This window comes from Aquarana catesbeiana, linkage group LG02 (assembly GCF_042186555.1).
Source record: "Aquarana catesbeiana isolate 2022-GZ linkage group LG02, ASM4218655v1, whole genome shotgun sequence".
Classification (NCBI taxonomy): domain Eukaryota; kingdom Metazoa; phylum Chordata; class Amphibia; order Anura; family Ranidae; genus Aquarana; species Aquarana catesbeiana.
The window spans coordinates 224,003,957-224,076,045 of record NC_133325.1 but is presented as its reverse complement, the minus strand read 5'-3'; the positions used below and the strand labels follow the sequence as shown (position 1 = coordinate 224,076,045).

The following is a 72,089-nucleotide window of genomic DNA, read 5'->3' as shown; positions in this document are numbered from 1 at the left end:
CTGAACCCTTTATGTCATCCATAATACTGACATTGATAAACTTGGTGTATGCATCTAAGCTTCAAAGACTCAGTCATAAAAAAATGAATAACATCTGCAGACTATGTTTCTTTACAAGAAGAGTTTTGAGACATCTTATAAGGAACGTTGGAGAAATCACTGTACTAGAGTGCATTACTCTGACATTTACAATTTCACTTTATTTCAGTTCCATAGACTCCAAGCTAATAGAAATTGATGAGAGAATATGCTGATGTCAATAAAGGAACCAGATTTTAATAACAAACATGTTGTCCTTACCTGCTCTGTGCAATGGTTTTGCACTGAGCAGCCCAGATCCTCCTCTTCTCGGCTGTCGTGCACATCACTGGATCACGATGGGGCTCAGGTAAGTATTGCGGGGGCAGCTGCACACAGTAGGCTTTTTTATCTTAGTGCATAGAATGGGTGGGTACCTAGTTTTGACAGATATCCAGCTCCAAGTTCCGCTCAGGCCGCCTAGGCGACTGGAGCGGAAGTTCTCCTCTCCCCCTCCCTCCCTGCAGTCTTCTGGGACACATTACAGGTCCCAGAAGATTGCCCAGACATTGAGGAGACGCAGAGCAACTCGCGCATGCGCAGTGCGCACACTTGTGATGCCAGCTTCAGGGAGAGGCGAGGGAGAGAAGCAAGGGTTCCTGGTGGCTGCATCACTGGACTGTGGTACAGGTGAGTGTGTGTTTATTAAAAGTCAGTAGCTACACTTTTTGTACCTGCTGACTTTTAATAAACAGAAAAATGAGTGGAACTTCCGCTTTTAAAAAAAAAATTGTGATTTACAACCACTTTAAGGTACTTAAAACTTTCACCTGTTTTATGTCTGTGCCAAACTTCTCTTCATTTTATAAAACTAATGTATGGTTAACAGCTGGACATGATTTGTGATTTTGGTAAAACAAACCTTTAAAAACAGGTGGCAAATTTCACTATCTGCCCTAACAGGTTCAAAACAGAAACACTAGTCTATTTAAAGGATAAGTTCACCTTTAAAATAAATAAAATAAATGCTTTTTTATTTTTTAGGAGCCTGGAAAACATTGCAACAGCGATCAGCAGATACATCATACGCAGGCAGTTTTACATTGACTCAATGAATCAATGGACTATCACAGCACTCAACAGCACCATAATAGTTCATTCAGAACACTGGCAAAGCCTGTAGTTTATTCATTCACAGAACTCTGTGAATTGAATGAAGCGGCTGTGCAGGTGGAGCACCACACGGCTGTGCTCTTTACAAAAGGTGACAACAGGTACCCCGTACCCTGTACTTTTCCCAGTACTGCTGTCACAGAGGGCCCGTATTGGTAAACCACTGCAGAAGCAGAAACACGTTACATGTTCCATCCTAAAAACGGGTGGAACATGTAACATGCTCCCGAAGCTGAACTTATCCTTTAACTTTGTTTTGAAGAGCTCCAGAAAATATTTTTCTGGGATTTCTGAGGATTTGTTTGAAAAAGACTTTAGAAAGAGATAAAGATAAAGATGATCGTATCACTGGTGGGGAAATAATCAAGTGCTACAACTCCTTTAAAAGGCAGGGACATAAAATACATTTACGTTTTGTTTGTTGTTTATTTTAAAGCTTATCATTTTGTAAGCTTCTTTAGCTATCGCAGACATCAAATCTGGCTCAGGATTGTGAAGTGTGCACTTAAAAGTACTTGGCCACATTCAGAATTAATCACAAAAGGCTGTGAATGTTAATATACATGAAAGCAAGTCAGACTCATTGATATGTGCATAGTTTGTAATTCTATAATAAAAAATAAATAAAGGGCTACTCACATATTTCAGCGGTATATGCATCTTTCTTTAAAGATGTCTAGGCGAAAAGGCTTCTTGCGATTTGTGATTTAATAATAAAACAGAAGGGAATTGAACTATCCACAGAAGAACCCTTCTTTTTTATGTACATCTCAACAGTTTCTGAATTAAACACTATACACAATTTACACAGTGGTAATTTTTCATACTGATCTTGTCTAGCTAGCAACTAACTTAATATCAACAATGTAGTGTTTTATATTAAGACCATCCTTCTTGTATTTAGAAATTGGTACAAGGGAGGAAACAGAAAATTTGATTAATACCAAAGCATTAGATAGCAGCATTTTAAAATGATAACTTGCACACAATACATTGCTGGATAGAGAGCTAATGTAAAATAAGCTGTTTTAATGGATATTACAAAGTTATGTTTCATTGTAGTAAAATATAGCTTTTGTTTTGTGATCACCTATACAAATAAATACTAAAATATAGACATTTTTCAGATACAGTATCTGTTTCACCTCTTATGAATAAAAAAAAAAAAAATCAACCATATCCAATTTTTGGATTTTTTTTAAGTCAGAAAATCCTTGTAGGGTGGCTTTTGTAGAATGTATGCATTCAAGAGGTAAGACTACGCTCTGATCCCTGGGACCCATTTCATTTCCCTTTAAATAAGTACCACTAATTGTGTCACCTGTGCGCAAACCACCACAGGATCAGATGTACAAAACTGGAATGCTCTGTGTGAATTGCCTTGTCAGGGAAAATGCTATTGTTAAAGTCTCAAAGGATACTTGCCTGTGTTAATAGGAAACTGTTGGTGTATTAACAAAATTCCTTTGAGCAACAGAGGTTATTGTCATTATATACCTGGCTTTCCTGTTCTATGCCAGTGTCCCAGGGGCTAGGCTGAATGGCTAATAGCTGCTCAGACAGGTAGATCTCTGTGCTCAGAACATATATGAAATGTAAGATTTTTATTCAACCTAATATACAATAAAATGTGTAAAAGACACAAAATAGCATATAAAATGTTTTTCCATTGGTTATCTAGGAAGAGAGTTAAAAAGTATTTTTTGTTCTAATAAGGAATGACATAGTGGTGATGCAAAGGGATAAAGTTTACTTTGCTATAAACTAGATAAGAGTAGTAAAAAGGAACTTTACCACTTAAATACCAGGCCAACATTATATATTATTTTTTAGCAGAGACTCTAGAGAATAAAATGGCAGTCGTTGCAATATTTTATGTCCCACTGTATTTGCGCAGCGGTCTTGCAACACTGTTCCAAAATGACATTTTTATCATTTTCTTCACACAAATAGAGCTTTCTTTTGGTGGTATTTAATCACTGCTGGGTTTTTTATTTTTTTACAAAAAAACTGAAAAACACAAAATTAAAAAAAAAAAAAAAAAAGTATTTCATAGTTTCTGTCAGTAAATTTTGTAAATAAGTAATTTGTGAAATAATATATGTTAAGCCAAGTAAATAAATACCTAACATGTCACACTTTAAAATTGCGCACACTCATGAAATGGTGAAAAACTATGGTACTTAAAAATCTTCATAGGTGTCACTTTTTTTACAGGTTTCCTGTTTAGAGTTACTGAGGAGTAGGGATGAGCCGAACACCCCCTGGTTCAGTTCGCAGCAGAGCTTGCGAACAGGCAAAACATTTGTTCGAACACGCGAACACCGTTAAAGTCTATGGGACACGAGCATGAATAATCAAAAGTGCTCATTTTAAAGGCTTATATGCAAGTTATTGTCATAAAAAGTGTTTGGGGACCTGGGTCCTGTCCCAGGGGGCATGTATCAATGCAAAAAGAATTTTTAAAAACGGACGTTTTTTCGGGAGCAGTGATTTTAATAAAAACAATAAAAATACTGCGCTTCCCTACACCCCTAAGCTGCAGTTCTCATTCATAGGTAGGAATCAAATTAGTAAAACAGTCAACAGAACCGCGCTATAAATCATATAGTGAATAAATACCCCATTCAACCTATTACCTTGATTATAATGTTATAAATAAAACAACATATTATAATTTAAACCCAGATATCAACAAAACTTGATCGTGATCAGTATTATAAATATTAAATATTGTGACTATAGACAAATCAGTGAAGAAAATGATAAAAAATGATGAGAAAAAAATGATGAGAAAAAAAGAAGGAATAAGTCCGTGGCCAATAGTGACTTCAAATAAAAATAGTCCTTATTGCAAATAATTTCACCAATAGTGACTACAGGCTTGATGAACAAAAAGAAGGATCCACCACCTATAAGGATGTATGCTTACCAAAGGCAAGCTTTCATAAGGCTTATGTATGAAATCCACTCAGCGGGGACACCACCAACGATACCAGCATAGAGGGAGGATCGCCCGGAACTCTCCAACATACAGGCCAGAAACTCAGCATGAGGAACCCAGGGAAATAAAAGACACATCCTCCATAGTGTGAATCGGTATAAACAATTTAATGAATAGAGATTAAAAGTAGCACACTCACATTAAAATCTTCAAGTAACAGCATGTGTTGTATATCAGCCGGCCGGCCTGCATGCACCCGTTCGCAATGGGGTAGAAACAATGACGTCAGCGCGTCTGCCTTCCGACGTACGTTTCGTCCTATTGGACGTTGTCATAGGAACGTCTGTAACGTAGTATGCCTGTAAAGGGGCACATGTTTCCCATGTTTAGAACAGTCTGACAGCAAAATGACATTTCAAAGGAAAAAAGTCATTTAAAACTACTCGCGGCTATTAATGAATTGTCGGTCCGATAATACACATAAAAGTTCATTGATAAAAACTGCATGGGATTTCCCCACAGGGGAACCCCTAACCAATTATTTTTTTTTTAAATGGCATGGGGGTCCCCCTAAATTCCATACCAGGCCCTTCAGGTCTGGTATGGATATTAAGGGATACCCCGCGCCAAAATTAAAAAAAAAAATGGTGTGGGGTCCCCCCAAAAATCCATACCAGACCCTTATCCAAGCACGCAACCTGGCAGGCTGCTGGAAAAGAGGGGGGCGAGAGAGCGCCCCCCCTCCTGAACCGTACCAGGCCATATGCCCTCAACATTGGGAGGGTGCTTTGAGGTAGCCCCCCAAAACACCTTGTCCCCATGTTGATGAGAACAAGGGCCTCATCCCCAAAACCCTTGTCCGTTGGTTGTGGGGGTCTGCGGGAGGGGGGCTTATCGGAAACTGGAAGCCCCCTTTAACAAGGGGACCCCCAGATCCGGGCCCCCCTGTGTGAATTAATAATGGGGTACAAATGTACCCCTACCATTTCACAAAAAAAGTGTCAAAATGGTTAAAATACACAAGAGATGGTTTTTGACAAGTCCTTTATTAATTTCTTCTTCTTTCGGCTTCTTCTTCCATCTTCTTTCTTCTGGTCTTCCTTCGGTGTTCTTCTTCTTCCTCCATCTTCTTCTTCTTCAAATTCTTCTTCTTCATCTTCTTCCCGTGAAGTCCCGTGAATTCCCCGTGCGACAGAGGAGGGCGGGGTCACTGGGTGGCCCCACCCTCCATTATATAAGAACTGTCAGAAGAAGCCAAGCGTCACACGGCTGAATACTCCCACTGAGGCGGATAGTGTGGACGGAGCGGAGAAGAAGCCTGCAAGAAGATGCGAGATGAGAAGAGAGGAGGAAGAAGAAGATGAAGAAGAAGATAAAGAAGATGGAGGAAGAAGAATAGGGATGAGCCGAACACCCCCCGGTTCGGTTCGCACCAGAACCTGCGAACGGACCGAAATTTCGCACGAACGTTAGAACCCCATTGACGTCTATGGGACTCGAACGTTCGAAATCAAAAGTGCTCATTTTAAAAACTAATTTGCATGGTATTGTCCTAAAAAGGGTTTGGGGACCCGGGTCCTACCCCAGGGGACATGTATCAATGCAAAAAAAACTTTTAAAAACGGACGTTTTTTCGGGAGCAGTGATTTTAATGATGCTTAAAGTAAAAAAAAAAAAAAGTGAAATATTCCTTTTAAATATCGTACCTGAGGGGTGTCTATAGTATGCCTGTAAAGTGACACGTGTTTCCCGTGTTTAGAACAGTCCCTGCACCAAATGTCATTTTTAAAGGAAAAAATCTCATTTAAAACTGCTTGCGGGTTTAATGTAATGTCGGGTCCTGGCAATATGGATGAAAATCAGTGAGACAAACGGCATGGGTACCCCCCAGTCCATTACCACCTTCATTCCTCTCAGTGCAGGTCTCAGAGAGGACTGAAGGTCTAGTGGGGTTGGAAATCTCAGCTGATGAGGAGCAAGGAGAGGTCCTCTTTGTTCTTTGGTGTGGGTCTTTTAGATATGCTTGCCAACGAACTGCATGGCAGGTCAACATATGTCTGGTCAAGCATGTGGTACCCAAGCGGGAGATGTTTTGGCCACACGCTTGAGACCTATGTTGCAAATAGCAGCGGTGCGATCTGATGCACTCGTCTGAAAAAAGGCCCACACCAAAGAACTTTTTGAATAACGCGCAGAGACTGCAGTGCCCTGCACATGTGGAGCTTTGGGGTGTGATGCAGTCAATGTGCTGCCCTTAGGCTGGCCCCTGGAGGGCATCCTGCCTCATTGGTGATGTGCCGCCTCCTCCTCCTCCTCCTCTCTCCTATCAGGCACCCACGTTGAGTCAGTGACCTCATCATCCCCTCCCTCCTCATCACTGGAGCAAACCTGGCAGTATGCTGCAGCAGGGGGAGCATGACTGCCAGATTGCTGTCCTTCTTGGGCACCCCCTCTATCCGTGCTCATGTTACTGCCTTCATCGAGCTCAGTATCATCATCAGAGCCTTCCAAACGCTGGGCATCCTCCTGGAGCATGTACCCAACACTGTGGTCAAACAGTTCGAGGGACTCCTCAGGAGGACATGGTGGGGCTAGGGAAGGAGTCACTGATGACATTGAGCCGAGGGAAGAGGCCGCTGCTTTGCCAGACAAAGTACCCTGGGCATGGGTGAGAGAGGATGAGGAGGATGAGGACGGCTTGGTCATCCACTCGACCAAGTCTTCCGCATGTTGCGGCTCATCATGGCCAGCTGCCGAAAAAAAGGACAAGCGTGTCCCATGGCCACGTGCTGATGAGGATGTACCGTCTCCACGACCAGCACTAGACACAGAGCCTGCTTGCCCTCTCTTATTGGCTTGTGACTGTCTGCCTCTCCTTCTTGGCCTTCCAGACATACTAATGGCCTGTAGCTGCACTAAGCTGGGATATATATATATATATATATATATATATATATATATATATATATATATATGTACTGATACTGCAGCTAGCAAAATCAACTGCCTGCCTGTAGTATGAGAACATCACCAACCTTCTACAGGTAGCTTTAGCTGAACACTGTGAGGTGGACGCACCCCACTAACTTGTAGGTTTAGCTGAACACGGTGAGCAGGACGCACTGCACTAACTGTAAATAGTCTAGCTGCCTGACTGTGGTACTAATAGGATCAAAAGAACACCAGCAATTTTCTTCAGGTAGCTGTATTTACTGTAACAAGACGAGCCTGCCTGTCAGTAAGAAGATAACAGAAACGGATCTAGCTGAACACTGTGAGCAGGACGCACCCCACTAGCTTGTAGGTTTAGCTGAACACTGTGAGGTGGACGCACCCCAATAACTTGTAGGTTTAGCTGAACACTGTGAGCAGGACGCACCCCACTAACTTGTAGGTTTAGCAGAACACTGTGAGCAGGACGCTCTGCACTAAATGTAAATAGTCTAGTTGCCTGACTGTGGTACTAATAGGATCAAAAGAACACCAGTAATTTTCTTCAGGTAGCTTTATATACTGTAACAAGACAAGCCTGCCTGTCAGTAAGAAGAGAACAGGAACGGATCTAGCTGAACACTGTGAGCAGGACGCACTGCACTAAATGTAAATAGTCTAGCTGCCTGACTGTGGTACTAATAGGATCAAAAGAACACCAGTAATTTTCTTCAAAATACTGTAACAAGACAAGCCTGCCTGTCAGTAAGAAGATAACAGGAACGGATCTAGCTGAACACTGTGAGCAGGACGCACTGCACTAAATGTAAATAGTCTAGAAGATAACAGGAACGGATCTAGCTAAACTGAATACAGTGTGTGTATATATATATATATATATATATATATATATATATATATATATATATATATATATATATATATATATATATATATGCAACACCTGGGATGCATATATATAGACAATACACTTTAAGTGCAGCTAACTGACTGACTGTCCTGCCTAATCTAGCTAACTCAAATAAAATGACACTGTCTCTCTCTCTCTCTCTCTCTCTCTCTCTCTCTCTCTCTCTCTCTCTCTCTCTCTCTCTCTCTCTCTCAGCACACCGGAACACACTGCACAGGGCCGCCATGCAGGCGGCCTTATATAGTGTGGGGCGTGTACTAAATCCCCTGAGCCATAATTGGCCAAAGCCTCCTTGGCTTTGGCCAATTACGGCTCTCTGTTAAGGCGGCGCTGTGATTGGCCAAGCATGCGGGTCATAGTGCATGCTTGGCCAATCATCAGCAAGCAATGCACTGCGATGCCGCAGTGAATTATGGGCCGTGACGCGCCACATGAATTTGGCGCGAACAGCCCATATCGTTCGCAATTCGACGAACGATCGAACAGCCGATGTTCGAGTCGAACATGGGTTCGACTCGAACACGAAGCTCATCCCTAAAGAAGAACACCAAAGGAAGACCAGAAGAAAGAAGATGGAAGAAGAAGTCGAAAGAAGAAGAAATTAATAAAGAACTTGTCAAAAACCATCTCTTGTGTTTTTTAACCATTTTGACACTTTTTGTGAAATGGTAGGGGTACATTTGTACCCCATTACCAATTCACACAGGGGGGGGCAGGATCTGGGGGTCCCCATGGGGCTTCCAGATTCCGATAAGCTCCCCGCCCGCAGACCCCCACAACCACCGGACAAGGGTTGTGGGGATGAGGCCCTAGTCCTCATCAACATGGGGACAAGGTGCTTTGGGGGGCTACCTCAAAGCACCCTCCCAATGTTGAGGGCATGTGGCCTGGTATGGTTCAGGAGAGGGGGCGCTCTCTTGTCCTCCCCTCTTTTCCTGCGGCCTGCCAGGTTACGTGCTCAGATAAGGGTCTGGTATGGATTTTTGGGGGGACCCCACGCCATTTTTTTTTTTTAATTTTTGGCATGGGGTTCCCCTTAAAATCCACACCAGACCTGAAGGGCCTGGTATGGAATTTAGGGGGACCCCACGCCATTTTTTTTTTACATTTTGGTTAGGGGTTCCGCTGTGGAGAAATTCCATGCTGTTTTTATCAATGGACTTTTATGTGTATTGTCGGTATTATGACAATACCATGCATATAAGCCTTTAAAATTAGCACTTTTGATTTCTCCCATAGACCTTTAAAGGGTGTTCCATGGCTTTCCAATTTGCCGCAAACACCCCAAATTGTTCGCTGTTCGGCGAATTGGTGAACAGCCGATTTTTGAGTTGAACATGAGTTCAACTCAAACTCGAAGTTCATCCCTACTGAGGAGGTCCTGTGCTAGAATTTTTGCTCTCGCTCTAATGACCGTGGAGATACTGAAGTCATACCGTGTAGTTTGAACACCATTTACATATGTGGGTGTGACTTACATATCCATTCACTTCTGTGCGTGGATGGGGTGCTTTAATTTTTTGGGGGGGATTTATTTTACTTTTCATTTTTTCATTTTTACACTGTCTCTTAATTTTTTTTGTAAACATTCCTTGTAATAGAAATAAGCATAACAGGTCCTCTTTATTGAGAGATCTGGGGACCCCAAATTTCTCATTTCCCTTTAAAGCAAAAGAAAAAAATTTTTTTGACACTTTGGCTTAAAAAAAAAGTCTTTAAGCCAGAGAACTGGAAGTGACGTCAGAAGTTGCCCCGGTCCTCCAAGGACATAGAACTGATTGGGGGCTATCTTGCCATCACTCAACTTCCTGCCTTGGTCACATCGGATTGGTTTAGTGCTTACCAATGGCTCAACTAAGCTCAGAAATGACCGGGAAGCGGTGGGAGGGGCTCAGAAACGACCGGGAAGTGGTGGGAGGGGCTCACCTCTCCCACCGCATATAAAAGTGATCTTGGAGCGAATCCGCCACTGAGATCACTTTTATCTAAAAGATGGCTGCCAAAGGAAAAAAATTATACCAGAATTATGGTAGCTAGCTGCTGCCATAACAGTATTTATTGTCAAAATCATGACATACATTCCCAGTTAGGTGGTTGGCAAGTAGGATAAATCAAAAAGAGTATTGTACTGCAAGTGACATAGTAATTTAACCACCTCAATACAGGGCACTTTCACCCCCTTCCTGCTCAGGTCATTTTTCAGCTTTCAACACTGTCGCACTTTGAGTGACAATTGCGCAATCATGCAACACTGTACCCAAATTACATTTTTATAATTTTCTTCATACAAATAGAGCTTTTTTTGATAGTATTTAATCACTGCTGGGTTTTTTTATTCTGTTATTAGTAAAGCATGTAGCAGGCATGTTGTAATGCCATTTCTCCTTTTGGCCACAAGATGGAGGCAGAGAGATGCTGGCAGGTCCTTCCAGAAAACTGAAAGAGACAGAACACTGGGAAAAAGGGGATTTTCAGGAAGTGCTGAGGGGATAGAAGAGAGGTAAGTACTGAGGTAAAAGAAAGAGAGAGTGCTGACAGGAGACAGAGGAGAGGGTGTTGCTTAAAAGAGAGGGAGATACCAAGGCTCAAAAAGTCCTTTGCTGGGACACAGTGACACTCAACAGTGAGGAGAGGAGGAGTGTGTGAGGGGAAGGTACTGAGGTGCCAAAGTGAGGATAGAGACACACGCTGACACCAGGGACTGTGTGCCCCAAAAGAGGAGGAGGGATATCCTGAAGCCCGGGAAAATGAGTCTGTGAGGAGAATAAGGAGAGCAGTCTGAGGAGAGAGAGAGAGAGAGAGTGGTGAGGTGACAGGTGTGAGGAAAACCGCTGAGGAAGCATCAGAGGGGGAGAAAGTCAAGCTTTTCTAGAGACTGCCAGGAGATTGTTGCCTGGAGACGGAGGAGTGAGGATGCCTGAGCGGAGCCAAGAGCAGAGACTGCCACTTGGTCCACTAATATTTAGTCCAGGGACCCTACTCAGCAGCCCAGCACCACTCAGTTCAGCAGAGATGACCAGTCATCTCGATCAGAGATCCAGAGCCTTACAACATCGCTAGGAGCATCAGGAGCCTGAATCAGCACCTGGGACTATCGTTGTGTCATCGCACAGAGGACTGGTGAGAGGGTGTAAACCCAACAACCTTCTTGACACCATACTGACACTGCATGCAGACACCAATTTCCCTTTTTACTGTCACAGGACGCTTGTGTGGAGCAGCCATCTCTACTAGTTTGCCCTTTTAAATCTCTACCTAACGGAACATTATAGATGATTACTGCTTCATGCAAGCCTGTTTAAACGTACTCTTAAAACAAGGGCCCCACTGTTTGCTAGCAAAAGACACTAGTATTATTCACCTCAGGACCTGCAACATTACATAACTGTGCTTACTGTACTTGTGTAACCCTTTTCTTTTTGTTGTGTGTTTGCGGCCCAGAAGGAGCTGAGAAGTTGACAAGTCTTCTCTCCTCCCTCTCAGCGCCTTTGTTAAGGGCATATAGATTATGAATATAGATGTTGTAAATTTTCTATATTCTTTAAACCGTGATAGTATATTCAGCTCATTTATCACTACCAGTTGTGTCTTTCTGTTTCTGATATCAATCCACAGCAAGGATATTGGTACTTTCTTCACTTGCATTCTTGAAAGTGTTTGCAGAAATTTTATAACTAACCAGGTGTGCCAGAGGGGCTGAGGACATTCTTGGAGTTGAGGTGTAGAACAGAGAACCCAAAAATCATCAAGCGGCTCCTTCGGGGGGTGGTGCTACACTAGAATATAGACTAGAAATAGACTGAAAATGTTGAAAAAAAAAGTTTTTCTTAGTTTCTGTCAGTAAATTTTGTAAATAAGTAGTTTTTCTCCTTTGCTGATGTGCGCTGATTTGGCGGCGCTGATGGGCACTGATGAGGTGGCATTTATGGGCACTGATGAGATGACACTTATGGGCACTGATGAGGCAGCACTGTAGGGCATTGATTAGATGGCACTGATAAGGAGGCACTATTATGCCACATTGATGGGCACTGATAGGTGGCGTTATTATAGAGCACTGATTAGTACTGATAGGCGGCACTTGTGGACACCGATAGGCAGCACGGATAGGCAGCACTGATGGGCACTGATGGGCAGCACTGATGGGAATTGATGGGCAGCACTGATGAGCAGGCACTGATGGGCACTAAAAGGCAGCACTGACTGGCACCAGTAATGGGCATTGATTTGTGTCACTAATTGGCACTGATTGTGTCACTCATTGGCAGTGATTTGTATTTGTTGCACTGCTGCAGCTTTCCTGTAATCAGGGCATTGATGATAAGTGTCCTGATTATCTTCCCTGTTCTCCCCTGCGAGGAGATGCCTCTGACCGGCTCTCCTTGCCACAAACTATGTCAGTGTGAGGTGAGGAGAGACGATTTACAGCACTTTCACGTTTACATGTGATCGGCTGTGATTGGACACAGCCGATCACTTGGTTAAAGAGCCACATCGCCTTTCTGCGTGCTCCCGCGAGAGTGGCCGTTCTGGTGTGCCATCATATGACGTCCACCCAGAACGATGGCCGCACCATTCCTCTGTCATTTGATGGTGGGAGGGAGCAAGTGGTTAAAATAGGATGAAGATCAATTTCTTGAGGGAGAGGACTATCCTAAAAGTTACATTTCTTGAATTTTACTCCCAATAAAATGGCCAATTTCTTTATATGGAAGTTAAAGCTAAACTCTGGACACATTCAAAATTACACTAGTAAATTCACTTATTTATTCATTAAAGCTGAAGTTTATGTTTGCTTATTTTTGCATAGTTACATTGATCTTGCTTGGACCTAAGTCTGTATGTAGGGATGAGCTTCGAGTTCGAGTCGAACTCATGTTCGACTCGAACATTAGCTGTTCGCAAGTTCGCCGAACACCGAACAATTTGGGGTGTTCGCGGCAAATTCGAATGCCGCGGAACACCCTTTAAAAGTCTATGGGAGAAATCAAAAGTGCTAATTTTAAAGGCTTATATGCAAGTTATTGTCATAAAAAGTGTTTGGGGACCCGGGTCCTGCCCCAGGGGACATGTATCAATGCAAAAAAAAGTTTTAAAAAACGGACGTTTTTTCAGGAGCGGTGATTTTAATAATGCTTAAAGTCAAACAATAAAAGTGTAATATCCCTTTAAATTTCGTACCTGGGGGGTGTCTATAGTATGCCTGTAAAGGGGCGCATGTTTCCCGTGTTTAGAACAGTCTGACAGCAAAATGACATTTGGAAGGAAAAAACACATTTAAAACTACCCGCGGCTATTGCATTGCCGACAATACACATAGAAGTTCATTGATAAAAACGGCATGGGAATTCCCCCCAGGGAAACCCCGAACCAAAATTAAAAAAAAAAAAAAATGACGTGGGGGGGTCCCCCTAAATTCCATACCAGGCCCTTCAGGTCTGGTATGGATATTAAGGGGAACCCCGGCCAAAATTAAAAAAAAAAAATGACGTGGGGTTCCCCCTAAATTCCATACCAGACCCTTCAGGTCTGGTATGGATTTTAAGGGGAACCCCGCGCCAAAAAAAAAAAAAAAAAACGGCGTGGGGTTCCCCCAAAAATCCATACCAGACCCTTATCCGAGCATGCAACCTGGCAGGCCGCAGGAAAAGAGGGGGGGACGAGAGTGCGGCCCCCCCCTCCTGAACTGTACCAGGCCACATGCCCTCAACATTGGGAGGGTGCTTTGGGGTAGCCCCCCAAAACACCTTGTCCCCATGTTGATGAGGACAAGGGCCTCATCCCCACAACCGTGGCCGGTGGTTGTGGGGGTCTGCGGGCGGGGGGCTTATCGGAATCTGGAAGCCCCCTTTAACAAGGGGACCCCCAGATCCCGGCCCCCCCCCTGTGTGAAATTGTAAGGGGGTACTTACCCCTACCATTTCACTAAAAAACTGTCAAAATAGTTAAAAATGACAAGAGACAGTTTTTGACAATTCCTTTATTTAAATGCTTCTTCTATCTTCCTTCATCTTCTTCTGGTTCTTCTGGCTCTTCTGGTTCTTCCTCCGGCGTTCTCGTCCAGCATCTTCTCCGCGGCGTCTTCTATCTTCTTCTCCTCGGGCCGCTCCGCACCCATGGCATTGGGGGGGAGGCTCCCGCTCTTCTCTTCATCTTCTTCTTCATCCTCTTCTCTTCTTCATCTTCTTCATCTTCATCTTCTCTTCTTTTCTTCTGCGGGCCGCTCCGCATCCATGCATGGAGGGAGGCTCCCGCTGTGTGACGGCGTCTCCTCGTCTGACGGTTCTTAAATAAAGGGGGGCGGGGCCACCCGGTGACCCCGCCCCCCTCTGACGCACGGGACATGACGGGACTTCCCTGTGGCATTCCCCGTGACGTCACAGGGAAGTCCCGTTAAGTCACCGTGCGTCAGAGGGGGGCGGGGTCACCGGGTGGCCCCGCCCCCCGTTATTTAAGAACCGTCAGACGAGGAGACGCCGTCACACAGCGGGAGCCTCCCTCCATGCATGGATGCGGAGCGGCCCGCAGAAGAAAAGAAGAGAAGATGAAGATGAAGAAGATGAAGAAGATGAAGAAGAGAAGAGGATGAAGAAGAAGATGAAGAGAAGAGCGGGAGCCTCCCCCCCAATGCCATGGGTGCGGAGCGGCCCGAGGAGAAGAAGATAGAAGACGCCGCGGAGAAGATGCTGGACGAGAACGCCGGAGGAAGAACCAGAAGAGTCAGAAGAACCAGAAGAAGAAGAAGATGAAGGAAGATAGAAGAAGCATTTAAATAAAGGAATTGTCAAAAACTGTCTCTTGTCATTTTTAACTATTTTGACAGTTTTTTAGTGAAATGGTAGGGGTAAGTACCCCCTTACCATTTCACACAGGGGGGGGGCCGGGATCTGGGGGTCCCCTTGTTAAAGGGGGCTTCCAGATTCCGATAAGCCCCCCGCCCGCAGACCCCCACAACCACCGGCCACGGTTGTGGGGATGAGGCCCTTGTCCTCATCAACATGGGGACAAGGTGTTTTGGGGGGCTACCCCAAAGCACCCTCCCAATGTTGAGGGCATGTGGCCTGGTACGGTTCAGGAGGGGGGGGGCCGCACTCTCGTCACCCCCTCTTTTCCTGCGGCCTGCCAGGTTGCGTGCTCGGATAAGGGTCTGGTATGGATTTTTGGGGGGACCCCACGCCGTTTTTTTTTTAAATTTTGGCCGGGGTTCCCCTTAATATCCATACCAGACCTGAAGGGCCTGGTATGGAATTCAGGGGGACCCCCCCACGTCATTTTTTTTTTTTTTAATTTTGGTTCGGGGTTTCCCTGGGGGGAATTCCCATGCCGTTTTTATCAATGAACTTCTATGTGTATTGTCGGCAATGCAATAGCCGCGAGTAGTTTTAAATGAGTTTTTTCCTTCCAAATGTCATTTTGCTGTCAGACTGTTCTAAACACGGGAAACATGCGCCCCTTTACAGGCATACTATAGACACCCCCCAGGTACGAAATTTAAAGGGATATTACACTTTTATTGTTTGACTTTAAGCATTATTAAAATCACTGCTCCTGAAAAAACGGCCGTTTTTAAAACTTTTTTTTGCATTGATCCATGTCCCCTGGGGCAGGACCCAGGTCCCCAAACACTTTTTATGACAATAACTTGCATATAAGCCTTTAAAATTAGCACTTTTGATTATTCATGTTCGTGTCCCATAGACTTTAACGGTGTTCGCGTGTTCGAGCAAACTTTTTTCCTGTTCGCATGTTCTGGTGCGAACCGAACAGGGGGGTGTTCGGCTCATCCCTATCTGTATGTACCATACATGGCCAATCCCTATGGATGCTGAAAATCACTGTAGTAGGTACTGTTGCTTCATTGCCGCTAACTTCAGGATCCTGTGCTGCATGGCTGCTCTGCTGTATAGTAAACACAGGGAGTCACTCACTCAGCACAGGTGACATCCAGAGAACATTTTACACTTTTCTGATTGGGAAAGAGGGTGTTAAAAAAGAGCATTGGGGTTGAGCATGCCCCTGGGAAAATGTATCAATGCAATGGATGTTATTGTCATTATTATATACAGTACATTCGCTTTCCTGTTTCAATTTCCATGCATGAGAAGTTACCCTGCTGCACAGTGAATATAGGGGGTCAACTGTTCAGCACAGGCACCATCCAGAGAACTATGATATGTGGTAATTGTGCGCTGCAACCTAGTGGTGTGTGAATATAGAAGTACAAATAAACGCAGAAATTGTGTGACATAAGCCATGTGCAATAAATTCAGAGAACACTTTTCTCAATGAATACAAAGCTGATTGTACGAGGTGGAGATCTTTTTTTTTTTTTTCAAAAGATTTTATTGTCAAAGAAGCAAAGTACAAAGATATAACAAAGTGACAGGGGAAGTGCCACCTGGGATTTATCTTTTTCATATATTGAGTATTGTTTACTCCTAAAAAATACAATACAATACAAGAAAAGGCCTGCAACACAGCCGTTAATTGAAGTACGCCAAGGATATAACCAACTAAACAATAAGGGTTGGTTGAAAAAAGGATGGATCTTAATTGTAAGGATAATGAGTGGGGGGGGATCTTGACATCACCACCCCACTTTACTACCTCAATCAAGTCATTCACATGCTCTATAGTGATTAAAGGGTTTGTAAACCCTGATGTTTTTTCACCTTAATGCATCCTATGCATTAAGGTAAAAAAACACCTGGCAGTTACCGGCCCCCCAGCCCCCCGTTTTACTTACCTAAGCCCCTTCATCTTTTCGGCGGGGACGCGCTGTCCCCCTCTCCACGGGTTCCCAGCTCTTGATTGGATAGACTGATAGCAGTGCAGCCATTGGCTCCCGCTGCTGTCAATAAAATCCAATGACGCGGGCACTGGGGGGCAGGGCCTAGTCTGGCATTTGTGTCTGTGGACGCAAATGCTGGACTCGGGAGGGTGCCCGCAAGGTAACCCCCTTGGGAGAGCACTTCTCCTATGGGGGTTATCTGATGTGGGGAGGAGCCACGAGAGCCGCCAGGGGACCCCAGGAAAGGATGCACAGTGGAGGTAAGTCTGACATCTTTGTTATTTAAAAAAAAAATATTCTTTACAATCACTTTAATAGACTGCATGTGTTTTTTTTACAGGCCATATTCTTTATTGCTGGTTGAAATTGTTTTTTTCACAGGCCTTTTTTAAACAGTGGATTATCCTTGAGCAATGTTTATGAGAACAGAAGATCATAATTTAGTTTGAGAGAGAATTTGACAGGGTAAATTGCAGACAAGGGATTGTAGAAGATAGGAGCAGAGGGTTGTCATATTATAACACAAAGTGCCCAAATAATTACATTTAATTCAATATTTCCAACTATTTTTTTTTTAACTAGTTAAACTTGAGTTAGACTTCATGAGATTTTAGTGATTGGGTTCATATCTACCTTAACAAAATTGAGTATATGTTCTTATATGCACATATCTGTATGGCCAAAAATTCTTTTAGACTGGTTTCACATATGCGGCTGTGGTTTGCAGTCCGGTGTTCTGTGCGTTTCTGTTCACTGGCTCAGGTGCGATTCAGGTGCAAATTTTTCCCTGAATTCGCACCTGAACTGGACCCAAAGACGCACAGGGCTCTCCATTGAAAGCCGGTCACACTCACATGTTATGCGAATTGGACACTGTTAATAATGTATACAATTTGCATATATGTGAACCCAGTCTTAAGGATTAATATTGGTCAGCAGCAACTGATTGATAGCTAAGTGCTTTAATTATCAGCACCTTAGCTATGTTTCTTTTAATTTGGGTATTTTCCATTTTTTTTAAAAATTATAATAGCTTGGGGTAATTAACCTCCCTGGCGGTATGATTATTTCAGATTTTTGATGCTGAAAGCGGTACTATTATTTTGCATGGAAATTTGGCATTTTATATTGTAGGCCTGTAATTCTTAGGAATAACTCACTTAAATCTGTCCAAACAAGAGTCTAGTAGACATGGTATGATAAAGTTTGAAAAACAAAATAAAAAACTATAATATAATAAATAACTATAAATAATTATAACAAATAATAATATAATAATAATAAAAATTATTCAATAATGTAATCAAATCAAAAACACTGAAATTTGCTCAGTTGCAGAATTGTCGCTGTCATTACTTTCAGTGTTTGATGACGAATTTCCTCACAAATCACTATCGCTCTATTCTGCTAGTGATTCTAATTTATTATCGCTGTTTTATAGCTGGTCTAAAACCGCTTTTGACGTAAACGGACATTTTTTTGGTTGCCATGGACAATCTCCAGTTTCCTGGCAGAAAGAATAGTATTTGTAATATAAAACTGCATGCAGGACACTGGACAGACCACTAGTGACAAAGGGGATGTGTAATTATTTGATACAGTACTGTAATCTGTAAGATTACAGTATACTGTATCTATACTGTGTTTTTTACTTTCTGAATTTGGTGCCGAACTCCGTCCCCGTGCGTCGCAATGCTCGCAGGGAGCGGAGCTCAGCACTGTGAATCGAGCGAGACACGGCGGCTCGCAGATCACAGCGGGGAGACATTGCAGGATCCAGGGGACAAGGTAAGTAACCTCTACATAGATCCTGCAATGCGATCCCTGGTTCGGGGTTAGCTCTTTTGGTACTGAAAATCCACCCCGAGCCAGACTCGGGAATACCGCCAGGGGGGTTAAAGCACATCAGGGAGTCATTGCTACCTTTTTTCACAGCACTTCACAGTATCATTTAAAATAAAAAATATAAACATAGGAAGCAGGTAGAATAGTCAAAACTGCTCAGACACTAACAAGGTAAGGTGTTTTCTATGATAGAAATTACACTGTAATAAATCAAATACACCTCTGAAAAATAATAAGCAGAGGCAAGCTGCTTGAATAGGCCAAAATGTGTAAAACAACAAGGACTGAAGGGAGATTGAAAGGTGTCTATAGGTATGTTATTGCGGAGCCACCCAGACCAGGAACTGAATGAAGGGGGTTGTTTTTATCAATTTGTAACATCATCTAAATGCGTGACATCACCTTAAATCTTTGTTTACCAGACTCTTAATCCACGCATGTAGCCTGGCTGGCCAGTAAAGGGAAAGGTGAGCCTGCAGCCCCCCTCCTGAAATATACCAGGCAACATTCCCTCAACATTGGAGGGGGTTTCCTTGCCAGGGGGGACAAAGCCTTCTCCCAATATTGATGAGGGCAAGGGCCTCATCCCCACAACCCTTGCCTATTGGCTGTGGGGGTATATAGGAATCTGGAACCCTCCTTTAATAATACGATTCCCCAGATACTAGTCCCCCATGTGAATGAATATGAGGTACATAATACCCCTACTCATTCACAAAAAAGTCACCTAGAAATATAGACACCCAAACATTTTACACATTCTTCATTAAAATATTGATACCCCAAAAAAAATCTCTCGTTGTAAATCCATCAACAATCATGATGCACACTGCCTCCGACTTGCCACACACAAAGACGAATGACAGCTCCCTGAACTGTCATCAGCTATATAAAAGAAGAGATGGGCATAGTGGTGACATCATTGACCAAATATGACCATGGCAGAATTAAAGTATATGTAAACCCATACCTTGTTTAAAATAGATTATAAATACCTTTTTTTTTCATATAAGTAATCACATAACTTCTGATCTGTGCTGCATACAAGGTATGGGTGTAGACTGCAGGGGATTTGTCAGCATGATGCATTGAAAAAACACACTGATCTTCCTAGTGAAGAGCTATGCAGGGATCTGTGTGAATTAGCATGACCCATAACAGGATTTTGTGTTTCTACCATACACAGTCCTCATAGCAATCTATTTATTGGCAGCGTGTATATTCATGCCCACATTGGACCCCATGTGTTGTGTACTTTGAACTTTGTCCATCTTTTTTTATATACCGTCCTTCCCTAACAACTACGTGTCTGTATATACTTTTGCATTTTATTATATCTGACTTACCACAATACTCTTTGCTCCTGAAGAAGCGTGAAGGCACGCGCAACATGTTGAGCACATTTCTGATTTGAAATAATGTATCGTTGATCTGCTGTCCAGCCATACTCTCAGACTCTTATCTACCTTGGATGGATATCAATATGTTGGAGTCCCTATCTATATAGATAGTCTTGTACAGCAGCAACTTCATTAAGTATTTATGCATTTAGACGATTTGTGGTTTTTTAATATACCAGTGTTTTTTATATATATTTTCCAATAAACTATTTTTGTAATTTACTTGTTGTCACTGTGCCTAAAAAGTCTGAAGTCTCTCCCTTCCTTTTTCCAATATAATGTGTCCAAAATGATTACAGCTTACTGTATTCTAATAAACAGAACCACTTTGTTTTTGTGTACCATTAAGTGCAATAAGTCAAAAGTTAAAAGAAAAATATTTTTTCAAAAAAAGTCTCTTTACTTAAAAGGTGAATGGAAACACCCAATGTCCTTCTCTTTTTCCAGGTAGGTTACTCGCCTCTCAAACTGCAAAGTAAAATCTCAAATAACAGTCCGCACCTTTTGTGCAATATAAGTGAATTTTGGATATCTTTTATACAGTTGCTATTCCCACAATTATTATTTTTTTCTTACGTATTTAGCACTTTTTAGCAGTATGTCTGCCATAAAGACCACTTCTGACTAAACTTTTCCACAGTGTGGATAGGTGTACTTGTTGGTTACTTTCAAATCTGAACTGATGGTGCCACTGGACATATTTTGACTGTGAATTAGCATGATGTGTCTTTCATATGCAAATTTTTATTTTTTTTAAATTCCTTTAGTTAACAAAAAGTTGCAATTCCAAACGTGCAAAAATATTGCATAAAAAGGTCACATGAATTGACAGACTTATAAAAATCAGTGGTAATGCAATACGATCTGCACAGCAATGAGAACCAAGGAAATGACAATCTGCAAATCAGGGACAAAAAACATGAAAGTCTCAGACAGAGGTGTCAGGCGAGAGCTGGATGGACTGCTGTCTTTATTCAACCTTACTAACTATGTAACTGTGTAAGTATGTAACTATGTCATGGATTCACCACCCGGCACAGTGATTACCTAGGGGTTAACAAAAGTACAGACTAATTGCAGAGACTGGTGCCAAGACTTCCTATTTAAACCCCCCAGCTGCACAGAGACTTTGCTGTCTGATCTGCAGCTTGTACCTGTGAAACCTATTCCTGAGATCCTGATTTTAATTCCTGTGTGGTCCCAGCTCACTCTGACTACATTTGCTCTCTGTTACCCTGACCCCGGCTTGCCTTTAATTACGATTACCTCTTTACTGCTTGATATCCTGACCATTCTCTGCCTGTTGTCTGTATATGCATATGGTTGTCTGTTACCAAACCCAGTTTGTCTGACTACGCATTCAGTGTCTCCTCAGCTCTGCACCCTGTTCTTCAGCCTGCTTCCTGTTCCTGTTTCCTGCTACATCAGCTCAACTGACAACACCTGCCATTCAACCTGCTGGTCTATCCTGGTGACACATCTGCTACACCGAAGATGACCCAGACACCCATACACAGCCAGGCTCTTGCAGCCACTGTTGCAACACCGTGGCCCTTGAGCCGGGGTTGTACATGAATCCTTCCCACTGCACGTCAGGATCATCCGGCCGGTATGTGACAGAGATCTTCTTGATGCAGTAAGACAACCCTGTGTCTTGTAGCTGTTCTTAATCTTGTTATTGTATACTTTTTTACATTAAACTGTCTGACATTCTTAGCATGGTAGTAGAGCATAACTTTTGCTTACCCACTTTTCTTCCTCCAACACAGCTGATTCTTTTTGATTTAATAACCACTTCAGCCCCGGAAGGTTTTACCCCCTTCCTGACCAGAGCACTTTTTACAATTCGGCACTGCGTCGCTTTAACTGCTAATTGCGCGGTCATGCAATGCTGTACCCAAACGAAATTTGCGTCCTTTTCTTCCCACAAATAGAGCTTTCTTTTTATGGTATTTGATCACCTCTGCCGTTTTTATTTTTTGCGCTATACACGGAAAAAGACCGAAAATTTTGAAAAAAAAATGATATTTTCTACTTTTTGTTCTAAAAAAAATCCAATAAACTCAATTTTAGTCATACATTTAGGCCAAAATGTATTCGGCCACATGTCTTTGGTAGAAAAAATGTCAATAAGTGTATATTTATTTGTTTGTGCAAAAGTTATAGCGCCTACAAACTAGGGTACATTTTCTGGAATTTACACAGCCTTTAATTTATGACTGCCTATGTCGATTCTTGAGGTGCTAAAATGGCAGGGCAGTACAAAACCCCCACAAATGACCCCATTTTGGAAAGTAGACACCCCAAGGAATTTGCTGAGAGGCATGTTGAGCCCATTGAATATTCATTTTTTTTGTCCCAAGTGATTGAATAATGACAAAAAAAAAAAAAAAAAAAATTACAAAAGTTGTCACTAAATGATATATTGCTCACACAGGCCATGGGCATATGTGGAATTGCACCCCAAAATACATTTAGCTGCTTCTCCTGAGTACGGGGATACCACATGTGTGGGACTTTTTGGGAGCCTAGCCGCGTACGGGGCCCCGAAAACCAATCACTGCCTTCAGGATTTCTAAGGGCGTACATTTTTGATTTTACTCCTCACTACCTATCACAGTTTCGGAGGCCATGGAATGCCCAGGTGGCACAAACCCCCCCCCAAATGACCCCATTTTGGAAAGTAGACACCCCAAGCTATTTGCTGAGAGGCATGGTGAGTATTTTGCAGCTCTCATTTGTTTTTGAAAATAAAGAAAGACGAGAAAAAAAAATTTTTTTTTTCAATTTTCAAAACTTTGTGACAAAAAGTGAGGTCTGCAAAATACTCACTATACCTCTCATCAAATAGCTTGGGGTGTCTACTTTCCAAAATGGGGTCATTTGGGTTTTTTTTTTGCCACCTGGGCATTCCATGGCCTCCGAAACTGTGATAGGCAGTGAAGAGTGAAATCAAAAATTTACGGCCTTAGAAAGCCTGAAGGCGGTGCTTGGTTTTCGGGGTCCCGTACGCGGCTAGGCTCCCAAAAAGTCTCACATGTGGTATACCCGTACTCAGGAGAAGCAACAGAATGTATTTTGGGGTGTAATTTCACATATTCCCATGGCATGTTTGAGCAATATATCATTTAGTGACAACTTTGCGCAAAAAAAAATAAAAAAAATAAAAAATTGTCTCTTTCCCGCAACTTGTGTCACAATATAAAATATTCCATGGACTCGACATGCCTCTCAGCAAATAGCTTGGGGTGTCTACTTTCCGAAATGGGGTCATTTGGGGGGGTTTTGAACTGTCCTGGCATTTTATGCACAACATCTAGAAGCTTATGTCACACATAACCCACTCTTCTAACCACTTGAAGACAAAGCCCTTTCTGACACTTTTTGATTACATAAAAAAATAATTTTTTTTTGCAAGAAATTTACTTTGAACCCCCAAACATTATATATTTTTTTAAAGCAAATGCCCTACAGATTAAAATGGTGGGTGTTTCATTTTTTTTTTTCATACAGTATTTGCGCAGCGATTTTTCAAACGCATTTTTTTGGGAAAAAACACACTTTTTAAAATTTTAATGCACTAAAACACACTATATTGCCCAAATGTTTGATGAAATAAAAAAGATGATCTTAGGCCGAGTACATGGATACCAAACATGACATGCTTTAAAAAAATTGCGCACAAACGTGCAGTGGCGACAAACTAAATACATTTTTAAAAGCATTTAAAAGCCTTTACAGGTTACCACTTTAGATTTACAGAGGAGGTCTACTGCTAAAATTACTGCCCTCAATCTGACGTTCGCGGTGATACCTCACATGCATGGTGCAATTGCTGTTTACATTTGACGCCAGACCGACGCTTGCATTCTCCTTAGTGCGAGAGCAGGGTGGACAGGGGTGCTTTTTTTTTTTTTTTTTTTTTTTTTCTTTATTATTATTATTATTTTTTTATCTTATTTTTAAACTGTTCCTTTCATTTTTTTTTTTTTTTTTTTAAATCATTTTTATTGTTATCTCAGGGAATGTAAATATCCCCTATCATAGCAATAGGTAGTGACAGGTACTCTTTTTTGCAAAAATTGGGGTCTATTAGACCCTAGATTTCTCCTCTGCCCTCAAAGCATCTGACCACACCAAGATCGGTGTGATAAAATGCTTTCCCAATTTCCCAATGGCGCTGTTTACATCCGGCGAAATCTAAGTCATAAAATGCTCGTAGCTTCCGGTTTCTTAGGCCATAGAGATGTTTGGAGCCACTCTGGTCTCTGATCAGCTCTATGGTCAGCTGGCTGAATCACCGGCTGCATTCTCAGGTTCCCTGTTGAGACAGAAGAGCCAGAGAAAAACACGGAAGACGTTGGGGGGGGGCATTCCCTCCCACTGCTTGTAAAAGCAGTCTAGAGGCTAATTAGCTGCTAGGATTGCTTTTACATGAAAGCCGATCGCTGGCTGAAAAGAATGATACCAAGATGATACCTAAACCTGCAGGCATCGTTCTGGTATAACCACTCAAAGTCGTGAAGGGCGTACCTGAAGACAAAAAAATGGTTAACAATAAAGCACAGTAAATGGTAAGGTATAAAAAATTGCATATCTGAAAAGCAAACATGATAAAACATAACAACAATAAAACATTGCAGAATAAAATACAGTAAAAAAGAGCAGAACAATAGAGAGAGAATAGAGAGAGAGAGAACAATAAAACGACAACTATTTTTTTTTTATTTTATATTTTTGTATGTGGTTTTTTTTTTTTTTTTGTACACTTTTTTTTGTAACTAACTTTTATAACTGTAACCGGTTCCAGGTTCGGGTCTCTCAAAATGCGATGGCATCTTGGGAGACCCTGTGAAAGTGTGCCTAGTCTGTGCAATGCTGTACCCTACGCTAATACTCAACTAGTGAATGGTAGCGTTCAAAACATTCACCAATGCAAAGACCAGGATTGTCAGGACAGGAGGGACAATAATAGCGGGTGTCACGCCTATATCCGCGCTTGCTGCAGACACAACATCTTTTTTGGGGGGGTTCGCTGTGTAGGGGTACTCTGGAGGACATAAAGAAAATGCCTCTCATGCAGCCGACTGCATTTGGTTGGGGATGTGAATGGGGGAAGTACGGGAGCTGCAGAAGCGGTGGGTTCCCAATTAGGATTGGCGAATGCAGCAGGAAGGGCACTATGGGCACGACGGGCCTGTGTTTGTCTTTTTGGTGGCAGCGGAACACTACTTGTGCTTGCCACCTCACCAGCTTGAACTGCACTTATGGAACTCGCCACGTCACCAAGTGTTACTGCAGTGCTGGTTTGACTACGACCGGGGTGTACTAGGCCGCTGGTGCTTGCCAGTTCACCAAAACGCTACCAAAAAAACTGTTAGCGATCGCAGGGATCAGGCCTGACTCTGCGAACGCTGCAGTTATGCGTTTAGTGTTTTGTAAGTGTCAGTGATCAATCGATACTGCACTTGGGTGGGCTGGGCCGGGCAGAGGGGAAAAACGCAGGTGCTAGCGGGTATCTGGGCTGATCCCGCTAACACTGCGTTTTTGGGAACCCTAAACTGCTGGGGACACTAGTATAGATCTGATCGGATCAGATATTGATCCATACAGATACTATACCACTAAGGGAGGCGTATGCTGCGTGCGTGGGTGTTAGCGGTACTGGCGCTAATCTGACGCTGCCTGGGGCGACGCATATCACCGCCGGGCGATCAGGGGGCTAAACCTTTATTCGGTAATAAACGGCGGGTGCCCTGACACTATAAAAAATAAACGATCTAACCAGCGTCACCCGTAACGGTTATACGGTGATCAGTGGTGAAAGGGTTAACTAGGGGGCAATCAAGGGGTTAAAACATTTATTAGATAGTATATGGGGGTCCCTGTCGCTATAAAACACTGACGGCGAACCTAAATATTTACCTCCCTAACTAGCGTCACCAGCGACACTAATACAGCGATCAGAAAAATGATCGCTTAGTGACACTGGTGACAGGGGGTGATCAAGGGGTTAAAACTTTATTAGGGGGGGTTAGGGGGGTATCCTAGACCTAAAGGGGGGTAATACTCACTGCCCTAACACTGTAACTGTCACAAACTGACACCATGCAGTAATCAGAAAAAAAAAAAAAAATACTGCTTGCTGTCAGTTTGTGACAGGGGGGGGTGATTGGGGGGGGAGCGGGGGTGTAAAGTATGCCTGGTATGTTCTACTGTGTGTGTGTGTGTGTTGTGCACTTACATGTCTTCTCTCCTCGGCGCTGGGACGGAAACTGCCAAGCCGAGGAGAGATGACATCACATCCTCTGCCTGTGTGAAACTACACACAGGCAGGGGAGGATTCCGATTGGCTGGGAGCGATCGCGAGGGGGGGGCCACGATCGGATGGTCTCCCCCTCGCCTCCCGACGCTCCCAGTCAAATGCCGACCGCCGCTGGCACCGGGGGGGTCCGATGGGACCCCCCGCCCGCGGGAGGCAGATCACGTACGGGTACGTGATTCTGCCTGCCCGTGCCATTCTGCCGCCGTATATGTGCGTTAGGCGGTCGGCAAGTGGTTAATTATAACTTAACCACTTGACGACTGCCTCACGCTGATATACGTCAGCAGAATGGCACGGGCAGGCAAAATCACGTACCTGGTACGTGATTGCCTTCCCGCGGGCGGGGGGTCCGATCGGACCCACCCGGTGCCTGAGGTGGTCGCCTTTGGTCTGGCAGCAATCAGAGATGAGGGGGAGGCCATCCGATTGTGGCCCCCCCCTCGTGATCACTCCCAGCCAATGAGATGCTTCCCCTGCCTCTGTGTAGTACACAGAGGCAGAGGATGTGATGTCATCTCTCCTCGGCTCGGCAGTTTCCGTTCTGGCGCCGAGGAGAGAAGACTGAAATGTGAGTGCACAACACACACACATCACAGTAGAACATGCCAGGCACACATAACACCCCCCTTTACCCCCCGATCCCCCCCCGATCACCCCCTAATCACCCCTCCCCCCCTGTCACATTGACACCAAGCAGTTTTTTTTTTTCTGATTACTGCATGGTGTCAGTTTGTGACAGTTACTGTGTTAGGGCAGTTAGTATTAGCCCCCTGTAGGTCTAGGGTACCCCCCTAACCCCCCTAATAAAGTTTTAACCCCTTGATCACCCCCTGTCGCCAGTGTCGCTAAGCGATCATTTTTCTGATCGCTGTATTTGTGTCACTGGTGACGCTAGTTAGGGACGTAAATATTTAGGTTCGCCGTCAGTGTTTTATAGCGACAGGGACCCCCATATACTATCTTATAAATGTTTTAACCCCTTGATTGCCCCCTAGTTAACCCTTTCACCACTGATCACCGTATAACTGTTACGGGTGACGCTGGTTAGTTGGTTTATTTTTTATAGTGTCAGGGCACCCGTCATTTATTACCAAATAAAGGTTTAGCCCCCTGATCGCCCGGCGGTGATATGCATCGCCCCAGGCAGCGTCAGATTAGCACCAGTACCGCTAACACCCACGCATGCAGCATACGCCTCCCTTAGTGGTATAGTATCTGAACGCATCAATATCTGATCCGATCAGATCTATACTAGCTTCTCCAGCAGTTTAGGGTTCCCAAAAACGCAGTGTTAACAGGATCAGCCCAGATACCTGCTAGCACCTGCGTTTTGCCCCCTCCGTCCAGCCCACCCCAGCCCACTCAAGTGCAGTATCGATCGATCACTGTAACTTACAAAACACTAAATGCATAACTGCAGCGTTCACAGAGTCAGGCCTGATCCCTGCGATCGCTAACATTTTTTTGGGTAGCATTTTGGTGAACTGGTAAGCACCAGCCCCAAGCAGCGTCAGGTTAGCGCCAGTAGCGCTAACACCCACGCATGCACCGTACACCTCCCTTAGTGGTATAGTATCTGAATGGATCAATATCTGATCCGATCAGATCTATACTAGCGTCCCCAGCAGTTTAGGGTTCCAAAAACGCAGTGTTAACGGGATCAGCCCAGATACCTGCTAGCACCTGCGTTTTGCTCCTCCGCCCGGCCCAGCCCAGCCCACCCAAGTGCAGTATCGATCGATCACTGTCACTTACAAAACACTAAACGCATAACTGCAGCGTTCGCAGAGTCAGGCCTGATCCCTGCGATCGCTATCAGTTTTTTTGGTAGCGTTTTGGTGAACTGGCAAGCACCAGTGGCCTAGTACACCCCGGTCGTAGTCAAACCAGCACTGCAGTAACACTTGGTGACATGGCGAGTCCCATAAGTGCAGTTCAAGCTGGTGAGGTGGCAAGCACAAGTAGTATCCCGCTGCCACCAAGAAGAAGACAAACACAGGCCCGTCATGCCCATAGTGCCCTTCCTGCTGCATTCGCCAATCCTAATTGGGAACCCACCACTTCTGCAGCGCCCGTACTTCCCCCATTCACATCCCCAACCAAATGCAGTCGGCTGCATGAGAGGCATTTTCTTTATGTCCTCCCGAGTACCCCTACCCAACGAACCCCCCCAAAAAAGATGTCGTGTCTGCAGCAAGCGTGGATATAGGCTTGACACCCGCTATTATTGTCCCTCCTGTCCTGACAATCCTGGTCTTTGCATTGGTGAATGTTTCAAACGCTACCATTCACTAGTTGAGTATTAGCGTAGGGTACAGCATTGCACAGACTAGGCAGACTTTCACAGGGTCTCCCAAGATGCCATCGCATTTTGAGAGACCCGAACCTGGAACCGGTTACAGTTATAAAACTTAGTTACAAAAAAAAGTGTAAAAAAAAAAAAAAAAAATAATATATAAAATAAAAAAAATAGTTGTCGTTTTATTGTTCTCTCTCTCTCTATTCTCTCTCTATTGTTTTGCTCTTTTTTACTGTATTCTATTCTGCAATGTTTTATTGTTATTATGTTTTATCATGTTTGCTTTTCAGGTATGCAATTTTTTATACTTTACCATTTACTGTGTTTTATTGTTAACCATTTTTTTGTTTTTAGGTACGCCATTCACGACTTTGAGTGGTTATACCAGAATGATGCCTGCAGGTTTAGGTATCATCTTGGTATCATTCTTTTCAGCCAGCGGTCGGCTTTCATGTAAAAGCAATCCTAGTGGCTAATTAGCCTCTAGACTGCTTTTACAAGCAGTGGGAGGGAATGCCCCCCCACCGTCTTCCGTGTTTTTCTCTGGCTCTCCTGTCTCAACAGGGAACCTGAGAATGCAGCCGGTGATTCAGCCAGCTGACCATAGAGCTGATCAGAGACCAGAGTGGCTCAAAACATCTCTATGGCCTAAGAAACCGGAAGCTACGAGCATTTCATGACTTAGATTTTGCCGGATGTAAACAGCACCATTGGGAAATTGGGAAAGCATTTTATCACACCGATCTTGGTGTGGTCAAATGCTTTGAGGGCAGAGGAGAGATCTAGGGTCTAATAGCTCCCAATTTTTTCAAAAATGAGTACCTGTCACTACCTATTGCTACCATAGGGGATATTTACATTCCCTGAGATAACAATAAAAATGATTTTAAAAAAAATGAAAGGAACAGTTTAAAAATAAGATAAAGAAGCAAAAAAATAATAAAGAAAAAAAAGGCGCAAAGGCGAACGCAAGCGTCGGTCTGGCGTCAAATGTAAACAGCAATTGCACCATGCATGTGAGGTGTCACCGCGAACGTCAGATCGAGGGCAGTAATTTTAGCAGTAGACCTCCTCTGTAAATCTAAAGTGGTAACCTGTAAAGGCTTTTAAAGGCTTTTAAAAAATGTATTTAGTTTGTCGCCACTGCACGTTTGTGCGCAATTTTAAAGCATGTCATGTTTGGTATCCATGTACTCGGCCTAAGATCATCTTTTTTATTTCATCAAACATTTGGGCAATATAGTGTGTTTTAGTGCATTAAAATTTAAAAAAGTGTGTTTTTTCCCCAAAAAATGCGTTTGAAAAATCCCTGAGCAAATACTGTGTGAAAAAAAAAATGAAACACCCACCATTTTAATCTGTAGGGCATTTGCTTTAATGTTTGGGGGTTCAAAGTAATTTTCTTGCAAAAAAAAAAAAAATTTTCATGTAAACAAAAAGTGTCAGAAAGGGCTTTGTCTTCAAGTGGTTAGAAGAGTGGGTGATGTGTGACATAAGCTTCTAAATGTTGTGCATAAAATGCCAGGACAGTTCAAAACCCCCCCAAATGACCCCATTTTGGAAAGTAGACACCCCAAGCTATTTGCTGAGAGTCATGTCGAGTCCATGGAATATTTTATATTGTGACACAAGTTGCGGGAAAGAGACAATTTTTTTTTTTTGCACAAAGTTGTCACTAAATGATATATTGCTCAAACATGCCATGGGAATATGTGAAATTACACCCCAAAATACATTCTGTTGCTTCTCCTAAGTATAGGGATACCACATGTGTGAGACTTTTTGGGAGCCTAGCTGTGTACGGGACCCCGAAAACCAAGCACCGCCTTCAGGCTTTCTAAGGGCGTAAATTTTTGATTTCATTCTTCACTTCCTATCACAGTTTCGGAGGCCATGGAATGCCCAGGTGGCACAAACCCCCCCAAATGACTCCATTTTGAAAAGTAGACACCCCAAGCTATTTGCTGAGAGGTATAGTGAGTATTTTGCAGACCTCACTTTTTGTCACAAAGTTTTGAAAATTGAAAAAAGAAAAAAAAAAGTTTTTTCTTGTCTTTCTTCATTTTCAAAAACAAATGAGAGCTGCAAAATACTCATCATGCCCCTCAGCAAATAGCTTGGGGTGTCTACTTTCCAAAATGGGGTCATTTGGGGGGTTTTGTGCCACCTGGGCATTCCATGGCCTCCGAAACTGTGATAGGCAGTGAGGAGTGAAATCAAAAATTTACACCCTTAGAAATCCTGAAGGCGGTGATTGGTTTTCGGGGCCCCGTACGCGGCTAGGCTCCCAAAAAGTCCCACACATGTGGTATCCCCGTACTCAGGTGAAGCAGCTGAATGTGTTTTGGGGTGCAATTCCACATATGCCCATGGCCTGTGTGAGCAATATATCATTTAGTGACAACTTTTTGTAAATATTTTTTTTTTGTCATTATTCAATCACTTGGGACAAAAAAAATAAATATTCAATGGGTTCAACATGCCTCTCAGCAATTTCCTTGGGGTGTCTACTTTCCAAAATGGGGTCATTTGGGGGGGTTTTGTACTGCCCTGCCATTTTAGCACCTCAAGAAATGACATAGGCAGTCATAAACTAAAAGCTGTGTAAATTCCAGAAAATGTACCCTAGTTTGCAGACGCTATAACTTTTGCGCAAACCAATAAATATACGCTTATTGACATTTTTTTTGCCAAAGACATGTGGCCGAATACATTTTGGCCTAAATGTATGACTAAAATTGAGTTTATTGGATTTTTCTATAACAAACAGTAGAAAATATCATTTTTTTTCAAAATTTTCGGTCTTTTTCCGTTTATAGCGCAAAAAATAAAAACGGCAGAGGTGATCAAATACCATCAAAAGAAAGCTCTATTTGTGGGAAGAAAAGGACGCAAATTTCGTTTGGGTACAGCATTGCATGACTGCGCAATTAGCAGTTAAAGCGACGCAGTGCCAAATTGGAAAAAGTCCTCTGGTCCTTAAGTGGTTAATAACGTGCTATCTTGTTGATCATTATCAAAATTCTTAACTGTGTGAAAGTGTACCTCCTTGGAAACCTTATGCTGTTTTAAGACAGATGGTGGGCACACCCAATATTTTATTTAGGTTATTTTGTTTATAGATTGTTGAGCTTTCTTTTGGAGCTACTATGCTTAAAGTAAAGCTGAAGATGCTGTAAAATCTCAACTTTATCCTGTATGAGCTGAGCCTTTTATAGCTGTAGTAAATTCCTGCAGACAAAAGAAATTCTCCCCGCAAGGTAATGGCATAATATGCTAGTATGTATTGCACCCTAGCTCATTATGAAGGATTTACATTAACCACTTCAGCCCCGGAAGATTTGGCTGCTCAATGACCAGGCCATTTTTTGCAATACGGCACTGAGTCACTTTAACTGACAATTGCATGATGCTGTACACAAACAAAACTGATGTCCTTTTTTTCCCCACAAATAGAGGTTTCTTTTGGTGGTAATTGATCGCCTCTGCGGTTTTTATTTTTTGCGCTATAAACAAAAGAAGAGCGACAATTTTGAAAAAACACAATATCTCTTACTTTTTGCTATAATAAATATCTGACATTTAGAAAAAAAACATATTTTTTCCTCAGTTTAGGCCAATATCTATTCTTATACATATTTTTGGTAAAATAAAATTGCAAAAAACATATATTGATTGGTTTACGCAAAAGTTATAGCGTCTACAAAATAGGGAATAGATTTATACACACCCATCTCTGTTCTCGCTCTGTCACGAGCGATCGTGGGTGCCCGACAGTCATCGAGCCCGCTGGGCACTCGCATCAGCTCTGGCGTGGCAATGTGGGTGGGCACGCGTTCCCCCTACTGGTCAAAAGGCAAACCAATGTACAGTTACGTTGTTTCGCTCAGGGGAACCAACCTGCTGCAGAACAATGTGAAGGGGTTAAAATTAAGCCCTTCAGCAGTGCACTGTCACAGCTGACAGGACTTCCATCTTCATCTTGTCTTCCTTCCAGGCTCATGGGCTCCGGCCATCTGAATGGCTGAGCAACAACGACGTTACTCCCATGCATGAGCATGAGAGTCATGGCCATGGCACAGGGCTCTGAAGGGAGGGCATGACTATGTCTTCCCTTCAGAGCGCATACGCCGGTGACATCACCAGTTGTAGAAATCTGTGTATGTTAAGAAGATATTCCCTGTACCTACAGGTAAGCTTTATTATAAACTTACATGTAGGTACAGGTGTCAAAGAAGTGTTTACTACCACTTTCATTGGTCAGCACTTTCATGAAGCAAAAGTAAGGTTCAGGGTGTGGAAGAAGGTGCACCAAGGTTTAACATTGGCAGAAAAAGAGATTTATGTACAACTATAGTGGTATCTTTGGATCCACTGATTGTTTTCACAAGATAGTTTATCTGCTTATGATTTTTTTCAATTTGTGGTTTGAGCTGTCTACTTGGCTGCAGGTTTTCATTAAAAATTAACAATCCTTCTCAGGTCAGTTACATGTATTGTAAGGAATTTAGCAGATTTCATTGCAGAGTATAACTTCTGGCCATTTGGCTTGTGCATGCATTCCATTTACTAACTACTTCCCGGGCTACCTCCTTCTCCCTGGGAGTTGTGTGGTTTGCTCCTCCTGGTATAGTAACATGTTATACAATTTTGTGCAATTTGTGTTTACAATAGTTATTCTTTATGCCAGAATATTTGCTTCACTTACTTCAGAAGCAGCGAGAGGTTGCTGTTGCAGAGATTGGTTTGAATCTTTCATTGGTGTTGCAATGAACGATCATTGGAGGAGGGGCCCAGGAGTACAGGGCATGGGGTGTACATGCCAAAGACCAGAAGATATCTCCGCATAAGCTCAAGAAGGGCAACAGGAGAGGATTCAATTTTTGGTACTTGTATGTATAAATGATACTAAAGCTTATAAAAATGTTTGGCATGGCTGGGAATTTCCAGGTGATGACCTGGTATGTGAAAAGAAAATTGCCAGTGTCAGTTTGAAATATAATATTCTGGACAAATGTATTCACATATGAATTCTAATATAAAGATATTACCATTTTGGATTTGGGGCTTCTTCAAAGAGAATCAGCTGAGGCTTTTGTCCGGAGCCCATTTGTAAAGGGGAACACCAATACAATTGATTGTACATAGAAAAACATTTGTCATCGGAAGAGGACAAGGGACTCCTTTATTTTAAAAATAATAGTCTGCACATCTTTTTGACAATTCTAGGATTACTTAATAACACAAATAAAGGAATCATACTGCCTACCCAAAGTTTAAAATATATTTGATATGCCTAACTACATAATAAACAATTACAGAACATAGATAAAATAATACTTTGTGCTAGCTGCCAGGTTCTTCTGGGATTCATGTAGGTTTAAAGAAATGTGAACCCATACATTTTGAAATTAAAGGGGTTGTAAAGGTAAAAGTTTTTTTTATCTTAATGCACTCTAGGCATTAAGATAAAAATCCTTCTGTGCGCAGCAGTCCCCCTCAGTCCTGCCAATACTTACTTGAGACCCCTCTTGCTCCAGCGATGTCTACGAGTGCCTCAGCTGTCCAGGCCTCACCCTGCTGATTGGCTGAGACATAAAGGGGGCATCATTGGCTCCTGCTGCTGTCAATCAAAGTTAGTTAGCCAATAAGGAGAGAGAGGGGGCGGGGCCGAACCGCAGCTCCATATCCGAATGGATGCAGGAGCTGCAGCTCAGCTCTGGTTTCCCCAAAGCAAGCACTCAACAGGAGGGAGGAACCAGGTGCACCGAAGAGGGGCCCGAGAAGAGGAGGATCTGGGCTGCCCTGTGCAAATCCACTGCTCAGAGCAGGTAATTATAAGGTTTTTTTATGTTTATAGAAAAAAAAACGAGACATTACAATCACGTTAATCCAGGTACACTGCTGTCCTAAATCAGCCCTGGTTAAAACTGGTGCTATCAAAAATCTTCCTTTATATGATGTTTGTTTTATTTTTTTAGTTTACAATAGTTTAGTTGTTATAGTTTGGTTTAAGCTCATTCTTAGATATGTTGATGTGAACAAAACAGTTCCATTGCCATTATCTCTTGTTAAAACCTAAATTAAAGTAAATAAAGTCCTATCATGTAGTACAATGCAACCCCAGCAAGTATTTGTTTCTGCTAGTACAATTTTTCTTCTGCTGCTCATTTAAGTGTTATTAGAATTATAAAAATGCCAGTATGTTGTCACTTTCTGTGCTTGCAATCTGGGAGAAATACTGTACATAAAACAATGTAAAATGTTCTTTTGTCACTTAATGTGGCTGTGTTTGAAATATGTCCTAGAATATCTGCTTTATTCATAGAAGTAAATTAAAACAATAGCTATAAATCCAATATTGTGTTTTATTATAATTGCAACAATTTATCACGGAAACTAAGAAATAATGTAGCAGAAATCTTGTTACACTTTCAGGTACAGCAAGAATTGTAGAATGATTACAGTAAATGCTTTAGTCTAGTGCTTTATACTTGCAAATGTCTAAAATAGTTTAAGCATTTGATTAATTGTGTTTTATATGCAGCACTGTTATTATTATGCAGGCATAAACAAATATAAATAAAAGTTTACTGTTGCATTTGATTGATCATAACGTCCAGAAAATAATGCATTATAACTATTATGTATTAATGACAAAGAGAAATGCACAAAAAAAAGAAACATAAATACATTCTGTCTTCTAAAATAATATCTTAGGATTTCTGCATTTTAAAATATTTTATTCAAATTTAATTATAACCCAAAGAAACTTTCACAGCTAAGTTAACAAAGCAGTTGATTGTTTATTTAACTTGTTCAGTTAAATATTGTTATTTTATAATTGTATGTATTTTTTATAAACACAAAGGGAGTTATTTACTAAAACAGGAGTATGCAAAATCTGGTGCAGCTCTGCAGAGAAACCAATAAACATTTAGTTTTCATTTTTAATGCTTAATTGAACAAGCTAAAGTTAAAAGCTGGTTGATTACTATGTACAGCTGCACCTGATTCTGTGTGCTTCTTTTTTAGTAAATAACCCCCACACTGTTAACCCTCCCACATTTGCATGAGTTTATATATGTGCATGCAAATGCATTTCAACTCTCAGCAGTCAATACATCATATTGCACTTGTACAAACTCTTGATTGCACCTCCTCTCAACCTGATACTAGCTTCCTGAAAGGAACTGCCTGTTTTTTCCACTTTGCCATCTCCCAAGATGTCGGTGGTGGGAGACCTCCGATGCATGTTTGGCCTTTTGCACCTAGGACAGGGATGCTGCACGTCAGTATGAGGATCAGTGTGTGGGTGGCATCTACATCTCAGGGTACAAATGGTGGCATTGGATATGGAAATACACTTTAGGGACTCCAACCGTTGTGTGGTGGTATATTGTGTCAGTCAGAGGTAAGGTGTGACAGTTTGGTTATATGGGTTCTATGGATTAGAATATTTCATTCCGTAGCATATCTCTGTTTGAGAAGGTGTATTCAGTAGGCACTGAGATGAGTTAAGGGATCTTTTGGGGTGCATATATAAGCTTTTGGAATGTATTAACAGAGTCACTTATTCTCTGTGGTTTTAGGTTTGGGCTTATTTGAAATTTTGGGTATATTCCTCTGTTTAAGCATAATTGGCTGGGTGCTACACTACTATACTTAGGGTAAGTGGTGTGAGTTTTTCCTGGGTCCATTTTGTCTGACCCCTTGTCATATATGTGTTTGACCCACTGGTACCTGTTGTAAACTATTTGTGCTGTGTTATTCACCCTTTTAGGACCTGTGCTTTGAGGCAACACCAGCATTGTATACCGAACAGAGGCCATACAGCAGGATTCCTCACACCTTTTCCTCAAGCTTCATTTCATTGGGTATCCTTTGTTTAATAGGTAGGTGTTTCCCTTTGCTAGGATACACGTCTTACTATGAGGTGGCTTTTGACATACAGGGTTCAAGCAAATAAAACCTTACTATCATCATTCTTTATCTCCCCTAGGCACTGCCTCTTTTGCCTCCACACCAGCCCTGGGGGGAGGTATTGGTGAGACATTGTCCCAGTCTCCCCCTTTTCTACACTGTATGGACCCTTGAAGTGTATTGGTAAGTTCTGCTGTGCACTGTTGCACATGTCAGTTTTTCTGTTACAGTAAATATATATTTGTAACCGGTTATGTTTATTGTTGTTTTTAGTTTTTAATATAAGCTTCCCTACCACTCCTGAAGACACAGGGCAACCCACAAAACACATTGAGGCATGTAGCCCATGATGGAAGCTACCCCCACATACCCAGATCTGTTTATGCTTACTATACTATGACTGTGACTTTGATAGCTTGAATCATTGTATGGGGACCCTCACTGGCGATGGTTAAAGGGAGGCCTTTGCTGATGTTGAGGCAATAAAAGTTTTAGATGGTACCATTTTTATACTATGATATATTTGTTCATAAATCTTTGTAATATGTAACCTTTGGTCTAACTGTGTCCTGGCACCTGAAAAATCCATCTTTCTCATTCCTATTATTGGAAGGATGTGGTGCCTTAAGCAACCCTTTATTATTATTATTATTATTATTATACAGGATTTATATAGCACCAACAGTTTACGTAGCACTTTACAACTTGAGGGGAGACCGTACAAATACAATACACTTTAATACAGTAGGAATCAGAGGGTCCTACTCCTTAGAGCTTACACTCTAAGAGGGAAGGTCAAAAGATACAGGAGGTAATAACTGTGGGTGATGTGCTGATTGAGAAGATGAATGTATAGTTGTTAGGTGGGGGCAAGATAGGCTTCTCTGAAGAGATGAGTTTTCAGGGATCGTCTGAAAGTGCATAAAGTAGGAGAAAATCAGATGGATTGGGGTAGAGCATTCCAGAGGATGGGAGAGGCTCTGGAGAAGTCCTGAAGGCGAGAATGGGATGAGGTGACAAGGGAGTTTGAGAGCAGATCTTGGGAGGAGCGAAGAGAATGATTAGGTTGTTATTTTGAGACTAGGTTAGAGATGTAGCTGGGGGCCAGGTTGTGGATGGCTTTGTAAGTTATAGTTAGTTAGTATCTTGAATTTAATTCGGTGACTGAGTGGCAGCCAATGGAGGGATTGGCAGAGGGGTATAGCAGGTGCTGAGCGGTTTGTGAGATGGATGAGCCTGGCAGCAGTGTTCATGATGGACTGAAGTGGGGATAGCCTATTTAGAGGTAAGCCAATGAGGAGGGAGTTGCAGTAGTCGAGGCAGGAGATGACCAGGGAGTGGATTAGAAGCTTTGTGGTTAAATTGGTTAGGAAGGGGCGTATCTTGGAGATGTTGCGGAGATTGAGGCAGCAAATTTTGGATAGTGATAGATTGTGGGGTCGAAATGTTAGTTCAGAGTCCAGGATTACACCTAGGACCTTGGCGTGGGGAGATGGGTTGATGGTTGAGCTGTTATTGACAGAGAAATCAGGGGAAGTGGCACCTGAGGGAGGAAATATCATGAGCTCAGTTTTGGATAGATTGAGTTTGAGGAAGTGATGTGACATCCAGGCTGATATGTCTGCTAGTAAGTTGGTAATGCGTGAGGAGACAGATGGAGAGAGCTAGGGGGTGGAGAGATAGATTTGGGTGTCATCAGCGTAGAGATGATATTTAAAGCCATGGAAGGCAATCAACTGACCCAGGGAGGTGGTGTAGATTGAGAAAAGGAGAGGTCCAAGAACAGAACCTCGGGGGACCCCAATGGAGAAAGGAAGAGGAGGAAGTAGAGTTGTAAGTGACACTGAAGGAGTGGTGGGATAGGTAGGATGAGAACCAGCGAGTACAGTCACGGAGACCAAAGGAGTGGAGTTTATTGAGGAGGAGGGGGTGGTCCACTGTGGCAAAGGCAGCAGAGAGATCCAGGAGAAGTAGTACAGAATAGTGTCCACTGGTTTTAGCCGTTAGTAGGTCATTTGAGAGTTTAAGGAGAGCAGTTTCCGTGGAGTGTTGAGGGCAAAATCCAGACTGAAGGGAATCAAGAAGTTTATTCATGGTCAGATGGTCGCTTAGTCAGCTGTAGACCAGTCTTTCAAGAAGTTTGGAGGAGAAGGCGAGCAAGGAGATGGGGCGTAGGTTGTTGAGATTGGTGGGGTCAAGTGAGGGCTTTTTAAGTATGGGGGTGACTAGCGCATGTTTTAGAGAGTTTGGGAAGATGCCACAAGAGAGGGAGAGGTTGAAAATGTGAGTTAGAGAGTGTAGAATCGAGTCAGAGGGTGAGCGTAGCATTTCCGAGGGAGCAGGATCCAGGGGGCAGGTGGTTAGCTGAGCATTGGATAAAAGTTTAGCAACCTCAGTAATAGTAGCAGGGTTGAATGAGGGAAGTAATGATTGTATCTGTGGACATGGGGTGTTGCATGGGGGAGGTTTTTGCGCATTGGCGATCTCCTCATGAATTGTATCAATCTTAGTTTTGAAGTGATTGGCGATCTCCTGGGCAGTGAGTGAGTTGGTGAGTGGAGGCAGTGGAGGACAGAGTAGAGTGTTGAAGGTAGAGAAGAGTTGATGTGGACTGGATGAGAAGGTGTTAATGAGTGTGATAAAGTAGGTCTGTTTGGCAGTGTGAAGGCAGGAATAGTATTTTAGGAGGGCAGATTTATGTTGTGTGAAGTCTTCCTGGATCTTAGTCTTATGCCATAGGTGCTCAAGAGCGCGGCTACGTTTTCTGAGACTTCTGGTGCCATCTGTTTGCCAGGGTTGTAGCAGTCGGGGCCTAATTCTGCATGTAGTGAGGGGGGCAAGCTTGTCTAGGGAGGAAGACAGTGAGCTGTTGTAGATGAAAGTGGATAGGTTGGGGCAGGACAGAGGTGAGATTTTGTCATAGAGGTGATCAGTAGCAGAGTAGAGAAGAGAAGGGTTGAGGTGGCAAAGGTTTCTATGTGTAACTGTTAGGCGGTTGGAGGGAGAGGAGATGGAAGACAGGGAGAGAGCAAAACTAATAAGGTGGTGATCAGAGAGTGGGAGAGGATTGTTGGAAAGGTTGCATGGAGTGCACAGATAGGAGAAGACAAGGTCAAGGGTGTTGCCGTTGGAGTGAGCAGGAGCCTGTATCCATTGCTTCAGGTCAATTGATGAGGTTAGACTGAGAAGTTTAGAAGTACTAGTAGTGTTAGTGTTAACAGGAATGTTGAAGTCACCAAGAATAATTGTGGGGAATTCAGGAGAAAGTAGGGTAGCCAGGCAGAGAAGTCATCAAGGAAGGCTGATACTGGTCCAGGGGGCCGGTAGATGACAGCAATTCGTAGAGAAATGGGAGAAAATAGACGAATGCAATGTGCCTCAAAAGAGGAGAGTGTCAGAGAGGGAGGTGGGTGAAGTACCTGATAGGTGCTGCATGGGGCTTGAAGGATTCCCACTCCACCTCCCTTACGTCCACTTGGTCTGGGGGAGTGAGTCCAGAGAAGGCCCCCATGGGAGAGGGAAGCAGGAGAAGTAGTATCTGATTCATGAAGCCAGGTTTCAGTAATGGCAAGTAGGTTAAATTAATTTGTGATAAAAAGGTTGTGAAGGGCGGTGAGTTTGTTACAGACCGAGCGTGCATTCCAAAGGGCACAGGAAAAGGGGGGATGGTTTTGGAAAAAGGAATAGAGACCAAGTTCTGTGGGTTGCGGCTCCTGCCAGAGGGTGTATGGGGATGGGATAGTTGGGCAAAGACAGATGATGGTGGCCCAGGGTTTGGGGATATGTCGCCAGAGGTTAGGAGAAGCAAGGAGGGTGAGTGAGGTAATGTGGGAATGTGATTTATGTGAAGGGGCATGTCTCAGAGTACTGGAGGTTTTATCAGTATATAGATGTAGAATGAGCAAGAGTTGGTAGGAGCAGTAGTAGGGAGAGGACAGAAGGCAGGGTGATAGAGAGACAGGGTCACCTGCAGTCTGTTAGGTGCTTTCCAGTGCAGATTGCTATATTTGTTTGTTTTGTGCAATCACTGAAGTGCAGAGACTGAAGTGCATATCACTTGTAGAAAGAATCACTTAGAGATAGAAGACTTAACCTCCCTGGCGGTATGATTATTTCGGATTTTAGGTGCTGAAAGCGGTACAATTATTTTCCATGGAAATTTGGCGTTTTATATTGTAGGTCTGTAAATCTTAACAATAACACACTTAAATCTGTCCAAACCAGAGTCTAGTAGATATCCCGGGTATGATAAAGTTTGAAACACAAAAACATAAATTATAATATAATAAATAAAAATAAATAATAAAAAAAAAAAAAAAAATTAGTAATAAAATAAATTTCCCCACAATTCACTATCGCTCAATTCTGCAAGTGTTCTAATTTACTATCGCTGTTTTCTAGCTGGTCTAAAGCCACTTTTGACGTAAAGGGACACTTTTTGGTTGCTATGGACAATCTCCAGTTTCCAGGCAGAAAGAACAGTGTATATCATGTAAAACTGCATGCAGGGCATAGGACAAAGCACTGGGGACAAAAGGGATGTGAAATCATTTCATACAGTACTGTAATCTGTAAGATTACAGTACTGTATGTGTTATGATTTTTACTTTTTTTTTAATTTGCCGCCAGGCTCCGCCCCCGTGCGTCGCGCCGCTCGCAGGGAACGGAGCCTGGCACGGAGACGCTTCGGAGGAGGACAGAGCCCTCGGACACTGCGGGGGACATCGCAGGATCCCGGGGACAAGGTAAGTAACGCCGCCCCAGGATCCTGCAATGCGATCCCGAGTGTGGCTCGGGGTTACCGCTAATGGGACTGAATTTTAACCCCGAGCCACACTCGGGAAAACCGCCAGGGAGGCTACGGATAGAATCCCCTACAATGTGCTCCCCCAGCAATGTGCTGACCCCTTAAGGATGCTCAAATTTATACTGTTATAAGGGTGGGGTTGAAGTTTGTTAATTAATCATGAGTGAATATAAGAATGCCTAACAATCAAAGTGGACCTTTTGCTTCTGAAGTCAGAATAGCAAGAGGCCAGAGGCCAAGATAAGATCAACACATAAAACTTAGGTAAGATAGTCCAGAGCAACAAAAAACAACATCATGGTTATGCACAAAGGGCAACAGATAGAGAAGGCCACATTCCAAAGACACACAGACAGCAAGCAGATCCCAATTTCATTTAACAGTGGAAGATGTGGTTGAGCTGACACATACCAAAGACACACACACAGAGACAGCAAGCAGATCCCAATTTCATTTAATGGTGGAAGATGTGGTTGAGCTAAACATACATGTAAAGAGACAGAGAAGGAATGTTCAGGTGAGGCAGAACTTGAAGCATAGATTTATTTATACTATACATACTATATATACTATTTATATATTTATTATACTATATGGTTCCTTTAAAAAGGTCTTCTCTGCATGTGCAAGCTACTGTTGGCACCCCTGTGTATCATCAAACTGGCACTTTAATTGGTAAAGGGACTTTTTCTCTTTCTTTTCATCTGTCAATTGTCAAGAGATTGGGATCCTGGATTATGTCTACCTTGAAGTTGACTGGATTTCTTATTCATGCTCTTATTCATGCTCTGGTCCATCTCACACTGTAAAATTGTAATCAAATTGGCTTTAGAATATGTGAGTCAGATAGCAAATAGTACCATTTCAAATGTGACCGATCTGTAAAAAAGGTTTTTTGCTGCTTTTAATGTACATATTTAATTGCCATTAGCTTAGGCTGGAGTTCAGATTAGCAACATGGCTTGTAAGTTTGCTTTTACTAATAGTGTGCAGATGTCAGCTGGGACAATCATAATCTGCAATGCCGAAATCCCTATTTGGGATTAGATTTTCAACCTGGTTTTTGTGGTTTACTATAGTTCTATAAAGGTTTCAGGTACTTTTGCTTTTACCTGGAAACCTATAGGCTGACAATAATTGATCATCGATTTTTCATGAGTCAAAAGTAGCCATCATATTTTTATTATCTGCAAAGTCTCTCCAGTATTGGTATTTTAAATTATCCTAGTTAGAGATTATCTTGTTCTGGGCCCCAACAAGAAATATAAAAAGGGCCCCATGACCCCTTAGTATTCATAATACCTAGTATGCACATTAAAGTATCCTACAATATAATTTACAATATCACAAAATATAAAAGATAATTAGAATAAAAGCCTTTAGTAGCTAATAAACGTATGATGGTGATAATGGCTATGGGGTAAGGAAAGACATTGTTATGAAAAAAAGATCATACCAGGACACCCATGGCCATATATATGATAAAAGTTGCTAACCTTTCTAGCCCAGATAAGTTACTCATAATGAGTTGTAAAATTCAATAAAATGTCCCCTCTTGGATTAGTTCTAATTCACAGAGCATTCTTCATATTAATGATATAGGATGACTTTGTCAATAAACAAGCTGAGTAAGCGCAGACACCATAATGGTCTGGGGGGGAATGACTGGTGCATGTGCAACTAATATTCAGTAAATAATCTGATGGAGCTCCTTTATTTCCATTAAGCATATGGAAGGAGTAGGAGACTGAAACACTAAAATTTTGTAAGTGACAGGAAAGTTTATAATTAGTACAAAAGGTGACCTGTAAAAAAAAAAATCAATAGGCCAGTACATAAAAGCTTATTACAGAATTGGGGTCCATTACACCAGGTGTGGTGGGACTGCATTGGGTGGCTATTCCAGCACAGTCCCACCGCAAGGCATGCAAAATGCCTTGTCTTTGTGTGTTGTGGTGGTGTGCAGGCACAGTGCAGTGCAAGGCAATCGACCATGCATCAGTCAATTGAATTTAGTGAAGTTTCACTGTGTGAAATACACTGCAGTGATCCCTGTCAGACCATACCACACACTAGCCACTGCATTATATTGTAGTGGCTTGTATGAATTAGCCTTTATTACAGAAAGTGGGCCTTTTATATTTTAATAACAGGCCATATGTGACCAATTAAGTTTCTTTTTTACCTAAATTACACTCAAATGTTTATAAAAAAAATATTTGTTGAACATAAAAGTTCACCTGCAGAGGTAAACCTGTATCCTTTTTTTGCTCTTGTTAGAGTCTGTTCCAAGTTTTCCAAATACTAGCGCTTTTAAGATTGATAGCTGTGGTTATTTTGTCAAACATAATTACTTACAGTGGAAACATTTTTAGTTTCCTTTTATGACCTAGAAATTGATTTTAGTTAAATATGGACAAGTGCACAATCTTGTTTTCCTCATAAAGAGATGTTGTCTCTGCAGCTCTCAAAAGGAGTGAAGAAGAAGCATCCATTACTAAGAAGTGTTTGGTCAGAGGTCATTCTAGAACTTTCATTTTCTCTGGTAAAAATGGAAAGCTTCTGAGTGTCCAGTGGATTTACTACTGGAAGAAACAACATCAAGCTGCAGGTTTGTATTTTCTCTATTCAAGCATGCTTTCTTTACTTTATTCTTCTGAAAACCAATAAGTGCATTCTAAAATGTACAGGTCTATTTTTAAAGGTTTATAAACAAACACATACTGCTCTGGTGGATCAAAAAAAGAGAGCAGCTAGCAAAAGAACAATCAGAATGGATTGTAAAACAATATATACACAATTTTCCACACTAATGGTTAATACTATCAACCAGTGAAAAACTAAAAAGAAACTTGTATATTGAGTCCAGAAAACAAATCCAATGTGATGAAACTGTCTAATGTATCAAAGTAAAAATAGTGTAAAAGTTCCAATTTTATCCAAGCCAAATGAACGTATCTGATGTGAAAAAAGTGCTCCAATCCAAAATGTAGGCGACCCAAGTGTACCTTCACCGTAAAAATGGATTCTTACCAGAACACGTGTCTCTTTGTTTTAAAAAAAAGAGTCAAATGCTCTGTATTAGTTTAAGTATCATCTGTAATGCTCATCTCTATCATCAATTCTTACTCCAGTCTCCCAAAAGGAGAAATATTATAAATATTAAGCCTCATTTTGGTAAAAATTAAGAACATCAATGGTAAAAATGAAGCACACCAAAAAGCAAAATACAAGTGTCTGCCACCCTCTCCATGTTATCTGTATTAACAATATACTGGGTAAAATAATTTCCATAAAGACATATCACCATACTATTTAATCATCTGCAAATCCCATATGCTCCTGTTCATTCAACTCCAAGCTCACATTCAGAAAACTAAAGCCAAACAGCTTCCTTAAACTTAATGCTTCTCTAACCCTAAAGCATTGGGCAGTTTTTTTGTCATTTCACTATATTTCCCAATATTATTTAACCAACAAGCAGAGACTAAAGTGTCCCAAAGATACACATTCAGCCCTGACCCATGGTAGACTTTGCTTCACGTTTAACTGCTAAGCTTCTCATGTAACCCTAAGCTTCAAGCAGATGCAAATATGAAAAAATAGGTTTTCAACTGGATAGAGCAGGAAAGCTTAGAAACTCTCTAAGGCTTTTACAGTGAGACCTGTCTAACAGGGGGTTTATCCTCATTTTCCAGACTCCTCTCTATGGGACCTGAAGTTATTAACCCCAATAGGATACAGGAGTATTAAAGTAGAACTATAGACTCACCAACAATCTTATGAAGTCCACCAGATACTGATTATGGCTCTTTTGCTCATTTAACAAGTATTGAAAAGAGACAGTTTTGATCTCTTAGGCCCCTTTAACATGGGACGGACTCCACTTAACTATAGTTTCTCAGCAGGGGATCTGTCTGCTGAGCAGAGCAGAGTGAGCAGGTGACAGGTCTGGGTCCCCTCTGCTTATGCAGATCTGACAAGGACACAGCCCTCTCTGCTCTATGGGCAGTCGGATGTAAACAGACTAGCTTTCCTTTTCACCCCACTGCCATCTGATCTGCCAGACAGAGGGGAAGGGATCCCCCTCCTTTTACATCCACCACTCCATAGAGAAGAATGGAGGGTCAAATCGGGACATGCAGACCTGATCAGACCTTTTGTGTGAAAGCAGCTTTAGAGGTTTTTTTTTCCACTTCCTCTGCAGTGGCAGCAACACTTCTGTCTCCTCCCTAAACCCCAATTTTCCCCTTTTGCATCTGCCAAACTATTTAGGACTACACTGTGATGAGATGAAGCCTGAACCAGCCCATTAAAATCTGACCCGACATTGTCTGATTTCTTAGGAATTTGACAGCACACATGGTCAGAACAATGTTCATAATTCCTAATACCAGTCAAAAGGTATTACATAATTGTATACAGTAGAAATTACACCATATAGATGCAATATTAAATCAATGTGAATGTTTACTCTCTCTTCTTTTAAATAAACTATCACTAACAAGTAAGTATCAATTACATGCTTGTTATCCTGAATTGTATTATATAAAGTACTGTATTATCTTTATTGCATTGTTAAGTTAAAATTTGGGGTGCACATTTGCTGTAGGAGTGTAGTGCACTCTAATTTCCACCACCTATTGCTCTTATTATTTTTTCTAGAAAGGGGCATAGGGATCTAATAACTGGCATATGGAACATTTCCCAATTCCAAAACATGTTCTTGTGGCTTAAAGGGCAACATCGAGAATACAAAAATATATTAACTGCTTCAGCCACGGAAGATTTTACCCCCTTCCTGACCAGAGCACTTTTTACAATTTGGTACTGCGTCGCTTTAACTGACAATTGCGCGGTCATTCGACACTGTACCCAAACTAAATTTGCGTTCTTTTTTTCCCACAAATAAAGCTTTATTTTGGTGGTATTTGATCACCTCAGTTTTTACTTTTTGCGCTATAAACAAAAAAGGAGCAACAATTTTGAAATAAACACTATATTTTTTACTTTTTGCTACAAGAAATATCCTCAAAATTAAAAAAAAAAAAAAAATTTCTTCATCAGTTTAGGCCAATATTTATTCTTCTACATATTTTTGGTAAAAAAAAATGCAATAAGCGTATATTGATTGGTTTGCACAAAAGTTATAGCGTCTACAAAATAGGGAATAGTTTTATGGTACTTTTATTATAATTTTTTACTAGTAATGGCGGTGAGCTGCGATTTTTTATCGGAAATGCGACATTATGGCGGACATATCGGACACTTTTGACACTATTTTGGGACCATTGTCATTTATACAGTGATCAGTGCTATAAAAATGCACTGATTACTGTGTAAATGACACTGCCAGTGAAGGGGTTAACCACTAGGGGGTGATGAAGGGGTTAAGTGTGTCCTAGGGAGTGATTCTAACTGGGGGGGATGGGCTTCCAGTCACATGACAGCGATCACTGCTCCTGATGACAGGGAGCAGTGATCTGTGTCATGACACAAGCCAGAATGGGGAAATACCTTGTTTACATAGGCACTTCCCTGTTTTGCGGCTCCGTGACACGATCGGTGGGAGACCGGCGGACATCGAGTCCACTGGTCCCGCGGGCATGGTCATGCTGTACGTGGCAGCGCACACGTGCCTGCTATGCCCACCTCTTAAAGGGGACATACAGGTATGCCCATTTGCCCACTGCTGCCATTGTGCTGACGTATATCGGCTTGCAGCAGTCGGCAAGTGGTTAAATAACATGGTTGTGGTATGCATTAAAACTATACAAGTTGATAAAGAGCAACTGAGTTATATGTGATGGATTAGAACACAATAGTCTAAGTTGGTGAAGTAAAATTAGAAAAATATGTACATAAAAAACTTATAATTGGCATGTGCATATGTTTTCACCCCCTTTGTTATGAAGCCCATAAAAAGCTCTGGTGCAACCAATTACCTTCAGAAATCACAAAATTTGTGAAATGATTTCACCTGTGTGCAATCTAATGCCGCGTACACACGGTCGGACTTTTCGTCTACAAAAGTCCGACAGCCTGTCCGACAGACTTCCGGCGGACTTCCGGCGGACTTTCGGCGGACTTGCAGCAGACTTTCTAACGAACGGACTTGCCTACACACGACCACACAAAAGTCCGACGGATTCGTACGTGATGACGTACACCGGACTAAAATAAGGAAGTTCATAGCCAGTAGCCAATAGCTGCCCTAGCATGGGTTTTTGTCCGTCGGACTAGCACACAGACGAGCGGATTTCGGGGTCCATCGTAGTTACGACGTAAAGATTTGAAGCATGTTTCAAATCTAAAGTCCGTCGGATTTGAGGCTGAAAAAGTCTGCTGAAAGTCCGGAGAAGCCCACACACGATCGGATTACCAGCCAGCTTTAGTCCATCGGCGTCCGTTGGACTTTTGTAGATGAAAAGTCCGACCGTGTGTACGCGGCATTAGTGTCACATGATCTGTCATTACAGATACACAAACCTTTTTGAAAGGCCCCAGAGGCTGCAACACCTAAGCTAGAGGCACCACTAACCAAACACTGCCATGAAGACCAAGGAACTCTCCAAACAAGTAAGGGACAATGTTGTTGAGGAAATATAATTAAAAATATAATTAAAATATAATTAATATATCCAAATCTTTGATGATCCCTAGGCGCACCATCAAATCTATCATAACTCAAGGGAAAGAACATGGCACAACAGCAAACCTGCCAATAGACGGCCGCAAACCAAAACTCACGGAACGGACAAGGAGGGCATTAATCAGAGAGGCAGCACAGAGACTTAAGGTAACCCTGGAGGAGCTGCAGAGTTCCACAGCAGAGACTGGTGTATCTGTCCATAGGATGACAATAAGCCGTACGCTCCATAGAGTTGGGCTTTATGGCAGTGTGGCCAGAAGAGAGCCATTACCATAGCCATCAGCAAAAAACAAAATGGCATGTTTTGACTGCGAAAAGACATGTGGGAGACTCCCAAAATGTATGGAGAAAGGTGCTCTGGTCTGATGAGACTAAAATTTAATTTCTTGGCCATCAAAGAAAACGCTATGTCTGGCACAAACCCAACATATCACATCACCCAAAGAACACCATCTGTGGGGATATTTTCCAGCAGCCGGGACTGGGAAACTGGTCAGGGTTGAGGGAAAAATGGATGGTGCTAAATACAGGGATATTCTTGAGCAAAACCTGTACCACTCTGTGTGTGATTTGAGACTAGGATGGAGGTTCACCTTTCAGCAGGACAAAGACCCCAAACACACTGCTAAAGCAACATTTGAGTGGTTTAAGGGGAAACATGTAAATGTGTTGGAATGGCCTAGTCAAAGCCCAGACCTCAATCCAATAGAAAATCGGTGGTCAGACTTAAAGATTGCTGTTCACAAGCGCAAACTATCCAACTTGAAGGAGCTAGAGCAGTTTTGCAAGGAGGAATGGGCAAAAATCCCAGTGGTAAGATGTGGCAAGCTCACAGAGACTTATGCAAAGTGATTTGGAGCTGTGATAGCCACAAAAGGTGGCTCTACAAAGTATTGACTTTAGGGGGTGAATAGTTATGCACATTGACTTTTTCTGTTATTTTGTTCTATTTGTTGTTTGCTTCACAATAAAAAAAAAACATCTTCAAAGTTGTGGGCATGTTCTGTCAATTAAATGATGCAAATCCTCAAATAATCCATGTTAATTCCAGGTTGTGAGGCAACAAAACACGAAAAATGCCAATATATATATATATATATATATATATATATATATATATATATATATATATATATATATATATATATATCTATATATATATATATATATATATCTATCTATCTATCTGAGCATTTGCAAAGCTATCACAAGTAAACGCCATAATTTTTTATAATGCTTATTTCCAATGACAATCAGCTTTATCTAGTGATTATACAGTGTTTTCTGAGAATACCACACTAGATTAGTTGTGATGGCTGTACAAATGATCAATGAATTTGTTATAAATAGACTATCTAGATAAATTAAAGGGATTTAAATGTGCCCAAAGTATGTCTGAAGTGGTCTTATTAATGCATGTGCATAGGGTTTCAATAAAAAAACATTACTGGAGAAATATTGAGCCATGAGGAACACAACTGATCTTGTTCTGAAACAAGCATACTGCTCCTCAGTAGTTACAATTTTAGACAAAAAAAGGCAATTTAATAGTAAAATAAAACTAAACATTTGAATACATTACAGATTTTACAAATATTGTTTAATAGCCATTAGTGCAAACAATTGATTGAATATGGTTATTTACATTTATATGCATACGATTAGTTGGAAGGGTTTAGACAACAGATGATATCTCTTCATTTAAGTAATGTAACAGAGTATAATTTAAATTATACTCTGTTACTCTGCTAAAGCAAATGAAAGCATGCGCACAAGAATATTACAATTTTAAATTTCAGCTACCCTATATACCAATATACCATTAATGTACTTCTTTTGCAGAGATAAAAAAAGCTTTATATTTACCCTACAAAGCCCTTATCTCTGTGTCCAGCTTTTGGTATAAAAAGGTCTTTATTACTTGCTGGACAGACATTAGGGCATGAAAACCGTTAAGACACAGGAAGGAGTTCACCAGCTGACCTCATTAACACACACTTGCATCTGCCCTCCTACTCCGGGAGATCACTCCCACCCACCTCTATGTTTTTCCAATGAAATCAGTAATCACCGTTCTCACTAAATACACAGGCATCATTTTTTTTTTTACCCCACTTTCATCTTGCATAGATCACCCATTTGGCAGAATGTACAGGAGCTGTGCAATCAGATAACAGCCTATGTGGATAAGAGCTGTAGTATTAAATACAGGAGAAGTATGTTCTAGGTTCTGTAAAGCTCATCATACACTATACAATATGATTGTACAATCTCCTTTAGCTCTACTATCAACTATGTAGTGCAAGGGCCTGCCTAATTGGATAAAGAGTGATTGGATAGATGGTGTGCCCACCTATCATATAGTTTTGGTAAATCTAAAGAAGATCGTAAAGAGATTGTACAATCAGATTGTATAGTGTATGGCCACCTTCATTCACTTAAAAATAACTAGTTGCGCTTTCAGTTCTATTAATTGTTAACAGCACACTGAATACAGAAGCAAACACATTTTGCCACCCACATGATAAAATGAGTGACAATTGCAGCAAAACACACAGTAAAAAACATGCAACCTGCAACAGGCTAAAAAGTCCCATGAGCTACTTTGCCACGTGTAGCACATTCCATTGAAATCAGTAGGCTGCCCTATGCGTGTCATGGGAAAAAAAAGCCAAAAAATGTGCGCTCCCACTACGCTAGATATGAATGGAGCCTAAACGTGAAATTGGTGCATTTACACAAGAACAATGAGACTCCATTAGCATCTGTGTGATTCTGAATGCAAGGCAAACTGCACGGAAAATGCATGCTTTACCATACATTTTAGATAAAGCACAGTAAAAAACAAATCACACTCCACTCTGAAAAAAGTTCTGGAGCTTCTTTGGGGCAATTGCTGCATGTTTGGCAGCCCATTCAAGTGAATGAGCTGCCCAATGCGTGACAAGCGAACATGCTAAAAAATGGCCAAAAAACTGCATGCTGTAATGTGAGTTTCCACTACACAGAGATGTGAATGGTGCCTGAAAGCTGAGTGTCTCTGTCCACTCCCTCCTATGTACTTGTATAAAGCTGGTCATACACTATGCAATCTGGTTGTACAATATCCTTCAGATTTACATGAACTATGAAATAGGCAGATCCACCTATCTGTCCAATCAATCTGTATCTAATCAGACAGGCCTTTGCACGACATAGTTGGCAGATCTAAAGGAGATTGTACAATCCAAACTTTTATAGGAACTTTTATTTATCTTACCCTGGCTCCTGCAGGCCTCTTCCAAACTGTATGAATGGACCCCAAAGCTGCTTCTCTTTGCCGCTCCATTAGTTCTAGGTAGTCTAATGTAATCCCACGTTTGAAGGACAATCAATACAGTATTGTAAGTGAAGATGCCAAGGGCCCGTCCCCAACCCGGAGCTTCATGAAGAAGAGGAGTGCTAGAATTTTGTGAAATAATGACTGGAAATCTGGAAACCATTATAACAGTATTTTTTTCTTTTTTTTAGAGGGAGTCCCAGATTAAACTGTTACCTACCTATGCTGAGGGTGGATCTCTGGAATTTGCCATCACTGTAAAATAGCTTTGTATCATAAAAGGGAAACACTCTATTTCTGTTAAGAAATATATAATTGACCAGTTTACATTATATTGTGATAAATGTGACACATGTATTTCTGCTTTCCATCTCTACCCGTGTTTCTTTATTCCTCTTTTGTTACACTCATTCCATCTCTTTATCTATCTCTCTGTGATTTTATACTTTTATGACTTTATCTGTGAACCACTCTTTCTCTACAAATCCATAACTTCCACAGAGTTTCCCCCAACATTGGCGCCAACAATCTCAGTTATAACCCCAGTAATGGTACCAGTAACTGCTATAATAACCCACAGCATATTTGTCTTGGATTGCAATAATAACCCTCATAATTGTTTTTTTTTGTGATTGGAATAATACCCTCAACATTTTTACCCATGGCAACTATAATAACTTTGGAAATGGTGCCAGTGACTGCAATAATTACCCCCAGCATTAGTGCCAGTGAGTAGAATAATAACACTCAGCGTTAGTGCCAGTGACAGCAATAATAAACACCAACATCAACAACAACCACTGTTATTGGTACAAGTGAAAGCAAAATTAACCCTCAGCATTGGTACCACTGATGACCATTTTAACCCCCAGCAGTATTAGTACCCATGACCTCAATATTAACCTACAGACTTGTGTTATATTTTACCATGCTAAAAATATTTGCAAAATAATTTCCCCCTGCATCCCAATGTGTCAAAGAGGAATAAAGCTCTCCTAAAGGAAAAACGCATATGTTCACTTTGAGCTTTACCATTCCACTACATTATATTATGATAATGTTTTAATCACCAGACTTTGTTGGTTATATTTTGGGGTCAATATATTGGGGTGCATACATTCTCTAGGACTCAAGAGGATTTAGGAACGAACAGACCTGCGGACTGAAATGGTCAACTGTACTAAGGAAAAGTCAGGTCAAAAACCTGCTGTGCGAAAGATCTTGTGTGGCAAGTAAACATCTTTAATATATAATATAGGTACATATGTATTTTAACTTTGTATTCAGCTGTTTGCTTAAGTTTAGCTTTATCCCCACATGTACGTGTATAGTAAATGTCATTTTACATAGTATTTTTATAGCAAAACAAATATAAATGTTCTTAAAAGTATACACTGACTAAAAATAAAGCAATGCTAAGTCATTGTTCCACTTGAATTATGATGAAACCTGAAATATCTCCATCATAAGCCTATAGTTATCTATCTCCAGTGACATGACCAGATAACTTTATAGTGTGACTGACTGATCCATTATCTGACCCTGAAGGTTTTTAAAAACCAAAAGCTTTTACAGAAGATAGCACTTATACCATTGTCCCAATACTTGCACAAATTAATAAAAAAGGAAAAGATGTTGACTCTGATGTTTTATTAAAAAAGCATGAAAGATTAGCTGACACGATTTTATCCATTATAAACCACCCAGAAACTATATATGCCCTAGTTTTCTGCCAATACTGAATTTAAGCAGTAGATGTTAATCACGTATATTAAGTTAAACTAACTAGAATAAGGCATTCACACTCTCCATGATTACACTATAACTAAGAGTCACAACAAAGGGGGGCATATCTGATTTCCGGCATGTAAGCAGCTTCTTCTCAGCTCTGCATAATCCTGCACAGCCCACGGCTTACTTATCACACCTCAGACCACTCAGATCGCCTCTGGAACACTTCAGGCACTTGGCCATGGTGAAAATCAGTTTGAGTCTCCAGCAGACATCCACAGAGAGGCTCTCCCATTTTGCCCACGAGGCCGGCCAAGATGGCACCTGGGACACACAGGAGCTGCCATGCTTCCCTGATGCTGATCCCCAACCCTGGGCTGAGGGAGAATCAGACTGGCTGGATGCCTTGGATCCCCTGGCTGCTCCAGTAGCCTCTTCATCTGCAGATCTGATGAATGGAACCTCGGGGACAAAGGTAGGAGAAACATCTCTGACTCAGATCATGGAGACTATCAAGTCCTGCCATGCCTCTCTCTCTACACAAATTGAGAATATCAGGGTGGACTTTGCTATCCTAAAAGATGATGTGCAGAAAGTCAGACACAGAGTTACAACGGCGGAACAATGTATTAGTGCAGTGGAGGATGATCTAAACCCCCTTATGGTGACTGTTAGAGGGGTAGCAGAGAACTACAAGTCCCAGGAAGCTAAGTTGGGGGATATTAAAGATAGACTCCGTTGCAACAACCTCCGGTTCTTGGGCTTCCCGGAGGGCTCAGAGAAAAAATCCTGAGGACTTTTTACTCACTTGGTTAAAGTAAACCTTTAGAGAGGAGAGCTTCTCCCATCTGTTAGCAATTGAATGAACCCACTGGGTCTTGCTGAGAGCTCCTCCACCAGGCATATATCCAAGGCCATTGTTGGCCGGTTTTTATACTTCAAGGATAAAAAATCATCCTACAACGGGCTCAGAATATGCCTGAGCTGCTCTATAATAACAATGGTGTCACCATCTTCCTTGATTTTTCTGCTGCAACTCAGAAGCAAACTGCAACTGCATGACCAGTTTGCCTTATAGTATGAAGGTTCAATTCTTCACCTCACCCAAAGATGCCAACAGGTGACTGGAGTAGCTAGGGAGCCCCTAACCCTTACCATGTCTACTACCTCCTTGTTTCATCTAGAGACAGAGAGCTTAGGTTTCTTCATTGTCACTAATTGCCAACTGTTTGATCTATTAAACGTCCTATCTAACTGCCTATAATTGCTTAAATAGGCCGGTCTTGTTTGGCTGATTGACATGAGTATATACTTGACTACGGTTCATTTTTTACTGCTGTTCAACACATATTCACCCTCTCTCTTCATCTACAGGTGGACGGAGAAGAATTCCCCCTCTAGGGTGTTATTACTGTATTGAAGTTCGGGGAAAATTAAAGCCTGTAGTATGTTCGGGACTGCAGGCAGGGTGGGGGGGTTCAGGGATACAATATTACATTTTGGATCATTTTTTATTGTGTTATCTCTTTCTGTTGTACTTATTATGTTTTCCAGTTTAACCGACACTGCTACTGTATTTCACTCATATCTGCAAGAAAATGAGTCTCACCGCCATCACCATGTACTATAGATTTACAGGTTGTTCTTTGTCCTCTCTGGAGGCCCTTCACCAGTGTTCCCCAGTGGTCAGTACTATAATGTAGTTTACTGTTCTTATGACACCAAACACACAAACCCTTAATCAACTCTCGTGGAATGTGAGAGGACTTAATTCTAAAATTAAGCGGGCATTACTTTTCAAGTACATACTTAAACCCTACCACTCCATCCAGCAACAAAACTGTGAGTACTAAAGGGACAGGGGGAGGAAAATCAGGAACTGTAACAACAAAGTCCGCAGGAGTTGGGGCAGTGGTCAGTCCTATTTTGGAGAACGAGGAGCCTACATTGAGGGCTGTACTCTATGTCGTTAATGCCTGTAAAGACTCCATTAAACCCATTCTGGCCTTGGATGCTGCTAAGGCCTTCGATAGTCTAGAATGGGACTATCTATGGAAGGCGCTAGAGCGATTTGGGTTTGGCCCCTCTTTTATTAGATAGGTGAAACTACTCTATAATGAACCTAGAGCAAGAATTAAAATTAATAAAGAACATTCAGAAGTACTCCAGCTAGAGAGAGGGATGAGACAGGGCTATCCCCTATCTCCCCTATTGTTTGCTCTGGCAATGGAACCCTTCGCAATGATGACTAGATCATGACTAGACATACAGGGGTTCTGGCAGCAGATAGAAGAAGACAGGATTGCGCTGTTCGCAGGTGATGTCCTGTTTTTTCTTGGAGATGTTGAATCTTCGCTAAATATAGTGATACAAATGGTCGGCGAATTTGGGCGACTTTCTGGTCTGGTCATTAATTGGGACAATTCGGCTCTGTTACCAGTCGACCCACTTGGTGACCAGTTACTGCTGTGAACTCCCCTCCTGAAAGTAGTGGCCAAGCTGAAATATCTGGGTTTTTGGATTACTAGTGATATAAACCAGTATGTCAATGATAATTTAGCCCCATCGCTATTGAAATTAAAGCAATAGGGAGACATTTGGTGCCGCTTCCCTCTGTCTGTTGCAGGATGTTGTAATCTAATTAAGATGATATGGCTTCCGCAGATATTGTATATACTCCATAACTCTCTGACCTGGATAGGTCAGAAGTGGTTTAAGAGAATTGAATCCCTGTTTAGGGAATTCATTTGGAAGAAGGGCCAATCTAGGATTGGCCTGCAAACTATGCAGTTACAGATTAAAGAAGGGGGTATGGCGATCCCGCATCCGAGATTATATTTTTTGTCATCCCAGCACCAACACCTAGTGGGCTGTGGAGCCCTAGGTGGTGGGAACTCCAGCAATAAAATGATGATAATGGGGGCCCCACACAGTACACTAGTGGAGGCATTAGAAGCAGACGCTTTTATTCATAGATGCCCAACGATTGAACTAGTTAGCAAAGTGTGGCAGGTAACAAAGGCACTAATGGGGTATAATGGGGTAACTGAACATACCCCTTTATGGCATAACAAAAATCTGTCGGAAATAAGGGGCATAGAGAGACCTCGGGAATGGGAAAGGCAGGGCATTAGCCGTTTAATCCAATTGTATGAGGGCAACCTCATGAAGACATTCTTAGATCTAAGACAGGAATTTAACATCTCAAATAAGGCGTTTTATAAATATCCCCAGATTAGGCATGCCATTCAAGCCCAATTAAGGTCCCAAATCATTGAATCAACCCAGATTCCGGTACTCCTAAAAAAAATTAAACCAGTTTCAACTAAAGGCTTAATTTCCAAGTTATATGCCAGCTCGGTGGATAGAATTATGAGTGGAGTGGGACCCTTTAAGAGCAGAGCGGGGTGGGAGAGAGACGTAGGGACAATAACTATGGAACAATGGGATAATATCTTAGAACAAGGAGCCCTGGTTTCGATTCCCCCTTGCAGAAAGTCTCTCATCTGTACCTAATCCATAGAGTCTACTATACCCCCCAAAAAATGTTTAACCTTGGATGGAAACCAAACGATGATTGCCCCAGGTGTAAGGTGACAGGAGATCTTATCCACATGGTGTGGAAGTGTCCAAAGCTATTTAGATACTGGGTGATAGTTGATAGGATAAATAAAACCTTTAGAATTACATTAGAACCTGTGGCCAAGACATGCCTATTAGGGAGCTTGGAGGAAGTTAGAGTTCCGCCCGGTACTACTGTAGCAGTGCGAGGAGACTAATAGCACAGAAATGGCAGGCACAGTCCCCCATACTGTGAAAAATTGGATTGAGACTATCAATTTAATGGTTTGGAGCGAGAGAGTGGTGTATATATTCTCTGCTCACAGAGTGGGTTTCTTCTCTATCTTTGCCTATTTTTGATAGATAATAGAACATTTGATATGTATAATTAATGATTGGATGGTGTGTGGTAGAGGGTTGGGAGTATATTGGGTGGGTGGGTGGGTGGTTGAGGAAATATAAAATAATAATAGTTTTTTTTGTATTATGCGATATTACATGTCAATTCATGATGCTGTATGTTTTTAAATTTTGCAATATGAAAATCAATAAAAAGGAAAAAAAAAAAAAAAGTAGAATACATTAGAAACCCGTCTAATTTTAGGGTGTGGCTCACCAACTTGATCTAGTACTGGTGGAAAAGACACAAAAGTAGCTACTCTATCAATCACAACATGTCTTTGAATATGGGGATAAAAATAGAAAACTGTTAGCATATTTAGCCCACTCTCATTATGCTCCAGCCTCTATTTCCCGTATTTACAATGAACACCAAATCCTCTGCACTGCTCCAGTGGATATAGCTAATGCATTCTTACAGTTTTATTCTAATCTATACTCCTCACATATTACCACGGAGCAGAGGAGATACAGCATTACTTAGAACAAATCCTGATTGCTGTATTATCTCAAGAGGCAGCGGTAGATCTAAATCTCCCTATCTCTATATCAGAAATAGAGGCAGCAATACACTCACTTCACCCTAATAAAACCTCAGGGCTGGATGGATACCAATGTAGATTTTGAAATTATTAGAAGTGTACAGGGACACTTTTGGCAAGGGTATACTCCCTGACTCCCTTAGAGAAGCATTGATTGTTCTGATCCCCAAGCCACACAAGGATAACAACTGTGAATCATATTGTCCCATCTCATTATTAATGTGGATGTCAAAATACTAGCCAAACTCCTTGCTAAAAGATTAAACAAAGTGATAGCTTCTATTATAAATTCAGATCAGACGGGCTTTATTCCAATGAGATCAATGGCTATTAATCTACGCTGGCTGTTTACGAACCTACAGTCTGAAGGCCCTAACCCAGATACGCAAATTGTAATGTCACTAGATACTCATAAGGCCTTCGATTCTGTTGAGTGGCCTTATTTATTGGCAGTCCTTGTGCGGATATAATTTGGACCCAAATTCTGCTACCTGGGGATCAAGATTCAGTTACCACTAAGTACTTATACTTCTAATAATCTTTCCCCTTTATTGACCTGAATGAAGACTAATTTAAGCTACCTCTTAATCTTCTAGGCCGAATCAGTATATTTAAAATGATCCACCTTCCCAGATTTCTCTACATATTTTGGCATGCACCAATTTATATCCCCAAAAAACTATTTTCAGAAATAAACGTGTTACTTGCCTCATTTCTCTGGAGCGCCAGGCCGCCTAGGATCTCCCTCGAGATGCTATATCTGCCCATTGTGGATGGTGGCCTGGCTTTACCAAATCTTCAAAATTACTGCTTGGCATCCCAAATGATGCATATCCATTAGTGGTTCTTCCCAGACCTAGATATTGCCTCTGTGGCTGCTCAGAATGTCCTGATGCACTCATATGAGACCTTGATCAATGTTCTATTCCGAAATGGCCCCTACCCCTCAGTTCAGGCAGGTATTCTTAAACTTTCTTATAGTTTTCCATCTATGTAACAAGAGAACAGGGGGGACCTCCGTAAATGCTTCTCCTAATGCATCACTATAGTGCAATCCCCAATTAGCTGAAATTCATAAGATCCCAAAGGGAACGCGATGGGCAAGCTTCGGTATTAAATACGCTCACCAGCTGTTCTCTGATTCAGAATTTTGTGCTACCCTGTGACATATGGTGCATTTGCATTTAGCGCTCAAAAGAAGGGGGAGGAGGAAACAGAGAGAGTGAGCCCAGCACAGCACCCTCAAGGAACAAAGGTCCAGGACCCTGAGCCCAATCTAATGAGGATCGATCACGAACATCAATCCAGCTGAAGCCAGCCTCCTTTATCACCAATATTGGGGAAAAGACATCTCTACCACCAGACAGCACTTTCTACAAGGCTTATATATAAGCCCCTTGAGGTAAGGGCAATGGGAGCATGAATACATGTGGAATATGCATAGATTTTATCTCTGCCAACTTAAGCACGGAAGAATGTTTATGAATAACCAGCACTACAGATGTCACATGTACTGAAGATTTATCCTAGCCATTGAACAATTATTTCTCTGCCATCATTTCCACTTTTGGGTCACTTACTTTCATTATTTCACTATTGGACTTATGTTTACATATTTCACTATTATATTTCAATTGGTATTTATTTACTCACACCTGATGACAGCACTTAGGCTGTAACACAGGTCACACAATTGATTAAGTTTTTCACATATATGTATTTTTACCCACACATGTAAGTTTTGTGTTTTGCGCGAAATCATTTTTATTTATTGATTGTCTTGAGGTGGTTAAGTGTACACTTGAGATTTTGCAGCAGCACACTGAAGATTCTCTGATTATACAGCAGTTTATGTGCCATTGTTTTAGTAGCGCAAAGGTCCTCTCTCATTTATTGTTCTCTGGTCGTGCTTTTAAAATGTTTAGAGATTAACAATTGAAATATAAGATCTCCAACAAATTTTTTTTGGCTACCTGCAACTACGTCATGCAGTGGCAACACAATTTGGTGTGTCGGAGGTTTTACTCTGCCCTTCTAATCTAGAGAAACTGTTATTCGAGGATGATCACTTCAAACTTATTTCTCTTTACTATTAATTTCTTCTGACCTCCTCCTCCCCGCGGATGGTGAAGCTAGCTAGACAATGGACCTCAGATATCCCTTCCCTAATGGAAGAATCATGGTCTGAGGTAATTGGATCTCTATTACCCTCTGTGATATCAGCTAGAGATAAACTAATACAATTTCACTTCTTACACCAAATTTACTATACCCCAATACATCTGTATAAGATGGGTAGGGTAAATTCACCAGAATGTCACCTCTGCTATGCTGCAGTGGGTGATTATTTTCATATGATTTGGTTGTGCCCCTGTGTTGAACAATTTTGGATGGCAGTCCTTAGGTTTTTAGAGAAAAGGTTGGCCATTCCAAATATCTGTTCTCAAGCGCAATGTCTGTTGGGGGACTTTGGAGAGGAGGTCCTTTCTCTCCCTACTGAGAATAGTGTTCTTCTATGCCAAAAAAGTTTTGGCACTCAAATAGAAAAACCCAATATCTCCATCTGTTCCATTTTGGGTGGACTTAATCAATAAAGCATTGCCGCTTTTTTGTTTAAACTAACATACACCTCTAGGGGATACCCCCAAAAATTTGAGAAAATATGGGCGGAGTGTCTCACTTCAGTCTCGGGAGACATTGACATTTACGTTGACTTCAAGGACCAACCTTCCGCAAAATGATGTGGGGTGATGTATCGTCAAACATAATACAGAGTGGTTTAGTTAAAAAAGTGTAGGTGCAAAGTTATACCTATATAGTTGATATTTCAGATATTTGTTATTCTTCATACATGTTATTCACATAACCAGATGGGCACACCATAGGATTCCTGTCTATGTTCAACTTTATTAATTTCTCCAGATATAGATAAGGTTTATGTTACTATACACTTGGATAATGTGTTTAAAGGTAAACAAATGTTCATTTGCTGACATACTATTATGAATTCTATGCAATATGGATGTTGTCATTATAATTTTTTTCTCTGTTTGTGAAATATCAATAAACTTTATCCATTAAAAAAAAAGAGTCACAACAAAGGTGTCCAGGGTTGAATAATTTCCTCTCAGCTGATATCACTGACTAATTTTGTTTTCATGGAGCAGAGAGACTAATTGCTGTAAAATAGCTAAGTGGTTAGCACTTCCACCTAGTAGATCTAGGATCATCGGTATGAATGCCAGCCATGGCACTACCTGCTTGGAGTTTGCATGTTCTCCCTGTACCTGTGTGAGTTTCCTACCACACTCCAAAGACATGCTGTTAGGTAAATTGGCTCAAGTATGTGTATGTATGAATGTGAGTTAGGGACCTTTTTAGATTTTTTTTTTTTTTTTTTTCCATAGCTGATGTTTTACTTTCAAAGTCTTTTATTGGTTTATCAAAACAAAGAATACAAACTCTGTAACAAAGTTTCATGACACATCAATTGTTATACGGCATACCCCTGAGGGGGATAGAGTGCTAACAATTAAAAAAGCTATAGAAAACTGTCTAAATATTACAGAAAGGATCAATACCTATAAGGTTGTTACTGAAACACATAATAAAAATAGACCACTAAGTACATTCACCGTTGTCTAGAGGGGCTCAAGGGGATCCCACCGGCACTCCAAAAGGGATCATGCTGTGCGCGGGAGGATCCCCGGCGCCTCCTCTATCCTATTATTATCCTGGAATCATAGAGACAAGTTGTAATATCATTGTAAATAAGCAACTGCATGTGACCTAAACCTTCTGTATGAGGAGAAAAAACGAAAATCAGGTATATGCCCCAATAACTAGGAATCTCCTTCCAGTGGATACTTTACACCATTTTAAGAAGGGCTTTTCCTAGTCTCCCTCAGCGGGTGAACACAAGAAGAAGAAAAAAAAAGGAAAAAAAAACAAAAACAAAAATAAAAGGCACTAAAAAACAAAATCGGAAAGAAGAGGAGAGAATCGGGGAAAAAAGAGGACAGTAAGAAAGGGAGGCTAACCAGCCATCTGGGGGGGCCCCTGCCCCCCAAATTGTCCACTCTTAGTTTTGAGGTTGGACTCCGGGTATGAGAGAAATACCATCGAACTGTGCCCAAGGCTCCCAGACCGCTTCAAATTGCACTTTTTTGGCTTCTAAAATGCTTGCCAGTTTCTCTTGGGACATAATCCAGGAAACTTTGCGAATTGCAGCCTTCACAGAGACTTTGGGCTGTTTCCAAGCCTTAGCAATGGTGAGTTTTGCGCCTAGTAAGATGAAGTGTATACGTTTATGTGATTGCTTTGGAGTCTTGGGCACGCTATCATTGAGAAGAGCTATGGCCGGGGTTTTCGGGATTTGAATCTTCGTTATTTTCCGGATCAGGGAGAATATCTTACCCCAGAAGGACCTCAGTCTAGGGCATTCCCACCACACGTGAGCCATTGAACCCAAGAGCTGACACCCATGAAAACACTTGGGGTCAGCTGTTGGGAACATTTTGGAAAGCTTGGCGGGGGTAAAATACCATCTTGTTATGACCTTGATACTTGATTCAATTAGGGAAATATTTTTAATGCCTTTTAAAGGCTCTGTCAAAGGAGCTTCTCCATTTAGCAACTTCCCATTCGATGGCAGAATCACTTTCCCAGGCAAGCATATAAGGAGTCTTTTGGGTGTGGAGGGCTAGTGACTGGTAGATAACAGAGATCCCCCCTCTGTTCCAAGGAGCGCCCACACCATAATTCATATGGCGTAAAGGCGTTATGTGATTGAGTGCCTCCTCTCCAGAGCTGACGGAGAAAATGTCTTATTTGGTACAATCTGAAATGCTCAGAGTTCGGAATTTCAAGAAGCTTGATACCGAGTTCCAGAGAAATGGGTCCCTCATTAGTAAAGAAATGTCCGATTCGGTACAGTCCCTTGTCCAGCCACCAACGGAAGGCTTTGATATCTAACCCAGGGGCAAAATCAGGATTATTAAAGATGTGCGCTAGTGGTAAACATCTTAGATTATCCCATAAGTGAAATGTTTGAGATAGAGATGGGGAGAGTATTGGGGGTCTCTGTTTAGGGGGAGTCCAGAGAAGGAAGTCCAGGGTTTATGAGGGGGCTGCTCGTCTCTCTATCTGAATCCAATCTGGTGTCTCTGCCTTAGAGTAGACTGTGGAGAGTTGGGCTAGCCTAGCGGCTTGAAAGTACCAGAAAAGCTGAGGAGCCCCCATGCCCCCCTGAGTTCTGGAAAGGAAAAGGGTTCTTTGTTGAAATCTATGGCCTCTCCCCCCCCCCCCAGATAAATTTGGTGATATTTTTTGGAATTTGGTCAAGTGATCCTTATTAATGTTTATCGGAAGGGCCCTGAATAGGTATAGGAGTCTGGGCAAAAGTGTCATCTTCACTGCATGAATTCTGCCCAACCAGGAAATATCCCCCTTGGACCATGTTCCCAAGTCAGATGCTAACTTGCGGTACATTGGAGGGAAGTTCAAGGAATATAGTTGATCCGTTTTAGCTGTAAGTTTAATTCCTAAATAGTCTATGTATTGGTCATTCCACTTAAAGTCAAAGGAGCTTTGAAGTGCGGACACAGTTTCTGTCTGGAGGGAGATATTTAAAGCCGATGATTTAGAATAGTTGACCTTAAGGCCTGAGATACTAGAGAACTCTTTCAATAGTTTGCACAAATTTTGGAGTGATGTGATAGGCGACGTTATGAAAAGGAGCATATCGTCAGCAAATAGCCCACACTTATGGACTTGGTCCCCACAGGTTACTCCATGAATATTTGGGTTCGATCTAATCGCTATCGCTAGTGTTTCTATGGCCATGGTGAAAATCAGAGGGGAGAGAGGGCAACCCTGTCTCGTACCTCTCGCTATTTGGAGGGGTTTGGAATATTGGCCCTGCAATCGGATTACCGCTGCTGGGTTGGAGTAGAGGGATCGCAGAGTCCCTAAAAAGCCAGCCCCGAAGCCCCAGATCTCAAGAAGGGAAAAAAGATAAGGCCATTCGATCGAGTCGAAGGCCTTATGTAAATCTAAAGACAACAGCATTCCTGCCTGTTTGGGGCCCCCCTCCCAATTAGATTGGAGAATGGAGACAATGTCCACCGCTCTCCTAATTTGATCTGGGCCCTGCCTCCCCGATATAAATCCTACCTGGTCTTTGTGGATATACTGCTTGATAAAGGAGGCAAGGCGGTTGGCTAGAATTTTAGTAAGTATCATTATCATTATTGATTAGGGAAATGGGCCTATAATTCTCTACTTCTTCATGATTCTTATTGGGTTTGGGAATAACTGCTATGAAAGCTGTGTTCAGATGTGGATCCATGGGGGAGCCTGATTTTTTTGAGTTAAAAAATGTTGTCATATGGGGGGCCAATATATCCCCGAACTTCTTATAGTAAGGGACTAACAAGCCATCCAGGCCCGGGGCCGAGCCCGTCTTAAGGTGTTTAATAACCTCCCTTATCTCATCCGAGGTGAAGGGTTCCTCCATTAGGTCTCTATGGTCCTTGGATAAAGAGGGCAATTGAAGATTTGAAAAAAAGAGGCGATCGAGATATCTCTCGGCTTTTGTGTGGTTTTGTATAATTCAGAATAAAAATCGTGGAATGCTTTCATGATTTTAGATGGGTTGGCCGTTGGAGGTAGACCTGCTATACGTAATTTGGGGAAAGTGTGAGAGTGGAATTTGGGAGAAAGTTTCGAAGCTAGCATCGTCCCAGTTTTGTCCCTGTGGCAGTAAAATTTAGCCCGCTCCATCTAATGTGTTTTTCGGCTTTTGCCGTTAAAGCTAGATTGAGTTCCAGTCTAATCACATCTAGTTTCTCAGTGAGCTCCCTAGATGGATGTTTTTTGTGTTCGATTTTCAAAGTAATGAAGTTTTGCTCAAGTCTATGAATGCCTATCAGTCTCTCCTTTTTAACTTGAGTTGCTAATCTGATGAGCTGACCTCGAACTGTGACCTTGTGGGCTGCCCAAAGGGTTTCGGGGGAGATGTTTCCCACATCATTTAGTCTGAAGTATTCCTTGATAGCGTCTGCTATTATCTTAGCGTGAACTGGGTCTCCTAGGAGAGACTTGTTCAATCTCCAAAAAGAGCCCCCGCTCCTCGACAGGACAGCACAGTCAGGAGGACCAGCGAGTGGTCCGACCAGACTATGTCTATGATTTTAGCTTTGGAGGATATGGGAAATGGGGTTAGTCGGAATGAGTATGTGGTCAATCCTTGCGTAGGTCTGGTGGGGAGAGGAGAAGTGTGTGAAGTCCCTACATTTGGGATTGAGTTCCCTCCAGATATCTACTAATCCTTGGGAGTGAATCATGTTAGCTATTCTGGTGCTTAGTTTTGTGGGGCGCGTTAGTCTATCTTTGAGTGGTTTAGTTTTATCTAGGCCCTGGTCAAACGCTATGTTTGAGTCCCCTCCCCATATGACTTTGCCCTCCAGGAGGGGGTTGAGAGTTGCAAAGAGGTTCTGGAAGAAAGTTGCTTGACCCTTATTAGGGGCGTAGTAAGAGATGATGGAGTATAGTACTCCCTCCAGAGTGCCCTTTACAAGAATGAACCGTCCCTCTGGATCTTTAAGATCAGAAATGTGGGTAAATTTACTGTTCTTAGAGAAAATATTGCAACACCTTTAGTTTTGTTAGGAGCATTGGCTAAAAAAAAAGATGGGTAATAGGAGTGTAGGAACTTGTGACTGTACCGAATCGGGAAATGCATCTCCTGCAGGAGCACTATGTCTAGTTTGAGGGATTTATAATGGTCAAAAGCTACTCTTCTTTTCCTAGGAGAGTTGAGCCCTTGAGCGTTATGAGAAGCCACCTTGAGATCTATACCCTTAGACGACAAATCAGCCATTGGAACAGAGGGAGAAGTGATCACCGGCCCAGCAGCCACTTACCTCGTGTTGAGATGTATTCATAGAGAGGATGATGGAATGAAGGGTCCAATCTATGTCTGTACGTGGGAGGACCTGGGGCAACCCCAGACGGCCAGCTAGAAGAGAAAGAGGCAATGAAAAAGGAGAAAAGAAAGATAGGGAGACAGAAAGACAAAAAATAAAAAACAGTATCAAGGGTCCTCTAACTAGACCCGTGGAGGGCAGCGGTGTTTCTAACCGCCTAGTCTTCAATCTAAATCTTCTCCCGCCCTGAGTGGGCGGGGGAAGTCTCACTCGACAGGAGCACATTTGGTTCCCTGGGAGTGAGAGGAGGCACAAGGGTACCACCCCGGACCCTTACCTCTAAATAACTGATACAAAAATTGTGCATAACTACGTCTAAGATAGTTGGCTTGATCATTGCAAAGTCATAACATAACCTTAGACCTATAACTACAGTCAAGAAAAATAAAAAAGGACTTAAGAGGAACTATCTAGAAAGCCACTAGCCCGGGGCTAACTACAACCATGAGCGTGGATCTGGGTAGGAGAGGCTTGCTGAGTACTATGTAGATCAAGAGTTCTAGGGTTCGAGTCCCCAGTGTGGATTGAAGAGAAACCATCCTCTCGCTTCTGAGAGGCAAAGGGAACCCGGGGACTGTTCTCCGTAGACGAATCACCTCAGTGATCCACATCATCAAGCAGTATCGAGGCTTTAGCGGTAAGAAAGTGTCCTGTGTCCAGGGCCCCATATGGGCCGTAAAATCAGAAGGTTGAGCATTAGCTTATTCAACAGAGAGAAACAGTCCCAAACAGGAAAGACAGTGGTAGGTCTAGGGGAGTCAAAAGCCTTGAAAGTCTGTTATGGAGGTCTTCTGTCTTTACTCCTTTTAGAGGGGCCCTTGTTCCAGAGGGGGGAGACTGGGCTGCCTGGAGGAGGGCGTTTGGACGATCCCGATGAAGATGAGGAGAGTTCCATGGGGGCTTCCTGGGAGATTAGTTTGAGGGAAAGGAATAGTCTCTCGCCGTCCGGGAGGTTGGAGAAAGCATAGGTCTTGCCTTGTAATGAAAATTTCACGGCAAATGGGAATGTCCAGCGGTATTTGATGTCTCGTTCCATCAAGACCGAAAGGAGGGGTTTGAGGGTACGTCTTCTTTGTATGGTGGACTGAGCCAGATCTGCAAAAACCTGGATTTGGTGACCCTGATGTTGGAGCTTAGGCTTCAAACGTGATTGTCTCATTACCTCCTCTTTGACCACATAAAAATGCGGTTTTACTATTACGTCCCTTGGGGAGCCATCTTTCCTCGGGGGTCCCAGAGCCCTGTGAGCCCTGTCCAGCTCTAGCCTGTGTGGCGGGATATTGGGGATAAGCTCTGATATAAAGTCCTGCACCGTGAGGGGTATATCCGTGAAGGATTCCGGGAGGCCTCTTATTCTAAAATTATACCTCCTGGACCTGTTCTCAAGTTCGTTGATTCTTAAGAGGGCTGTGTCCAGTTGTTCTTGGACTGTCTGGATATGTGCGGCATTCTGGTTGGTTCTGGCGACCGTGTGGTCGATTTTATCTTCCATAGCCTCAATTCTATGAAAGGTCCGTTTTAATAGCATTAGTGATCTGGGTTGCTGTATTAGCCAGTCCCTTTTCTAATAGTGCCGAAAATTTAGAAAAGAGATCTTCTTGGAGTGCAGAGATGTCATTAACTGAGTATCCAGGAGAAGTGCCTGCTGATGAGGGGGGTTGGGGGGGGGTAAGTCTGAGGAGAAAGCACCATCCTCCCTCTGTTCACTGCTGTGTGTCTCTCTTTGGGCCCCCTGTGAGGCTTGATGCTGCTGCAGGCCCTGATGGCTGGTCTGGAGCTTGCTGGAGCCTCCCTGAGCTGCATGGGCATAAGACAGGATCGGGGGGTTGAGTATAGGTCTTTGCTCCGGCCCCTTGTGCTGTGTGGCTGAGTGAGGCCTGGTGGAGTCATTGCCGGTGGCCATCTTGGTACACCTCTCCGCCGCCGCTGGGCACGCCGGGCCTGGGCACTGGACATCTCACCGTGAACCCCCGCTGTTCCCAAAGCGGGGGGGGAGTGCTCGGGTGGGTCCTCCGCTGTCTGTGGCCTTAGTTATGCCGCTCGTCGGGCCAGGGTGGTGCGGAGCTCCGGGCTTAAGCGGCCATGACGGAGCTCTCGCGCATGCGCACTCTGGGACCTTAGATTTCAAGCTCCTTGAGGGCAGGGACTGATGTGAATGTACTATATTTATATATGTACAGCACTGCGCAAATTGATGGCACTGTATAAGTACCTCAAATAAATAAAGAATGGTTACTAACAGTTGTCATGGGGGCACAAGTGCAGTGGCTGGGTTCTCTTGACACCAATTGGTATTTTTGTTACAGGTAGCTAACACACGTATGCTTTACAGACATGAAGAATTGCTGAGTATCAGAGATATACATTGAGCCCACTGAAATCATTACCATCTCAAGAAAGAAGTGTTAATGATCCCAGAGATATAAGAGCTGGCCTATAAACTAGGCTAAAAACTTATCGACACAGACCAGGTTTGCCAAATATTATTCTCAACAACTCCTGATCACTTACTGACAACCAATAAACTCAGGTTTAGAATTACTTTGCACAACATTAACAGCTGTATGACTGTTATTACAGTAATCTGGCTGGATTGCTCCATTACCGATACGGCTATCAGATGTATACCCAGAGAAAATTGTGATTGCATCTGGAGACATTAATGTGCACTAGATCAGATTTGTACTCTGTAATAAAGTCAACGTTTTGCTTTATTCAATAAAAAAGGGAGATTTGCTACATAAATGTCCCCAAGCCAGTGCTCCAGCCCCCATGCCTTTTTCTTCCAAACCCTTGCCTATTAGTCTTGAAAATTGCGATAGTTGCTTTTAATGATTTGGCTAACAGTGACTTTAATGGGGTTTGGAATTGGCTTGTGAACTTTCAGCCCATCCAGCCCATAAAAGTGGTGCACACAGAATCTGCTGTGCATAGTAGCCAATCAGTTTCTAAGTTCAGCTTATTCAATTTCAGTGTCAACCTTTGACAATAAAACCTGGAAGCTGATTGGTTTCTAAGCAGAGCTGCATCAAATTTTGCACCTTCTAGTTTTAGTAAATCTCTCCCTGTGCATGCTGGCTGACTAAAGAAAAGGGCTGACAGCATTGGCAAAGATCCACCTCACCCAGGATATAGGTATACTTTTATCAAACAGTGATAATTTATCTCATTTCAGTTCTCAGCAGTTCTCAGATAAAAATCTTCTCCTCTGGCACCCTTTTTATGAAGCGGAGAACATTTGTTCTCAGAAGGAGAAGAGAGGAGATGTTTTTTCTCTGAGAACACCTGAGATCTGTGTAGAAGGGGGAGGGCTGCCTGTAATCTCTTGAGACACCTGTGTGATTACAGAGCAGCTGATTTTTGAAAGTGAAAGCAAAGTTAAAAGGACTGTGTAATTACATGAAAATACTAAGTAGGAACACTGATCGGTCTCCTCCCCTAGTCAGTCCCATCCCCCCTACAGTTAGAACACACCTAGGGAACACAGTTATCCCCTTGATCGCCCCCCTAGTCTTATCCCCTTCCCTGCCAGTGACATATACAGTAATCAGTGGCTATTTTTAGCTCTGATCGCAGTATAAATCTCAATGGTCCCAAAATAATGTCAAAAGTGTGCGATCTGTCCACCGCAATATACAAGAACATATTTAGGGGGCACACCATACAATGCGTTTAAATTCAAGATGGTGCTGCTATAAGACCTACAAACAGTACAAAATATTTTACAGCGCACACATACAAGAATGACATTTCCTGCAGGGCTAGTTAAAAACACCTGAACATATTCAAAAAATACGGGGGTTTGGTCACACTATATGGTCATATAGTGCTAAGCCCACTTACTGCGACAAAGTACCCCGAATTAGTGGGTCCTACACTAGTAATAGAATTGAAGATCCTTTGTCTCAACTAGGGATGAGCTTCGTGTTCGAGTCGAACCCATGTTCGACTCGAACATCGGCTGTTCGATCGTTCGCCGAATTGCGAACGTTATGGGCCGTTCGCGCTAAATTCGTGTGGCGCGTCACGGCCCATAATTCACTGCGGCATCGCAGTGCATTGCTGGCTGATGATTGGCCAAGCATGCACTATGACCCGCATGCTTGGCCAATCACAGCGCCGTCAGTAGAGAGAGCTGTAATTGGCCAAAGCCAGGGTGGCTTTGGCCAATTATGGCTCAGGGGATTTAGTACACACCCCACACTATATAAGGCCGCCTGCACGGCGGCCCTGTGTAGTGTGTGTTCCGGTGTGCTGAGAGATAGAGAGAGAGAGAGACAGTGTCATTTGATTTGAGTTAGATAGATTAGGCAGAACAGTCAGTCAGTTAGCTGCACTTACAGTGTATTGTGTATATATATGCATCCCAGGTGTTGCATATATATATATACACTGTATTCAGTTTAGCTAGATCCGTTCCTGTTATCTTCTATCTAGACTATTTACATTTAATGCAGTGCGTCCTGCTCACAGTGTTCAGCTAGATCCGTTCCTGCTATTTACATTTAGTGCAGTGCGTCCTGCTCACAGTGTTCAGCTAGATCCGTTCCTGTTATCTTCTAGACTATTTACATTTAGTGCAGTGCGTCCTGCTCAGTGTTCAGCTAGATCCGTTCCTGCAATTTACATTTAGTGCAGTGCGTCCTGCTCACAGTGTTCAGCTAGATCCGTTCCTGCTATTTACATTTAGTGCAGTGCGTCCTGCTCACAGTGTTCAGCTAGATCCGTTCCTGCTATTTACATTTAGTGCAGTGCGTCCTGCTCACAGTGTTCAGCTAGATCCGTTCCTGTTATTTACATTTAGTGCAGTGCGTCCTGCTCACAGTGTTCAGCTAGATCCGTTCCTGCTATTTACATTTAGTGCAGTGCGTCCTGCTCACAGTGTTCAGCTAGATCCGTTCCTGCTATTTACATTTAGTGCAGTGCGTCCTGCTCACAGTGTTCAGCTAGATCCGTTCCTGCTATTTACATTTAGTGCAGTGCGTCCTGCTCACAGTGTTCAGCTAGATCCGTTCCTGTTATCTTCTAGACTATTTACATTTAGTGCAGTGCGTCCTGCTCACAGTGTTCAGCTAGATCCGTTCCTGCTATTTACATTTAGTGCAGTGCGTCCTGCTCACAGTGTTCAGCTAGATCCGTTCCTGTTATCTTCTAGACTATTTACATTTAGTGCAGTGCGTCCTGCTCACAGTGTTCAGCTAGATCCGTTCCTGTTATCTTCTAGACTATTTACATTTAGTGCAGTGCGTCCTGCTCACAGTGTTCAGCTAGATCCGTTCCTGTTATCTTCTAGACTATTTACATTTAGTGCAGTGCGTCCTGCTCACAGTGTTCAGCTAGATCCGTTCCTGTTAAATTCCTACTGACAGGCAGGCTTGTCTGGTTACAGTATATAAAGCTACCTGAAGAAAATTACAGGTGTTCTATTTGATCCTATTAGTACCACGGTCAGGCAGCTAGACTATTTACATTTAGTACAGTGCGTCCTGCTCACAGTGTTCAGCTAGATCCGTTCCTGTTATCTTCCTACTGACAGGCAGGCTTGTCTGGTTACAGTATATAAAGCTACCTGAAGAAAATTACAGGTGTTCTATTTGATCCTATTAGTACCACGGTCAGGCAGCTAGACTATTTACATTTAGTACAGTGCGTCCTGCTCACAGTGTACAGCTAGATCCGTTCCTGTTATCTTCCTACTGACAGGCAGGCTTGTCTGGTTACAGTATATAAAGCTACCTGAAGAAAATTACAGGTGTTCTATTTGATCCTATTAGTACCACGGTCAGGCAGCTAGACTATTTACATTTAGTACAGTGCGTCCTGCTCACAGTGTTCAGCTAGATCCGTTCCTGTTATCTTCCTACTGACAGGCAGGCTTGTCTGGTTACAGTATATAAAGCTACCTGAAGAAAATTACAGGTGTTCTATCCCAGCTTAGTGCAGCTACAGGCCATTAGTATGTCTGGAAGGCCAAGAAGGAGAGGCAGACAGTCACAAGCCAATAAGAGAGGGCAAGCAGGCTCTGTGTCTAGTGCTGGTCGTGGAGACGGTGCATCCTCATCAGCACGTGGCCATGGGACACGCTTGGCCTTTTTTTCGGCAGCTGGCCGTGTTGAGCCGCAAATGCGAAAGACTTGGTCGAGTGGATGACCAAGCCGTCCTCATCCTCCTCATCCTCTCTCACCCATGCCCAGGGTGCTTTGTCTGGCAAAGCAGCGGCCTCTTCCCTCAGCTCAATGTCATCAGTGACTCCTTCCCTAGCTCCACCATGTCCTCATGAGGATTCCCTCGAACTGTTTGACCACAGTGTTGGGTACATGCTCCAGGAGGATGCCCAGCGTTTGGAAGGCTCTGATGACGATACTGAGCTCGATGAAGGCAGTAACATGAGCACGGACAGAGGGGGTGCCCAAGAAGGACAGCAATCTGGCAGTCATGCTCCCCCTGCTGCAGCATACTGCCAGGTTTGCTCCAGTGATGAGGAGGGAGGGGATGATGAGGTCACTGACT

At 42.3% G+C, this 72,089-nt stretch overlaps 1 long non-coding RNA gene across 1 annotated transcript; it reads left to right on the top strand.

The window, feature by feature from the left end:
- The first annotated feature begins 36,439 nt into the window (after positions 1-36,439).
- Positions 36,440-48,941, top strand: LOC141129858 (uncharacterized). The gene is made up of 4 exons (XR_012241885.1): positions 36,440-36,552; positions 36,660-36,763; positions 43,852-43,998; positions 48,051-48,941. It is a non-coding gene; the product is annotated as an uncharacterized lncRNA (long non-coding RNA).
- Positions 48,942-72,089: the final 23,148 nt, after the last annotated feature.